At 36.3% G+C, this 72,089-nt stretch overlaps 2 protein-coding genes across 3 annotated transcripts in view; one reads left to right on the forward strand and one right to left on the reverse strand.

Annotated features, from left to right (window-relative positions):
- Positions 1 to 11,754: 11,754 nt before the first annotated feature.
- INP1 (transcription factor) lies at positions 11,755 to 25,794 on the reverse strand. Of its 2 annotated transcripts, XM_088890533.1 has the most exons (3): positions 25,647 to 25,794; positions 24,746 to 25,535; positions 11,755 to 11,987 (listed from the first exon to the last, which is right to left on the reverse strand). In XM_088890533.1, exons 1-2 carry the CDS (start codon positions 25,660 to 25,662, stop codon positions 24,763 to 24,765), a joined length of 789 nt encoding a protein of 262 aa, XP_088746659.1. In that variant the 5' UTR covers positions 25,663 to 25,794; the 3' UTR covers positions 11,755 to 11,987; positions 24,746 to 24,762. The 2 variants fall into 2 exon arrangements, with proteins under 2 accessions (XP_088746659.1, XP_010259014.1); XM_010260712.2 differs by lacking the exon at positions 11,755 to 11,987 and having other exon boundaries at positions 24,359 to 25,535.
- Positions 25,795 to 71,612: 45,818 nt separating this feature from the next.
- LOC104598572 (protein RGF1 INDUCIBLE TRANSCRIPTION FACTOR 1-like) overlaps positions 71,613 to 72,089 on the forward strand; it is a 1,862-nt gene continuing 1,385 nt past the window's right edge. Inside the window, exons 1-2 of the mRNA XM_010260711.3 lie at positions 71,613 to 71,898; positions 71,979 to 72,089. The exon at positions 71,979 to 72,089 is cut by the window's right edge and continues 66 nt beyond it. Of these exons, the coding sequence (XP_010259013.1) occupies positions 71,896 to 71,898; positions 71,979 to 72,089 (114 nt within the window). The 5' untranslated portion in view covers positions 71,613 to 71,895. The remainder of the gene's footprint in view (positions 71,899 to 71,978) is intronic.

The following is a 72,089-nucleotide window of genomic DNA, read 5'->3' on the forward strand; positions in this document are numbered from 1 at the left end:
TATTATTGTTGTATCTAATAAATTAAATATTTTATATTTATACAAATTTATTATAAAAAATAAATATTTTTAAAATTTCTATTTTTTAAACATATTTAATCGGACTCAGATTAAATTTGTTATAGTAAATAGATGGAATTCATGATGTATCCGGATCCGATTTAAATTTGACCCGATTACATCAGATAATATGGTTGTCTATAGCGATGTGTATAATATCTTATTTACAGTAAATCTTTACTGGATTATGTCACCATAAGGTTGGAATCTAATGAACACTAAAGGCTGGTCATCCTACAGCCGGGAATATTTATTGCATTTAGGCCACATTTGACAGGATTTATCTCTTTTTTGTTCAAAATATTCCAAGCTTTTTATTATAAAAAAGAGATAAATTCTTAAAAGAAAGAATGCCAAATGCAAACCTTATTTGTTGTTTATACATAAATAGACTAAATAGTTTCTGATTTGCAGATATGATGTCTTGTGCATAGAAATAGAATGTAACCAGCATTTCATGGTAACTTGGTAAGTATATCCGAATTAGTTTCCAACAGGTTTGATAATTGATTGGATATTTATTTTTCCTATTTTGTTAGTATGAAGATATATAGAGATCAGAAGCAAAACAACAATTTTAGAGCATCCTTGATAAACTCTAGGGGAGCCCAATAAGAGTGAACATCAGCGCCCCACATCATATCCCAACATGTATTAAAAACATCTCCTAGTGACAAGTATAGAGATCTTCCCGGTGCATGTTGAGATGTGCATGTGGGGTTTGCCCTGTGGGGCGCTGATGTGATCTCACCCAATAAAGGGTATCTTGACCATCCAAACCTGAAGAAGCTAAAATATGTAGGGGTGCAAATGGATCAGATGCATTTGAAATCCATTCCTATTTTGTGTTTTGGATTGGACCCCTATCTGATTTGAATATTATTTATATATATTTATATATATATATATATATATATATATATATAGTATTCTTGTAAATTTTTTATATTACTTTTTTTATAAAAAACATATATCTATATGATAAAAATAGTTAAATTTCTTTATTTAAACTAATATATTTTTTCCTTTTAATAATTTATTAATTTTTATTAAAATAAAATTAGATCAGACCGACATCCTGATCAGATTCAAATTCAAATCAGTATTTATGAGATTCGATTAGATCTTTGAATTCAAATTCGGATATACCCTTAATTCAAATCTGATGATACACAATCCGGGCCAAATTTCCCTTCATCAAAATCCAATCTATTTACATCCCTAAAAAAATCAGGCAAGTTCCTAATCATATATATATATATATATAATAAAAAGGCAGGCACATTTGCATCCCTTACGAACTGAAAAGACAGTTTTCACACAACCTGTAAATGTTTTCTAGAGTAGGCCACAGAAGAGGGCAATTAAAAGAGCCAGCAATGAGAGTATTAATAATAGTACTAGAATCACTTTAATCATCACATTTGAATAGACTAGGTCAATCAACAAAGAACAGCATTCACGAATTACATAGCATTGAGCATAAAATGGAGAGGAAAAACTAACAATTTTCTGAATTTCTATTTTACTGTATTTTATTACAGGCAAAATCGCCTTCTAAAAACCATTTTTAAAAAGTGAGTATTAATTACAAAAATATAACATTACTGTTTAGTTTATAAGTCCTTTTCTCAGAAAAAGATTGGTCCTCACATTCAAATATTGCCATATTCCTGTAATTTTCATTTCTCTACAGGTTTGTTTGCAAGTTAAGTGAAATTAAAAAAAAAAAAATAGAAGGAAAAATCTATGATGCAGTAATATGAATATCATTTATAAGAAAATGATTCATTTTTCTTTAACATGACAGAAATTGGTTTAACCAAAAAAGGGCAAATCATTGAATGTGACCAAGAAAACAAACATAAAGCTGGCCTTATGACCCAGTAGTTGAGATTGCCATTTGGCATCCCTCCAATTGGAAGGTACGGGATCAAACTTGTGGAATCACGGTCTCTTCATGGTATGGTCCATGATTTTTAAAAATGAACACAAACCGGTCAGGGGTCCGGTTACCAGTTCGAACAGTTTGACCATTTGAGCCAGCCGTCGAAAGACCGGCCCGTTCTGACGAAAAAAAAAAAAAAAAAAAAGAAAATGGTCAAAACTGTTCGAATGGTTAACTGGTCAGTTCAGCAGTTTCCCGATTAAAATTAACAGTTTTGGGGAAAAAAAACGGTTTTGAGAAAAAACTGAACCAGTCAAGTGACTGATTTCCGATTTTTCTGATCCAACCGTTCGGTCCGATCCAATTTTAAAAACCATGGTATGGTCAGTGGGCCTTATGTACATTCTACTCTGTCTACCCTCAATTTTCCTATTTTCCTATTTTCCTATAAAAGCAAATAAGAGATAAATAAATAGATAAATAGAGAGAGATCCACCCCTATCCTTTTATCAAAAAGCCTTGACCTCTTTGAAAAGCAAGAACTTTTTACACATGTCATCCAGCCCCATTTTGGGAATCTATCTGCTATCTGTATGTAAAATTCATGGAGAGATGTGTGCAGAACATTTGCTTTGATGAGATCCCATTACCCTTTTAATTCCGAGTTGAGAGGACAAAAAACAATTCCGAGTTGGGAGGACAAAAAAAAAACTGTTCGAACACGATCCAACTATTAAAAGATTGGTTTTAATCACTTTCTGTCCTTTCAGCATCACTTGCCCCATAAAAACAAACAGGTTTTGTTTTATTAAAAAACTTATATCTAACTTCTCTTTTCCTCCCCCTCCCCCCCACCCAAAATAGTGGAACCTGCAAAACCAAGTTCATTGAATGTTTGAAACTTTGAATGACTTCAGCTTAATAGTGGAACCTGCAAAGCCAAGTTCATTGAATGTTTGAATGACTTCACCGTTTGTTTGAAATGAAACATTTGAAATAAGAAAACAAATTACTTTCACCCTGGACCTTTGTGGAACGGTTTTACACTCAGAATCCTTGTTCCAAGATTGTGAGATAAGAAAACAAACGTCTAATAACTTGAAGGTAGAAAACCCTTCAAATGATCGTTATAATTCCTCGTACCAGTGTTTAAAACTTTAAGATTGTGTTTGCTTGCAGTGTAAATGAATTTGCACAGGTGCAAAACTATAATTGTGTAAATAATTTGGGTGCAAGTTTTGATTTTTTTTTTTTTCAAATTTTATCTTATCTTATTTGGTTGTAATAAAAATAAAATAAAATAAGACCCAAGGTAAAATAAAATAAAATAAAACCAAAATTTACATTTTTTCCATTTACACTCCCATATATTTATATAGTGCAAATAAAATTGCATTGCAATCAAAAACAGGCTAAATTGTAAACCATTGGTTTCCATATACAATTTTTCCCAAACCTATTTTTCTTTTGGTAGAATAACATTACTTATTTTTCTTTTGGTAGAATAACATTACTTATTTTTCTTTTGGTTTCAAATTTTCTTTTGGTAGAATATAACATTACTTATTTTTCCCCTACCTAGTTAGTAGCTATGCAGTTATGGATACGATTGAACATGGTTTTCAAAACCAGACCGGACCAGAAAAACCGGGAACCGGTCACATGATTGGTTTCGTTTTCCCCCAAAACCGCTTTTTTCCTCAAAATCGTTGATCTTGGTCAACAAATTGCTGAATCAACCGGTTAACTGGTCAAATGGTTTTGACCATTTTTTATTTTTTAATTTTTTTGTTAAAATGGACTGGCCATTCGGGTCGAACAGTCGGACGGTTCGATCACTGGTTCATTTTTAAAAACCATTCGATCACTGGTTCTTAAATTAATAGATTTCTTAGTAACCCTGAGAAAAAGTCCTACTTTTCACTTGTTCCAGTTCTTTCTTTCCCTTCTTTTTCAGTAGAAGTTGCCTTTTTCTTTAATAGAAGTCATAAAGTTTCCATTTATTTGTTCTGTTGAAACCCTTCCTCAACCTAACCCAAAATAAATATCACTATTGTTCATGTATCACGTATTAACAAATAGAAGTATGCAAGTCATGAATCCATTCTTCTATGAAATTGTTCTTCAATAGAGCTTATTCTGCGCAAAATGTGAACTTGGAATCTGTTTTCCTTTGATATTTTCCAAAATCCCACATGCTGTTGGCGAAAATCTTAGTATCTGCTGGCTACATATAGATAACCCAAGCCAATCTATCTTAACAAAAAGAAGAAACACCTCATTACTTTGATTTTAAGCACTCAAAAGAATTAAAAGAAAGGGAACCCTAGTAATTGCAATCACAACTAGAGCTGCAACTTGAATTATGTTAACCCAAACCTAACCCGAAAAAAGTCAAGTTGGGTTGGGCCGGGTTGAAGTACAAGTTAGGGTTAGGGGTTGAAAAGTATGAGCCGGAGTTAACTTTGGGTTGGGTTAGGATTGAGGGCTTGACAAACCTAACCTAACCTAAACCTGACTTAACTTCATATTTATAAGTATAAATATTATATTTTTTGATGAAAATAAGTATAAATATTATATAAACATGTATTTATGTATTGAACAAATATGCTTTCATAAATGTGTATGCATGTATATTTTTTTTACCACAAATATTTATGCATGTATGTATTATGTATCATTTATACTGTATGCCTACATGATACCTTGCACTAAAATTACTCTAAAACATGGTAACTATGTTCTTTTACACATGCATGATAATGCTAAAATGCCTAAAATTGAATTAACCTCAACTTTTATTCTAAAAATTGGCAATAGAATTAGAGAAGTCAGGCCAATTCGAGCCTAACCTAAAATTTGGCCAACTTGGACCACTATTTATAACTTTGAAGAGTCAGACAAGTAGTTCTTAAAAATAAAATTTGGCAACTTGGAAAGGTAAATTGATGAGAGTGTATTTAAAAGACACCTTTCAATGTTTTTCTTTTCTTTTTATCTTTTTAAGCTTATCTAGAATCATTCTTAAAAATTTGAAAGTTTCTTACAACTAGTAAGTGTGCATGTGGGAATTTTTTATGATAATAAACGATAGTAAATAATGTGTTTGCAAAATTTTCTACAACCTTTTTATATTTATATATCTATAGCATTTATTCTTATTTGTCACGTTTATTAAGAAGTGCCCAGATGTTTTCTATAAAATTGCTTGTATTTTTTTTTTAATACTTTTGTATGTTTTCATCTTTTTTTAATCATCATTGTTGTTAAGGGTTGTCACATTTTGTGCCAAAAGGTTGAATTGTTGACTTGCCACCAAACAAGAAAACAACATTTTTGGATTGATTTTAAATTTGTATTTTATTTCTATCATCAATAAAAATAATCATTTTTGTCACACTTATTTTTGTAATATGGTTAATTAATATATGATTTAATGAAAGAATGAGAGTTAATGCCCTAAATATAAGGCTTAATGAGATGGAATTTAATGAGGAAAAATGTAATAGTTCAAATGACATTTTGTACCGTCATTGGTCAAATTCAAAAATAAGGGTATTCTAGTCAAAATTAGAATTCAATAAATATTAATGGGAGTTAATACCTTAAATATAAAACTTAATGAAGAGATTTGAACAAGAGAAATATGATTGTTTAAATTACACTTTTGTCATTGCAATTAAAGAATTATCAAATTCTAAAATTCGAATAAAAGTTTCACACTTAATAATAGTGTGTGTATATATATATATCATGAGCATCTAAGTCATTGACCAAAGAATTCAGGGAACAATTTTTGGGAATTCTTCCCATTTTTATTTTGGCTGGAAACCTATTCTAGTATGGGAATGTTATGCACAACCTGAAATGGTTGAGACAACAGTTTGCTCGTTGATACAGTAACTAATATAGAATAGAAAGTCAATACAACAACAAACAAAACAAAGATTAAGACCATGGTAATCTAGCCTATTAAAGTAACGTTTCCTTTTCATTATTTGGTATTTGTTCTACTATTCATTAAATAAACAAAGCGCATTGCCAGTCTCCATATTCAAACAGTAAAGCATGCCTACGGAACTGACCCTCCCATAACGTGATTACCCCTTCTATCTCAACAAGAAACTAACATAATTAACAATACGTCCACTCCATGGGTTACCGTCTATTAATTTAAAATAAGTAGTTTTTATTATTCAGTCCATCTCAATAAATTTTAGTTTAATCGTATAATTGGGGTAAGTATTAGTTTGAAATTAATGTTAATATACGGGCGGGTATTGATATTACGTGAAGGTATTTAAAATTTTGAATTATTATAGATCTGTAGTGGAATTGAGCTTATAACATGTAATTACAATGTAAATGATAGTAGTGGGTAATTGGCACATTCTAATAGCTACCAACAAACATTCAGATGCCAATATTAATAGTAATAAGTGATATAGAAGAGAGATCTAGAGAGAAAGATTTGTATCAGAAAATAAAATCTGTACCAGTATGAAAATGATATTTAGAATTTTCATTTTCTTAAAACGTGCTACCCCAGTATTTTATATCGTTCACATGCTTTAGTTAATTGTTTTTATATTTATTTTTGGCATTCTTTTTCTTATTTTTTATAAGCTATAGCTGGGTCCAAAGTCAATCAAATGAACCAATGGCGGCTTCCAGAGTTTCAGTGGAGCCCTAAAAGTCTATTATATTACTTTCTCAATATTAAATGTCATGTAAGGGAGTGGCAAATTTTTAGGTTGCATTTGGTTTGAAAGAAATGTTTTTCCTAATTTGTTCTTCGTTTTGCTTCAAACCAAACATAGCCTTAGGGTTAGGGTTAGGGGTCTTGTTTTTTTTGTTTGACCGGGTTCGGGTGGATAAAACCAATCAGAACTGCTTTCCCAATCCAGAGATATTTTGGAAAAAGCAATGCGCGGATTGGCTGACTGAGGATCAATCCAATCAGAACTGGTTTCCAATCCAGCTTCTTCCTTTATAATCCGGGTGAGATTCCAACGGGCATTTTCCTAAGCTGTATGGGATGGGACCATATATTACGGGTTGGACCCGACCGAATGACAATAATTCGGTCTATTTGCTTCTGCTGCGACGAAACTCTGTGGGAAACTGGGGGCTACACGAGAGTCAGAATTCAGAAAGATACAAACCCGCCGTCAGCTATCACAGCTTAGCTTTGGAAAAGGCGGTCACCATTGTCGTCTATAGAAATGACTCAGCTGGGGGTGATCAGTCCTTGTCTGCGCTTTTTTCTTTCCACATACGCCCGGGGTAATAAAATACATTGCTCATCTGCCTGCGCCTCCAATTCAAAGTTCAAACATTAACGGCGACGACTGCAACAAGCCCAAGCTTTACAAAGAAAACAAAGCAAAAAGCAAGCAAAAGAAGAAGATACGATGAGAAAAGCCAATAAGCTCAAAGAAGCCACCTCGGATACACGAGGGAAGGTTTTGTCTTGACGGTGGATGACAAAAAAGAGACCAGATCTGCTCCTCTCACACAAGACGCCTTACACAGGCACATTCTATCACGCATCGGAAACATCTCACATAATTATAAACCATTATTCACAGGGAGATGTTCTCAATACACGGAGGATGTGCCTTGTAAGGCGCCCCTGTGTGAGAAAAACCCAAACCAGGGCCTGGCCCACATAAGCACCCCGAAGATTTTACATACTTACATGGCATGAAGACTTGATCCCCACCAAGCTCAGCATTGCCTAGTCATCACATGCTCATAATCTTATAATATGTGTTTGGAATAGTGAATGTTTATTGATTAAATGTTTTGTATTTGATTTGTTTACAAAATTGAAAAAATTAATATATTTAGGTATCATGATGTATTACATCAATAAATGCCTACTTGTTGGGAAAGCATTAAAATGAAGCATCTCAAGGGTAGACACACACATAAACCAAAGCCTATTATTGCAAGTCCCTGTGTGCATGAATTCACACGATAGAAAAAGTGTTGAAGTGGCACCTATGTGGCAGCATTTATTTAATAAACGGATAAATACCGATAAACTCAATGCAGATTTATGATTTCCACGACAAAGCTATAAAGATTCAAAATATCAAAAAACCACACTTTATACACCAACATCCTGATTACGATGAAGGAGATTACAGATTAGGAAAAGCATGTTGACTGGAAGCTGAGTTGGAAAGCCAGCGTTTCAAGTAGAAAAAGAGTGAAACAGAATTAATTAAAAATTAAGATAAAATACAAAAACCTTTCCTCAAGTTTTTGATAATTATAAAAACTTCCTTTATAATTTTATTTTAACAAATACTCTCCTGAAATTTTAAAAATTCGACAAAAGGAAAAACAAAAAGGTATATTTCCAGACAGATACCATTAGATTGATGCATCAGTTTTTTTTTTTTTCAAATATTCATTTTATCTTTTTATAAATTATTTTACATACATTACTGAAATAATCTTGTTTTAACTTACAGAAATCTCCTTTAATGATCATCTTTTAACGTTTTTGTCGAGTTAAAACATGATTATTTCAGAAACTTTGTATGTAAAATAATTTATAAAATGGTAAAATAGAAATTTAAAAAAAAATGGTGCATGAGTCTAACTTTTATTATCTGGGAAGGTAACAGAGGGTTTTATTAAATTTTTTAAAAGTTAAAATAAAATTATAAAGAATGTTTTCTATAATTGACAGAAATCTCAGAAAAGGTTTTTGTATTTTACTCTAAAAATTAATGAACACGGCTTTTGAGTTCTGAGTCTTCTGACTTGTGTTGAGGTCGGTTTGAAGTTTGAAAAGAATAATTAATGCTTTCTTTACTTTTTATCAGCATCTTGGACTGCATCTTCCCCTCCTTTGTGGTGACAGTGATTTGATTGTTTTTTCTATGTAGGAGGACCTGAAACTGAGGGCAGAAAGCTACCATCCATTTTATATTACAAGTCTATTCTATTATATTATGACCGTGTTTCCAAAGGTCTCTCAGCCTTTTTCCAAGAAGAAACTTAACATAAATGTGGAATAATGGCACATGAGGTGCTTTCTGATTGGCCAAATTTCAGGCAACCAACCCTCATAATCAGTCATGTGCCACAAGTGTCTGTCATCACAGGGTGGTTGTTTGCCTATTGGTCGTTTCTTTCGTATGGATTACGAAATAAATCTCTTCTATATATACTGTATACAGTAGGTTTTCGCATCATCCCACATGCATGCTGTCGCATGTGTCACACTTGCAAATGCATACATGACACATGCAATCAATCTGTGACCTTGTCTTCAGTTAGGCTTTGCCTAACCTTTTACATCCAGTAGGTGGCAATACTAGATTAATGGTCGTAGTTAGCTTCCTTTTCTTTCTCTCTCTTTTGTTCTTTTTTTTCCACTCTCTAGAGGCTCACGTTATTAATTAATAGAATGATCTACTCACCACGAAGTCAGCAGTTACAAGGGTTTGATCCCGTGCCACCCCCCCAATTCTTATTTCTTTTCTTTTACATTTTGTTAGGTGCACTGATAATGGTTTTAAATGTTTGGGGAAATTTTCATGAAGCTTCAGAAACAGCCACCATCCTGAATATACGGTTGGATTTATTTCGGTTCAGAACTTTTTCTTTTTTTTTTTTTTGCGAAAATTGCAGGAATATGATGTGGAATAGCAGAAATCAATAATGTATAATACTAGAACAAGTTGTGGGGTTGATGACTGAGTAATTAACCAATTTTCTAATTGAACAAGTTGTGGGGTTGAGTGGCACGAAAAATTGGCGTCAAGGTACTGTCTGTAACTCCATAATTCTGATTTATGCATCTAAACTCAATTAACTCACGTGAAAAAGGGGCTTTACAGTTTACAAAACCCTTGAATTACTAAAATATGGTTTTATGTATTTTTTCAGCCTTCTGAATGCGGTTAGATATATGCAAACCCAATAAAGCAGGAAAGGCCTTAAAACAACAATTAAACTGGCCTTAATCCTTACTGATTCTGATTTATCCATCAAAACCGAATTAATCAATGTGTAAATGAGGCCTAAAAACCATCCTTTACCAAAGAAACAAGTTTTGAGTTCAATTGTCGCAGCCAAAAGTTGAGATGTCGACGCAGCACCAACTCATCATTTTTTAACCTGTAAGTAGAGATAACATATTCTATGCTGTCCAATGAATTGGAGGTCAAGTTAAGGCACTGGTCCAAACCAATGTGTTATCATCCACTAATGCCAACTTGAGATACCTTTTAGTGGGTCCCTTTCCCATTAAGACAGTGGACCCACCAACCATATGATAAGGCCTGGTGACCAAGATGTTTTTTTTTTCTTTTTTTATCTCAAGGACCCAACTTATGAGTGAGGCACATGCAAAATATCAAGACATGCTCATGTCACATTCAAAGGGTGGGAGTAGGACCCTTCATGAGATGGGCTTCACCTCTAGGCCATCTCTCACATCAAGGGTCAAAACTTCGAGCTGTATCTTGGAGTTTTCACTAATTTTTCTTCCCAGCCATTTTGAGGACAACACAGACCGCACAATTATGAATAGAGATCTGAACGTTTAGTAGTATATATCTCAAACTCAAAGAAGATATCTCCATACTAGTTATGAATAGAGTATACAAGATAGTGTCTGAAAGAAGAAAACATTTCTGTACTCTGTGGTCTCTGTGTGTTTCTTATCTGTTTTTCTTATCCATTACCTATCCCCTCGCATATCTTCCAATGGACAAGTACAATGCGCATATATATTCTATCTAATATCATATTGGAAAAACTACTAAGTGACCATCTTAACTGGGAGCTAGAATTAATATAAAGACACCCAATTTAAAAAAATAAAAATAAAATAGATATTCACTTTGTGGCTTATGTTTGCTACTTGATTACATTATAAAATTAATGTGCCCCTGATCCAATTGATCAGGATCAACTTGGTTCAGTGCCCCTCCTATGGGAAATGCAAGTTGTGTGGTCAACCCTTATCCTTTTTCTGGTTTAAAGATTTAATTCTCATATTTAAACAGTTTCAAGCTAATTATCCCATGTGCCACGGATTCATGTTTGAGAATAGCATCAATGAAAGCCTAGCAAAATGTTTATAGTTAACTAGGGGCAGGTCTTAGGTGAAAACAACATACTATTCTCTCTCTCTCTCTAACCATTGAAGAAGATGCGCTGTGCTTTACATTGTCATGCTGTAAATTTCCTAGTTTTTAAGTATCAGCAGGCATCCACCCCAACCATTTACTTAAAAAAAATTTCACCTCAACTTACTACTAATGGGAAATAATAAGTAAGCTTTTTGATAAGTTCAACTTTTAACCATTTGCAGTTGCCTGCACACCTTGTTTGTAGTTGCCATTTATGGCCAACATGACTTGAAAACGATTGCTGTTTTTATTAATAAAAGATCTTAGTGTATATAATTATGATTATTTGTGTCCAAGGGTAAAGATCTGTAGTTCACTAATTATAGCATTTTCTGGATGTAATCTAATTGAAATAAAGCAGGGCTTTACAGGTATTAGAGCCTCTTAAAAATGAAAATATCCTACCTCAGGCTGGTATTATAAAATTGGAAAAGTAAATTTGAAAAAAAAAAGGAAAGAAAAGTCCTGTATTTGGGATATGTAGATTCTTTTAATATTGCAACTTGTGCCTATGCTTTAGATGACACCCTACTGGCTACCACATTAGACTTTTAAGCATCCACTGATAAAAACAAAAGATTTTGAACAGTGAGATGCTCTGGAATGTGTACTCCATTGCCCAATCTCCTATCCTTTCAGAGTTTGTTATGTTTTTTACTTCTTCATCAATACTGTCAAACAACCACTATCTAAATTATCTTCTCGTTGGAATTACAATTCTGTAAGTATTATCAAGAAGAGAACTCTGTCATCAGTTATCAATGCCTACACTACAGTCGGACCTCCAGAGATAACAAAGTCAATAGTGCTGGTGAATTAGCAGTACCCTATAGTTCACATAAATCCGGCAATATGAACCATCTAACCTTAATAACCTGCTCAAACAATGATGGTAGAGAGGACAATAAACAAGGTAAGAAGTAGATTGAAAATTGATAGGTAAAGTCCATAAATTAGATAACCAAGTCCAAAAGAAAAACAGATATGAGATGATTTGGATTTACAAACTCAGTAATACATCTTACATATCAGGCAGAAGGCTCCATAGATTGTTAGAGTGACCAAGAAATATGCTAGGGTTTCACTGTTCACCAAATTTACCAGCTGTGGAAGTTGGGTTTATCTATACCCACTAGGATTAAAGAAAAACAGATACAATCCTTGTAAATTGCAACCTAATTACATTAGAAGTGACTGTTATCTTAGTTTAGTTGTGCAGGACCAACTTTTTCTAATACCTACCTAAAGGAGTAGGTTAGTGGCTAGGTCAATCCTTGTTCTAGTCATAGCCCATAGATTTTGTTGAAGATTAATTAGTTTTATAATGTTTTTCTGATTAGATGTTTTGTGTTAGTTGTTAGATAGGAGGTGGGAACCACAGTAGTTATGTGAGTCCAAATTTTATTATGTTTTTGAGTGTTATATATGATGTTTTATGTTTTACCGCCTTATAAGGGCATAGTTGTCTTTGTACTGTTCTATTATTTTAGTATAAATAATAAGTGAAGGGGGCGACTAGATTATTGCTCTCTTTTCTTTCAACTTCTCTTCTTCTCTTTTTCTCCTTCTCTCTACCTTCTAAGGGCATAGTTGTCTTTGTACTGTTCTATTATTTTAGTATAAATAATAAGTGAAGGGGGCGGCCAGATTATTGCTCTCTTTTCTTTCAACTTCTCTTCTTCTCCTTTTCTCCTTCTCTCTACCTTCTCTCTTCAAGAAACTACTTTTCCTTTATATTTTTTTAATTCAGTAGATTTTTACTTGGTATCAGAGCATCGGCTAGGGTTTCTTGAAGCATTCTCATGCAGCCCTAGATCAGCCGACTGCATGAAGTAGTAAAGGGCTAATCGATCTGCTATAGATTGCCTAGTTCTTGGAGTTTTTGGTGGGATTTAGTCATCAGGAAGGTGATCTACTGTTCGACATCAAAATCAGGAAGAACTGGAGTACGGGGAAGAGTCCCAGAAAAGTTGGACTCTTTGTTTTTGATCTGATCTTGGGCACCTAGGTATTGTTAGTTTTCTTTTGATTTTCTGAAGAGGGCGGTTTGGTTTCTGGAATTTTCTGGGCCTCCCGGAGTGATCGATTCACCTTGCTCTCTGTTGAGAGGCGTGAGGAGGAGAGAGATTTCCCTCCAGGTAGGGTTTTCTTCTACTAGAAGGGTTGGTTTCTGTGTGTGATATTGAATTATTTTTTGAAGGTCACCAATCTATTTTTTCTTACTGTTGAACTGTTTAAAGTAAGATGGAGAGTTGGAATACCAAGATGAAATCTACCGGTATTATGGGACTAGGTGTTGGAGGTGGTAGTGATATTTTTTGGTTTGGGATCATTACTACAGTAAAACTTGATGGTACAAATAATTTGGAGTGGGCACAATCAGCCAAGATGGCTATTGGTGCCTGTGGAAAATTAGGGTATCTCACTAGGGAGGAGAAGAAACCTGATACAGACTCTTCCCGATGGGTGCAGGAGAATTACATGGTAATGTCCTGACTGTGTAATTCTATGTTAACTCATATTGCAAAAAATTTCCTATGGGCTAATACTGCTAAGGAGATTCGGGATGGAGTGACTGAAACCTACTCTCAGAAGCAAAATGAAACCATAGCCTATCAGTTAAGAAATCAGGTGATAAGTATGAAACAGGGAGAAAAACCTTTTGCTGTGTATTTCTCCATGCTGAAAATCCTATGGCAGGAAATAGATCACTTAGAAACTGTGGTATGGGAAAGTGTAAATGATGCAGCAACTTATCACAGACTGGTAGAGAGGAATAAGATTTTTGAGTTCTTGGCAGGGCTGAACCTTGAATTTGACATTGCTAGGCAACATATTCTTTTTAGGGAGGGTGTGACACTCTCCCAGGCCTATGCTTTTGTCTCTAGAGAGGAGAGTAGGAGGATTGTAATGCTGAGACAGTCTGGGATTGACCAGTCAGCTATGGTTGGTACAACAAAACCTAAGCCAAATGGAGACAGGGGGAGTAGTGAGATTAGAAGGGAAGATAAGAAGGACTTGGTGTGTGATTATTGCAAGAAGCCTAAGCATACCAGGGACACTTGTTGGAAGCTTCATCCAAATCTTATGCCTGCTCAGATAAGAAACAAGAAGGGAAATGCAAATGTAGCCACTACAAGAGACTCTTCAGCCCCTCTCTCCTAAATTGATTGAGAATCCATTGTAGTAGCAGCAGTGAGATTAGAATTGGAGAGGTTTAGACAACTTATGAGTAAGAAAGATTCACCTAGCTCTAGCCTTCTAGATGGACAGCAGAATGCAGGAGCTAACTACACCACTTCCTTTGCACATACAAGTAGTTCATATGCAACTACGAATCTTGCATCCATTTCAGATAAGGAGGGACCTCCCTGGATTATAGACTCAGGAGCATCTGAGCATATGACTAATGCCCTTACCATTTTCAGTTCCTATCAATTGTGCTCTGGTAGAGACAAAGTCTCTACAGCAGATGGTTCGCATATGTCCATTGCTGGGAAGGGGACAGTTAGAGTGACCAATGATATAACTCTATCTTTTGTTTTACATGTTCCTAGACTTCATACCAACCTACTGTCTGTTAGTTCTTTGACAAAAAATTTGAATTGTTCCGTGACCTTTCTTCCTAGTAATTGTGTTTTGTAGGATCTGGAGTCAAAGAAATGATTGGGAGTGGTCGTGAGGTGAATGGAGTTTACCTTCTGGATGAGATTCCAAGGCATCAGGGCCATCATGTTAGCAACAACAGTAGTAGTGGGTTAGAGTTAGTGAACCAGATTATGCTTTGGCACAATCGCTTGGGACATCTTTCTTTTAGTTCTTTGAAATGTCTTTTCCCAAAATTGTTTGAGTCTGTTCAGTTATCTACTTTGGAGTGTGAGAGTTGTCAATTAGGAAATCATTGTAGACAGTCTTTTAAACCAAGTAATAAAAGAAGTACTTCTGCTTTTGATATTGTTCACAATGATGTATGGGGGCCATATCATATCCCTTCCATGGGAGGATTCCGTTACTTTCTCTTGTTTGTGGATGATTATACACGATATTCTTGGATATATTTGATGAGATCACGTGATGAGGTTCATAACTTGGTACGGCAGTTCCACCAGATGGTTCTCACACAATTTGGAGTGAGAACTAAGGCTTTTAGATCAGATAATGCCAGAGAGTACTTTGAGAACATGGTGTAGTTCATCAGAGCAGTTGTGCATATACACCGCAACAGAATGGAGTTGCTGAGAGGAAAAACAGACACATTGTGGAATTGGCAAGGAGTCTTATGGTGTGTGTTTCAGTTCCTGTGCAGTTCTGGGGAGATGCAATTCTTACAGCCGTGCATTTGATTAACCATATTCCTTCACGGGCTTTGGGGTTTAAGGTGCCATTTAGCCTTCTTTTTCCAGATGGAGAGATATTTCATATACCTCTGAGGGTTTTTGGTTGTGTTTCTTTTGTTCACATTCTTGGCCCTCATCGCAAGAAATTGGATCCTAAGGCCAAGAAATGTGTTTTTCTTGGGTATGCTTAGAACCAAAAAGGGTATTGCTGTTATGTCCCAGTGTTGAGGAGCAGATTTGTCGGTATGGATGTTACTTTCTTTGAATCCACATTCTTCTTCTCGAGTGGTTCTCCTTAGGGGGAGAGTTTTGGGGTGGAGAACTCACAATCTGTTCCTCTTCCTGTTTCTGTGGTGCCTCCATCCGTTCAACTAGCACCTGCACCTCCAGTTTTATTACCTGAGCCGCTACAGGGAGACTCACAGAAATATCAGCGTCGACAGATGATGGTTGACTCCACACATCCTCAACCCACACCACTCTTTGTCAGTCCTTTTGAAACTCCAGATTCGACAGATACAGTTCCAAGTATTCCTCTTGAGCCTGAGCCTGAGCCTGAGCCTGTTATGTTTTCTGATGATAATGTTTCTGTCCCTAACACCATTGTTACAGCTGATCCCACTAACCTTGATCTTCCCATTGCACTTTGTAAGGGGAAGAGAAAGTGTATGTGGATGATATAGTGGTGACAGGAAATGATCTGGAGGAGATTGATGATCTCAAAAAATCATTGCAACAAGAAATTGAGATCAAAGATCTTGGTGAGCTCAAATACTTCACAGGGATTGAAGTTGCAAGATCCAAGCATAGGATCTTCATTTCACAAAGAAAGTATGTACTTGACTTACTGCGAGAGACTAGGAAGTTGGGGACCAAACCAGCAGACACTCCTATTGATCCAAATCACAGAATTAATGGTGTGGATGGTGAATTGGTAAAAGATGTGGAGAGATATCAAAGAATGGTGGGCTAACTACTGTATTTGTGTATGACACGACTAGATATTTCTTATGCTGTCAGTGTTGTGAGTTAGTACATGCATGCACATCAGGTTCAACACTGGGAAGCTATTGAAAGAATACTTGCATATCTGAAAAAGCACCCTGGCAGAGGCATTCTTTTCTCAAATCATGAGAATCTCAAGCTAGAATCCTATACAGATGCAGACTGGGCAGGATGCTTAGATGACAGGAGGTCTACATCAGGAGTGTGTACCTTTGTAGGTGGAAACTTGACATCCTGGAAGAGTAAGAAGCAAGCGGTTGTGGCAAGGTCAAGTGCAGAAGCTGAGTATAAATCCATGGCTCATGGTGTCTCAGAACTTCTTTGGGTTAGATCTCTTTTGAGTGAGATTGGGGTGAAAGTAGAGGAACCTATGATGTTATACTATGACAATCAGGCTGCAATCAATATTGCGCACGATCCAATTCAGCATGATAAGACAAAACACATTGAAGTTGATAGACACTTTATAAGAGAAATGATAACAACTGGAGAAGTTTGTTTGCCTTATGCCTCTTCAGAGTTGCAGCTAGCTGATGTTCTCACTAAAGGGGTGGCAAAGAACAAGCTTGAACATGATCTACGCAAGTTGGGAATGTGTGACATTTACTCCCAACTTGAGGGGGAGTGTTGAAGATTAATTAGTTTTATGATGTTTTTTTGAGTAGATGTTTTATGTTAGTTGTTAGATAGGAGGTGGGGATCACAGTACTTATGTGAATCCAAATTTTATTATGTTTTTGACTGTTATATATGATGTTTTATGTTTGGCCGCCTTATAAGGGCATAGTTGTCTTTGTATTGTTCTATTATTTTAGTATAAATAATAAGTGACGGGAGCGGCCAGATTATTGCTCTCTTTTCTTTCAACTTCTCTTCTTCTCTTCTTCTCCTTCTCTCTTCAAGAAACTACTTTTCTTTTATATTTTTTAATTCAGCAGATTTCTACTGATTTAACCCTTGTAAGATAAAGGAAAGGTCAAAAATGTTTTGAGCTACATACCTCACTTCAGTGCTATCAGGCAATTATGGCTTAATGCCTGAGAGTGTTATATAGGTGCCAGAATTCTTGGTTGTTGAAGGCTATGCTTCAGGGTGTGGTTATTATATAGGTAGGTCTTAAGCGAAAACAACATACTACCTCTCTCTCTCTCTCTCTCTCTTATATACACACACACACACACGCATATACTGTACATTGTTGCATCTACATAACTTACTTTTGACAATTAGTGCATAACATCTCAATACTCGGGAAAAAATATATAAGAAAATGCTTGATCACATCTAGACAACTTTCTCTTTCACAAGTATCTACCAAAATGTTATCTATACAGAGATACCTATTTAAGCATAGTAAATCAAAATGTACAATTTACAACAAAAGGTGACAATAAGCAAGACCTTCAAGCACTTACAGGCTCAAAATCTGTATCATTTGCTGAGAAGTCATGGTTAAATGGCAACGAAAATGCATAATCAATTGGATATGTCATTTACTGATGGTTGTTGTAGATAATAGGAGTACACAATTTCATATAGATAATTTCTGTTATTTCTAACTGCAATTCAAATGTTGACAAAGTTCAGACTGATAAAGGTCTTGGGATGTTTCAATTTCCAACTAAAAGAAGTGATGATGATGATGTTTTGAACAATGGACAATTCTGTGAATCTTCCATAGACTAAAAATCTTCATGGATCTGATGATTAAAAAGGTTCCACTGTATGAATGTATTGGTGTGAAAATGCAGCATTGCCAAACCTTCAATCATTTCGGTGTTTTCTTCACTTCTTCAATATTGTTAATAGCTGCCACCAAATCTTCTGCTTATTGGATTTACAGTGCTGTAGCATATGCACTACACAACCTCAGCATTATTTGCCAGATTATCCGAGTCAGACTTCTAGGAGAGAAAACTCTAGGTTGAGCATTTCAAGTGGTAGTTATCTACTATCTCTCAAATGCATGCCAGCTGTTAACTTGTTACAACTTTGCTATCTGTACACCACTCTAATGGTAGGCTACAAGTATTTAATGGTGCCAAAGATTGTGTGGTGTATAAGTCAAACCTTGAAGCCTGATTGGGTTTCAAGATCCCATCGGGACTAAAAAATTCTGCTTCTTAGTGCAAACATAGATTTTTTATTTTGTTAAGAAAAAGAAGTATCTCTTTGTTTCAGTAATTAAGTTTCTTTCTTCATATATTTAATTAACAATTGATTGTTCTCATCATAAATCAAGAAACAAAACAGAGAGAGAGAGCAGATCGGTTCTGAATTTTCTACATTCTTAACAAACAGAATGCAGATACAATGAAGAAAGACCAGACAATAAAGGATGTTTTCATTTTTAATAGGTCAGATGCTAGTATGTAGGGGCACTGTTCATTCTATATATATTACAAGAATGAACTGTGACAACACAACCCCCCATGTATTGGCATGTGTGCCATTTTATGACCCCAGGTCCCACTTAATGACCTCAGGTTCCATGAAATGAGAAGCTGAGGTCTTTCCATATCCTACAGAATGAACAGTGATCCAACATATTAGTATAACTCTTTTTAATATCATACTGCATGTTCTTTTACTCTTCCATTTTTCTTCAATAAACTTAGTCTTGCATATGTGATTCCTTAATCCATCTCCCTTAATAACTTTGACAGAAAGAATAATCAGAAAACCAGCAAGTTGTATGTTCTATAATCAAATTAGGTCAGTTTCAGTGAGATGACTTCATGTCACATTTGCTTGGTCATCATTCCTTTTGATATGATGACATCTTATTTAATCAAGAAAATTTCTTTTTAATATGAATGCAATAGTGAAAGAAAGATCTAGATGTGTGGTGCATCCATATACATGGTTTAAAATGTCCATATATATCCTATATTTTTAGAACATATTTACATTTCCACGGGTATTCCTTTTGATATGATGACATAATCAAGAAAAATTCTTTTTAACATGAATGCAATAGTGAAAGAAAAACCTAGATGTGTGGTGCATCCGTACCTATGGTTTAAAATGTCCATCTATATCCTATATTTCCACAGCATATTTACATTTCCATGGATCGACATGAAATATTACTAAAATCAGAATATTCCCCAATGAAAACTACCGGCACTATGTGGAATACAAGAGATGGTATTATAACATAAGTTGGCAACAACATTGTAGATGATGTGAATTAGAAATATTATTATCTGCCTAATGGACATAGTTAACCCTTTAAACCAGCTCTATTTTTTCTTTCAAACATGAAGTCAAATCTTAGTTTTTGTTTGTGCACTCTATCATATAGTTGTCCGGGCAACTTTGCAACACATTATTTTGTCTATAAACCTTAGTTTCTTAGTTTTATTGGATGATTTGGAACAAGATAATAATCTAAAATGGTATAGTTATGCTACTTTATCATCATCATCCAACCCTTATCCTACTTTTATCATTTAGTAAAATGTCATTCTATATTTATACATATTTCACAATGTTCACACCATGTCTATAATTTTTACAATATTTCCATGTGTTGAAGATTAATTAGTTTTATGATGTTTTTTTGAGTAGATGTTTTATGTTAGTTGTTAGATAGGAGGTGGGGTCCACAGTAGTTATGTGAGTCCAAATTTTATTATGTTTTTTGAGTGTTATATATGTTGTTTTATGTTTTGCCGCCCTATAAGGGCATAGTTGTCTTTGTACTATTCTATTATTTTAGTATAAATAATAAGTGAAGGGGGCGGGGCGGCCAGATTATTGCTCTCTTTTCTTTCAACTTCTCTTCTTCTCTTCTTCTCCTTCTCTCTTCCTTCTCTCTTCAAGAAACTACTTTCTTTCATATTTTTTAATTCAGCAGATTTCTACTTGGTATCAGAGCATCGGCTAGGGTTTCTTGAAGCATTCTCATGCAGCCCTAGATAAGCCGACTGCATGAAGTAGTAAAGGGCTGATCGATCTGCTATAGATTGCCCAGTTCTTGGAGTTTTAGGTGGGATCTAGACTTCAGGAAGGTGATCTACTGTTCGACATCAAAATCAGGAAGAACTGGAGTACGGGGAAGAGTCCCAGAAAAGTTGGTCTTCCTGTTTCTGTGGTGCCTCACAATCTGTTCCTCTTCCTGTTTCTGTGGTGCCTCCATCAGTCCAGCCAGCATCTACATCAGTTCAGCCAGCATTGGTTCATCCAGCACCTGCACCTCCAGTTTCATTACCCGAGCCACTACATGCAGCCTAACAGCAATATCAGCGTCGGCAGATGATGGTTGACTCCACACATCCTCGACCCACACCACTCTCTATTAGTCCTTCTGAAACTCCAGATTCGGCAGATGCAGTTCCAGGTATTCCTCTTGAGCCTGAGCCTGTTATGTTTTTTGATGATAATGTTTCTGTCCCTAACACCATTGTTGCAACAGATCCCACTGACCTTGATCTTCCCATTGCACTTCGTAAGGGGAAGAAAAAGTGTACAACCCACTACATTTGACACCATCTTTCCTACAGTGCCTTATCACCCTCCTACCGTGCTTTTCTTTCTTCCCTGGATTCTGTGTCTATACCCAGGAATGTTACTGAGGCTCTCTCCAAACCTGAGTGGAAAACAGCCATGCAAGATGCGATGGATGCTTTGGTCAAAAACCAAACTTGGGAAATAGTTGATCTCCCCCCAAACAAGGAGACAGTCGGATGTCGATGGGTATTCACAGTGAAGTATAAGGCCGATGGCAAGATAGAGAGGTACAAGGCAAGGTTGGTAGCAAAAGGGTATACTCAGACCTATGGTGTTGATCATCTAGAAACCTTTGCACCAGTAGCTAAGATGAGTTCAGTTCGTATCCTTTTATCTCTAGCAGCCACCTATTCATGGCCCTTGTTCCAGCTTGATGTCAAAAATGCTTTCCTCGATGATGACTTACAGGAGAAGGTATATAAGAACATTCCAGCAGGCTTTTATGAAAATGTTGGTAAAGGAAAGGTGTGTAGACTTAGAAAATCTCTGTATGGACCGAAACTATCACCTAGGTCTTGGTTTGACAGGTTCAGAGGGGCACTCATCCGTTTTGGATACACACAGACACATTCTGATCACACCCTCTTTGTGAAGAGGAGAGATGCTTTGGTGTCAATTCTGATTGTGTATGTGGATGATATAGTGGTGATAGGAAATGATCTGGAGGAGATTGATGATCTCAAAAAATCATTGCAGCAAGAAATTGAGATCAAAGATCTTGGTGAGCTCAAATACTTCTTAGGGATTGAAGTTGCAAGATCCAAGCATGGGATCTTCATTTCACAAAGAAAGTATGTACTTGACTTACTGCGAGAGACTAGGAAGTTGGGGACCAAACCAGTAGACACTCCTATTGATCCAAATCACAGAATTAATGGTGTGGATGGTGAATTGGTAAAGGATGTGGAGAGATATCAAACAATGGTGGGCCAACTGCTGTATTTGTGTATGACACGACCAGATATTTCTTATGCTGTCAGTGTTGTGAGTTAGTACATGCATGCACATCAGGTTCAACACTGGGAAGCTATTGAAAGAATACTTGCATATCTGAAAAAGCACCCTGGCAGAGGCATTCTTTTCTCAAATCATGAGAATCTCAAGCTAGAATCCTATACAGATGTTGACTGGGCAGGATGCTTAGATGACAGGAGGTCTATATCAGGAGTGTGTACCTTTGTAGGTGGAAACTTGACCTCTTGGAAGAGTAAGAAGCAAGCGGTTGTGGCAAGGTCAAGTGCAGAGGCTGAGTATAGATCCATGGCTCATGGTGTCTCAGAACTTCTTTGGGTTAGATCTCTTTTGAGTGAGATTGGGGTGAAAGTAGAGGAACCTATGATGTTATACTATGACAATCAGGCTGCAATCAATATTGCGCATGATCCAATTCAGCATGATAAGACAAAACACATTGAAGTTGATAGACACTTTATAAGAGAAATGATAACAACCGGAGAAGTTTGTTTGCCTTATGCCTCTTCAGAGTTGCAGCTAGCTGATGTTCTCACTAAAGGGGTGGCAAAGAACAAGCTTGAACATGATCTACACAAGTTGGGAATGTGTGACATTTACTCCCAACTTGAGGGGGAGTGTTGAAGATTAATTAGTTTTATGATGTTTTTTTGAGTAGATGTTTTATGTTAGTTGTTAGATAGGAGGTGGGGACCACAGTAGTTATGTGAGTCCAAATTTTATTATGTTTTTTGAGTGTTATATATGTTGTTTTATGTTTTGCCACCCTAGCATAGTTGTCTTTGTACTGTTTTATTATTTTAGTATAAATAATAAGTGAAGGGGGCAGCCAGATTATTGCTCTCTTTTCTTTCAACTTCTCTTCTTCTCTTCTTCTCATTCTCTCTTCAAGAAACTACTTTCTTTCATATTTTTTAATTCAGCAGATTTCTACTCCATGTGACATTTCCAACTTGTTTCCTATATTTAGATGATCGATATTTCCGCTAACACCAACACTTTAAACCTTGTCCATACCCACAATTCTATTTTCCTTTGTGTTTGCTTCCCACTTAGAGTGTGACCTTTTTCAAGTTCCATTCTGCCTACAGCTGATAGGATTACCACTCCTCTCAACTAAGGGGATTATTTTTCACTTATTGCATTTATACATATAAACTGATCAGAGAAAACCCTTTTAAACAATAATATAGAATATAATCCAGGTTCCACAGAACCTATTTTAAAAAGTCTTCTTTGGAATGCATCAAAGATCAGAGTCACCAGACAGAACCATGCTTAAGTCATAATCACACAATGATGGAAATCATGGAATAAAGATGAGTGACCATATACAACTTTATATTCTATCATAATTTTCTGTAAATAGAAGAAACAGATTGCTCAGTCTAACCCTGTAGTGTAGAATGCTTCATCCTTTCAAGAAGGAAACATTCTTCTTATAGAGTGTTATTATGCATTGTAACTTCTTGGTGTTCTATCTAAAAGATCTTAGGACTTCTTCATAAGTTGGAAAACGAGATGCTGTAAACTAGGATTTTTAGGAAGACATTCATATCTCAATACAGGGGGGGGGGGGCATATCTTGGTGCAAAATCTTGGACCAACAAGCATGAGAATGCATGTTCAAGTCTGGCAGTGGTCACTTTGTACAAAAAGTTCCAAAGATTAGGTCCATATCTAATCCACCCATCCCAAGACCCCAAATATTGGGTACCAACATTGGGTGATGGTCCTTACCCATATCCCAATAGACAATCAATAGCAAAGACGTTATATGACATCGATATTTGCATGAACAGCTCCCCTGGAATGTGATTATCAGTTTATCACATCCTTTGGCATGTTCAAAGCTAAATACCTACTCTTGAAGATGCTGAACAAGGCAACCAGATCTAAAGGGTCTCAAGTGTGAAATCTAAATTAAAGATCTAGATCTTTCTTACTCAAATAAAGGATTTGAAACTTTTCATTGGGATATTATGATAAAGTCCCTCAGTCATAGTCTTACATTTGCATAACCTGAAGATCTCAAATACATTCAAATATCATAATCATCAGTATCTGCCTCAGCAAGACATTTTGAACGAAAGTCTCTAATGGTCAACCTATGGAAACAGTTAATGGGTGATGTGTTTTGTTAAGGCCTTACCAGTGTAATTGGTTACAGGTTTTGAATTTTGGCAAAATTGTATGCAAGATAGCAAATTGCTCAGTTTATAGGGTTATCAATATGGCTTGACTATATATAACTCTAAAAGTGTCCTCATACTAGTTGAACAGCTAATCAGCAGATCAGTCCAATGAAATTTTTTGCTTTGCCAAAACTACAGTTTTCACTCATTTAAGTCTCTCAAAATTCTGACTACTTTACGCATTTCATTAAACTGAATGGAGATGATGCACCATGAAAATGGTTAATTAGAGTACTCATGACATTTCGGTCAATTATAAATTTTTGAACTATCAAATTGGAGGCAACCATACACTAGAAGTCAATATGAAATTACGAAATACAGAAAAAGGATCATATTAATGATGAACTTCATTCAGCATATTTAATATGGTGGGAGGAAGTTGCTCATATCGTATTACATGCTATGAACTTGGTAGAAAAAAGCATTCAAGAGGGGTTTAGCCAAATCAATACAATCCCAAAATTGTATTAAGCGTCAAGTAGCGGAATTGAAGTATAACTAGAAAAACAGAGGGAAAAAGGAATTCGATCTGTGCTGGAAAACCTAGTGGTTTGGGAAAGAGAAAAGAATATACTGTTAGAATACCAATGGAAATACCCTACTTACAAATGGAAGAACCCAAATCAGATTCCAAATGTTATAGGCATCCTGCAATGCTCAAAGTCAAGGAGCAATCCGGTGTCCAGAAACCCAACAAAGAATTCAGCAAGCCTCTCGAGGTAGAGAGCTGCCTGATAAACATCTGTGGCACCCATGATTTCCATCAGAATACTTCTTCTGAGCCTATTAGCGTCTAGAAAAATGGTGACGAGCTCCTCTATCTGCGCCATGGCAGCCTTTGCGATAATGGATTTGGCAACCTCCTTTCTCCCCTCAAAGTTCTCCCAATCAACCGCTACTCTCTCAATAAATGCAGCCTGTGCATTCCTAGCACGGTCAACGAGTGCAGGAACCATGAGTCTGAGACCACATTCAATCTGCTCGATCCGGCTCATAAGAGCCTTGGACGGGTCCTTCCATGCGAGCGCAAACAGCAAGCGCCTGTCCCTATTGTTGAAATTGTTCCCATCTTCAGAGTCGTTGAGGAAGGATCGGAGGAGGTTGGTGAAGATACTGGGGTGGAAATCGCCAAGCCAGAGGAAAGGCTTCTCGATAGAATTGCGCCACTCCGGGTAGAGGAGCTGCGAGACATCGTCAGAGGCAGCGAGGTCAAGGGCTTCGTAGTAGTCTTGGAAATGGTGGTAAAGCATCTGGACGTGGGTGGAGAGGGGACTAGTCGAGGAGACCGATACTGAGTGACGAAGCGCTGGGAGCAAAGTGTTCTTGAGACTGTCAATCCATTCACCATAAAAATTTTTGAAAGGGCGACAGCTTTTCTTGCAGCCGCCAATGCGGGCTGTTCAGTTTTTTCCGTCATGGCATGGGAGAGGAGAAGGAAACAACTATGGTTAGGGTTTCTTGAAGAAATAAGAAACAATGGCACAGACAGAGAGAGAGGAAAACTTACCTACTGCTTTCATCATCTTGGAAGGATCTTCTGGTTCTTCTTCTTTCGCTTATTATGGAGTTTTTCTTTGTTTCTTTCAAGGACAGATAGAGAGAAAGACAGGGCGAGGGACCAAACCAAAATCCAAAAGGAGGGAAGAGAGACACCATTCAAAAGACCGTTACTTTCTTAACTATAAACTAAAGAATGAATGACCCCGTACTAAGTACGGGGTTAAGTATTTTTTGATAATTTTTATTTTGTTTAAGCAAAAAATGTCTAATTTTTATTATTATTTCTTTATTTTTTTGAAAGATTATTTGTATTGTAATATAATTCCAATGTAGTATCCTGAACTTTGGGGGTAGTGTCAAGTTACTATCTGAACTTTCAAACGTGTCACTACGTTACCTAAACTTTCAAAAAGTGTCAAGATTGTTAACCGGCCCTCGGTTATCTGTTGAAAATGTCAAAACTACCCTTCAGAAGAAGACATACATTGTTCATTGTCCTCTACCTTGAGGCTGAACCACAAAAAAGAACATATGATGTATAAACTGATTAAAACAAGGAAAAATAAAGAGAGAATAAGAAGGCAATGACCATTAATTCAGCAATGATTTGTAAAGCATTTGTTCATGGGGATTAATGTTAGAACTCAACAAGAACCGGAAGCGACTCATTTATATCATCGAGTGTCCATTATTCCAATCTAAAAGCAAGAATGCAGTAACACCAACACCATAATATATATTTAATTTGCTTTTCTGTATTAAAAAACAATGAAGTTAAAGAAACACCAACACCATTTCGCTGATTTTGCCTGCCACTGCTAGGGCTAGCAATCTTGACCCCAACCCATTTGACCCACCCACCTTGGAACGCACCCAATCTATTGGTGGGTCAATATGGGTCGAATAACCCATTAGGGTCAGTGGAAAAGGGTCAAGGTTGGGTCGAGGGTACCCATTAGGGTCAAGATGGGTTGGCTTGCGCGGATCAGGATGGGTTGGGTCAAAGTCAACACTATTTATACTCGCCAAATTAAAAAACAAATAGTTAAAGTGACTCAAATTCACGCCTCCTAACATGTCTATATCTCATTACAATTCCAAACCACCATGCCACATTTCATTTTGAGATTAAAAGTGAAATAAAATAGATTTTATTAACTTTTGTGTTAACATGCAATTTTACATAAGCACTTCTACAAAAACAATTTTATAAAGTAATTTTATGAAAAAGACTTTTACAAAAGTACGTTTACATGAAAGCATTTTTATAAAAGTACTTTTATGAAAGTAGTTTTACAAAAGCACTTTTACACAAAACACTTTATGAAAGTACTTTTATGACAACACTTTTGTGAAAGCATAAAAGCATTTTTATAAAAGTACTTTTATGAAAGCACTTTTACACAAAAGCACTTTTATGAAATTACTTTTACGAAAATACTTTTATGAAAGCATAAAAGCACTTTTACAAAAGTGCTTGAAAGTACTTTTATGAAAGCACTTTTACGAAAGTACTTTTATATAAGTACTTTTGTGAACAAAGTGCTTTTTTCTACATTTTTTGGTGTTTCAAAAGTGGTTTTATAAAAGTTATACATCTTTTGCAATTTTTTGGCATTTTTCTACATTTTTTGAAATTTTTGGTATTTTTCTGCATTTTCTACAATTTTTTGGTGCTTTAATGCATGATTTTAGCATTTTTCTGGTGTTTTCATGCATTTTCTACAATTTTCTGGTATTTTTTTCATATTTTCCAGTTTTCTACAAAAGTTTTGAATTTTCTGCATTTTTAGTGTTTTTTGTAATTTTTTGGTATTTTTATATATTTTTTATTTCTTTTGCAATTTTTAGTATTTTTTGTATTTTCTACACTTTTCTGCATTTATCTACAATTTTTGCAATTTTAGGTATACGGGTTGACTTGATTCAATTTTTTCACGTGGCAATCTTGAGAGAGATTATTCTTTCAAAAGTTATTATTTCGGGTATATGGGTTGTCTCGACCCATTTTTGTATTTATAGGTGAGGATAGGAGGGTTAGTATGGGTGAGGGTGGTCAAGGGTCAATATGGATGGCTCAAGTGGGTCAATATGGGTGGGTCAAGGTTAGGGTGGGTTATGACCCTTTAACAAGGATTGATGATATGTCATGGTGGGTTAGTGGGTCAATAAGGGTGGGTTGGTATTAAACCCTTACCCAACCCAACCCACTTATTTGTCCCCTAGACGCTGCGATAGTAGGGCCCCTGGTTGGCCTCTCAAGCGTTTCAGGGTCTACAATCGATGGCATATGTCTCGTTCATGGCGTACTATGACCCTGGTGAGATTAGTTGTGACATCGGGGTGGTGACAGTCCACGTTGTTCTCTCAGCACAGTTCCATAGCTGGCTGAAGGTTTCGATTTCAATGTTCTTGATCCCAATTCTATATGTTGGGTGCATCCCCTGAATGCACTGCTCCACAAAGCCTTTTTCTGTTGCATGCTCTTCAAAGACTGAGTGCGTTAACTTTTGGAATCGCATGACATGTGCTAGAAGGTCTTCTCCAGCACGTTGATTTGTGTTACATAGGTCCGCCATTGTCAACCTCCGCTCGAGAGTGAACCACTTGGACAAGAAATTCTTTGCTAGCTCTACCCATGAGTTAATGCTCCCTGTTGTCAGGTTGACGAACCACGAATACATCGACATGGTCAAATATTTAGAGAACTCTTGGACCTTAAAGTCTCTCCATCCAAGGCAAACGCTCCTAGTACATCTTCAAACTTGTTAATGTGTTCTTGTGGGCTCCCTCCTCACCCATCATATTGTGGCCACTGCTGTGGGGGAACGTAACCAAAGGGATATGGCTTGTATAAGATGCAATTGGAGTAAGGTTTCTAGAGTACAAGTGTGGGTTGGGTTCTACTCTGGCTTTCCTCCACCAAGCCCTGGACATATTCCCTTATCTCCATTCGACTGATGGGCGCCTCCATCACCACATTACCCCGTGGAACTATGTGAGGTTGTTCGACGATGGAAAAGCAAGTCCTCTATACTGCGTCTGGTGCAGGTGCAAGGTTGGCTCTAGAGGAGTGCTTAGTCGTTCCAAGGTTTAGACCTCCAGGGTGGTTAGCGGGGACAAGCGTAGAGGGGCCAACAGGAGTGAATGGGGAGTATTCAATTGTCATTGTTTTTTGTAGGAGTAGTTGTAGGGTGTTTCTCATTTTGGCTTGCATCTATTCCAGACGGTCGAAACAAGTTTCTTAATTGTACACCTTGTTGGCCAAGATTTCGATATTAGCCTAGTCGGTTGTTTCCTGGCCAATCTGATCCTTGACTTCCAGGTTAGTGTTGTCGAGATTATTGGGTTGTTCTTCTGGGGCAAGGGAAATGTTGATTCTATGAGTAGCCATCCTCCGCAATCAAGGACAAACTAGAGATTCTAATGTAAATGGTGTGATAAGGCTAAGTGCGGTGGTCTCCTTGAAGGGCAAAGAAAGGCTAAGAGTCTTGGGTAACAAAGGTAGGCTACAATCTTCTATTGACAGAATTATGTGTTTGTTATGATCCACACCCCCTTTTATAAGGGTAAATCCTGAGGCCTTGAAGGGAAGGAGCCAAAAAGGGTTTGACTCCTATTTGGAAAGGGGATTTTTGATTTGGTGTCGGTTGTCAAGGGGACACTGCTAGGGGTTTGCCACATGTCTCATGAAATCTTTCCAGGATGAAGTTTCCTTTCGTCTAAGGATTCTCATAGTATACGTGTGCTACTTCCCTTTGTGGATCTCCTATATTAATGGTCGACGTCAAAACTAGTCTGATGTGTCCTGCTTAATCCTGCTGGATGTCCTGCTATGAGCGACTTTGGTTGGTGGTGTTTTCGTCCATCGCAGGTCCGCAATGGCTTTGAGATCATCGTGGGTGTTTGATGGGTTACAGGTTCATTGCAGGTTCGTGGCACATTATGGACTTTGTCGCGGACCCATGTTGGCCTGTGTGTTGCCGTGGGTGTTTCTTTGGTTCCGGCTTGATACCTTCAAACCAATCGCAGTTGTGGTGAACAACATGTACTTACACAAAGAGAAGGTTTAATACCTATTTTCTATACTCAATCTACTAGAATTCGCTCGTCGATTCTCTTCGATCAATGATGCATGCGCAGACATTAGTCCGTTGGGAACAAGTGATGAATTGAAGGTTGAACAATTGATCCAATTCTTCAGAAGATCCTCTGGTATCCATATATCTGGTATCCAAACATGACCAACCACCTCGGTTCGATGTCGCTTTAGTCTTTCACGTCCAGAAACTTCCATTGATGCATAGGTATTAACATCTTACATTTTGATGCCAATGGTGGTGGTTGTCAGCGATGGGCCCTGCAATTCTTAAACCCGATCCCCCTCCTGTTCTTGGGGTTTATTGGGTTTTGAAGAAAGTGGAACCTCTAGCGAAGCACAAGCATCAACAATTTCTTCTTCGACATCAATGGTGGTGGTGGTGGTCGGTGATGGGACCTACAATCCTTCAACCAGGTTCTCCTCCTACTCTTGGGGTTTACTGGGTTTTGAAGAAGGTGGAGGTCTGGTGACTGGAGATACTTCGATTTCGATGACTCATTTTGTTGGGTATATAATTTTCTAATGAAAGGAGAATAGCTTTGTCTTCTTGGTCGTCTTTGTTTTTCGGTGTAGGTGCAATAGTGTCGAAGGAGGGAGGGAGGGAGGGAGAGAGAGAGAGAGAGAGAGAGAGAGAGAGAGGAGCAAGGCTCCATGGGAAGAAACGAGTGAGGTGTCAATTTGGACGTCATATGTTCTTTTCTGTGGTCCAGTTTCAAGGTAGAAGATAATAGACAATGTTTTCTTTTGAAGGGTAGTTTTGACATTTTCAACAGATAATTGACTGTCATTAACAATAGGGATCAACTTGACACTTTTTAAAAGTTTAGGTACCACAATGACACATTTGAAAGTTCGGGTACTAACTCGACACTACCCCAAAGTTCAGGGTACTAAAGTGGAAATTTCCCTTAGTTAATTAATTATTGTTATTAATATTATTAAGTATTTAACTAAAGCTTTTATTATCATAATAATTGTTATAATTAAAATTTTTACTATAAAATTTAAAGATTACTGAGCATTGTTGTTATAATATGTTTTTTAATTACACTAAATTCTGATAATTTGCATAACTTTAATGCACAATTAATTATCAGTTTATTATTTAAAAAATCATAAAAAGAAAAAATAAAGAGAAAAATATAAATACAAAAGCTTGGAATGGGGTCAAATCTCTGGTCATTGTCATAGACTCATAGGCATGAAATGAAAAACAGGGGAAGGGTGGAAGTATCATTTTTGATTAATTTTCTCTCTAATGTTTGTTTTCATTTTAAGAAAAACAAGTCTTTGCGAGCAGCGGTGTCCACGATCCTGTTCGTCGACTCTTCACTATAGTTGAGAAGAGTTTGTTTTCACACGGGCGATACTGTTCGCGAGCTGCCGGCAATGTCGACAATACTGTTCATCAATTCTTATCTCTGCTTCGCTCCAACATAGGTTGATGCAGCCGTAGCTTCTAGGTCACCGAAAAGCTGCTTTGCTTTCCATTCGGCGACAGAGCTTCTACAAACGAAAGTGAAGACTCCCATCTCTCCCTTGCCAGAACTTTTGAAACGCCTTCACTGGAGGGATGGAGCAAGAGAGAAATGGGGGGATCAGATCTGTACTGCTCTGGTTTTTGCATCGTTCAAGTACAAAGATGATGAATAATTGGGTTTAATTGTTCTCTCTCTCTCTCTCTCTCTCTCTGTAATTCCTATCGGGCAACTGCTCTTTCACTCTCTCACTGTAATTACTATTGGGTATCAACTATGTGTGCGTATGTCCCTCTCTACTTTCGTTGCCATTCTGGTATACCCTTAGTGTGTTTTATCTACTTTTGTTTATTATATCTCAGAATCGCTCAGTCGAGACGTCTTGGTCTCAGCCGGTCTAAAACAATACAACAGCGCCCTATAAGTATCCCCAACCACGGGCAGCCACCCAGAAGTGACCGCCAGTGGCTGGTGATGTCATCTACATTAAATGTAAAGACTGTTAACGGCTAAATAATAACAGTAAAAAACAGAGCATGTAATAACTGTAAAACACAGAGAGGTTCCATCTAGAACAATACAACGACGGCCTATAATTAATTCATATGACCATCCCAACCACCGGCAGACACCCAGAAGTGATCGCCGGTGGCCGGTGATTAATAACTGTAGAAAACATAGTATCTAATAATTGTAAAAAAACTGTAAACTAACCGGATTGAGACAATCTACTAAAATCAATTCCTAGAGTATCTAGAATGCCAATTAAGTTTGATGCAGAAATTCTATTAATTTAAATTACTGTATGTTTGTACAACCAAAAGGTGGTCAGTTGTTTGAAGAATTTGCAAAATGGGTATATTGCTCGGGCTGTGTTTCAGATCATTGCCCGAGCATATCTCGCTGTTGACAACATAGGCTATGACGACGCGCCACTTGAGAGCAGGTGTACCACCATCAAAGACAAATAAAATTGGTGTGGAGGAAGAGTAACTTGCAAATGTGGCGCAAGAAACCTATGGGATGAGGTTCCTCACAATTTCTCCCTTCTCATCTCATCGCTTTGGTGAACCCAAGAGGATTTTGCGATCAAACATTTAGTTGAAGAGAGGAATTGATTTTTGTGCCAATTATGCCAAAACATTTTTTAGATCAAGGATGCAATGAGTGGAAGTTTGAATAGCTCCTGTTCATTGCAGAGTTGAATTGGTTAACTCCACTTAATGCATATATTTACACCTTTTGCATGAGAAACGAAAGAGGAAACAAAGAAGACATGAGAATAACCACTTTTGACAGTTTTTTTAGGAGTGGATGCACTTTCTTTAAAAATGGGAGGTACCCACTTTTCAGATTTTTATTTAGATTAGTTATTAAATGTGTGTTACCTGTCTTAGTGTGCCACTTATTTGAATGAGCAGAAGAGAAGGAAGATAAAGAATTGATAGGAAGAATGATCATATTATTGGGTTTTTCTTTTTCTTGAAATTAAGGCCACCTTTGTTTGGGGTGGAAAATCGAACCGGGTTAAACTTTAAACCCCGGTTTGATTTTCCACATGTTTGGAAAGCGTGTAGTTTTATATCATAAATCGGTGTAAAATTGATTTTTGAATTTTTTTATACCAATAATCGATGTAAAATATACATCAAAATTATCGGTGTAGTTTTACAAAATCTCTCTCTCTCTCTTCTCCTTCTCTTCGCAGATCAGAACCCAAGGCGGTAGCGGCAGGGGATCTGAAACCAGTTGCTGCGGCTCCCTCTTCTCTTTCTCTGAAACCAGTTGCAGCAGCAACGTCTCTTTCTTCCTCTCTTCTCCTTCTGGAATCGGAATCAGAATGTGCTATTTCGGTTCCAATTATTTGATTGGGCGGAATTGGAATCCCATTCCCATTCCTGCTGAAATGGCATTCCCCCATTTGAAGGATTGGCCATTTCCTGCTGAAATTTTGACCAACGGGAAAAGAGAGGCAACTGAAGTGGTTATCATGCAGTTTTATTTTTTATTTTTTATTTTTCTGGTTGTATTTTGTAATTAAGGCCCTGTTTGGTTTGCAGGAATAGGGGTCTGGAATCGAAATCAGAATGGACTATTTCGATTCCAACTGTTTGATTGGATGGAATTGGAATCCCATTCTCATTCCTGCTGAAATGACATTCCCCCATTTGAGGGAATGGCCATTTCCTGCCTCTCCCTTGGGAATGGGATCCCATTCCTGTTGATTTTAATTTCCATTCTTATTCTTATTTGAACCAAACAGATTATGAGAATGGACCATTCCAATTCCGATTCCGATTACAAACCAAACAGATCCTACATTTCTAAAATAGTTCTGATGCATTTTTTTTTTATTTTTTTGGTTATATTTTGTAATTTGGTTCTTTATCTTTAAGATTAGAGCCAGGGGGAGTTGCCTGACCACATTCCTTTAACATATTAGATTTGTACATATACATATCACAATTATAAAATGGACAAGCTTTGGCTAATGGACTAAATTCCACAAAGCCCAAGCCCAGCTTTTATTTCAATTTTAAGCTAGATTTTGCTCAACTAAACACTAAAAGCTCAACCCGTTAAATAATCAAATGCTTGACATTTTCAATGTATCTTGTGGTAAAAAAAATTATAATGGCATTATGGGCGTGTTCGTTTTTTGTGAAGTGAAGGGAGGAAAGTTTGGTCAATGGGATTGTGTGGGACCAATTTATTCGTGAATCCTATTGATTAATTTACCCACATTGGGATTTCAAAAATGTGTGGGATTCATAGTAAATTTGGTTTTCCTAAATATCAATTAGATTCAGGTAAGTTGGTTTTCAGAGTGGACAGTAAGTACATAAAAAGTGAAAATCTCAAAATTGCCCCCACAATCGAGAGTGCCTCTTCAACTTCTGCTTCTCTCAAACATCACCACTGCTGAGTAGTTTCTCCTCCTACACTACCGTCATCTTGCTGCCATTGATGCCCTCAATTGTTGCCAATGCTTGATCTGGTCATTGTTGTTGTTCCAGCTAGTCATTGCCGATGCTGAAGAGTTTATTTTCATTCAATTTGTCATCTTTATATGTTTGGCATCAATGCTGCAGATACAACATTGATTTCTCATAAAACCGTGCTGTATATGTGTGGGTTGGAAGCATCATTTTATGAGAAAATAATGTCTTTTTTTTGTTTGGAAACGTTGCTATCATGTAGGGCGTTTCTGGAGCAACAATAACACCTTTTGTTTGGTACTAATGCTCCATATCTATTTTTAGTATTGGTACCCATTATAGGAAGTCCACGTCACTGCCATATCATGTCTTTGTTGGCAACAACGAGCTCTAATCTGAGAAAACATTAAATTCGATATTGTTCCAAACCACGCCTTCTCGATTTACAAGATGTGTCTTGGAGCACTGTTTGGAAGAACGACTCCAAACATATTGACATTTCCTGGAGCACTGATTTTTCTAACGTGGCGCTGATGTGTCACTGTTTTCTGGAACAATAACACCGGTTCCAAACACCACCTTCGTTGTCCCTTTGTTGTCGACACCATTGATCCTCCCAATTGTCGCCGCGTTGTTCCACCTACTTGCTGTTGCTAGCTAGTGCTCATTGTTTTTTCCTCGATTGAAACGATAGGAATCACTATTCCTCTTCCTGTTGATCCGTCGATCCTCTGTGATGCACATAATGCATCTTATTTCATTGACTTACTTTTTTTGGTAATCCAATTGACTTCTGGAATATCATCTATCTTGTTTGTTCTAAATCACTAAGATCAATTATTTTTAGCCCAACTTCATCTCCAGGGAGAACTGTGGCTGTATTTTCTGATGAAGGGCAATCTCGGGGAGCATGCATTGGGTATGCATCAGGATCAAATTTCTCCACTTGCTATAAAGTGCGACTCTGTTCTACAATGGGGTCATGACTAATAGTTGGCATAACTGATGATGGAACTTCATCGTTGGAGGACCCATTCACAACCGCAGAGCTAGAGCTAGAATTGGACATTTCTGTTTTAGGGGTGTCTTGTGAAGTAGCAATACCAACTTTTGTATTAGTGATAGGAATCGATAAACATCCTTGAAGACTTGTTACAGAAAGAATAAGGCCTTACAACAGGTCCTGATATGGCATAGTGATGGTATTTGGAATTTGGACTGAATTAAATAACAAAGGTATTTTTGTCATTTTATAATTTTTCTATAGGGTCCAATAAGAGGGTTTGATTGTCTAGTTATAGTTTGTTTGTGTTTTAAAATTTTAGAGTCATTGCATAAATAGGATTAGAATTATTGAGTTTTCTTTGAATTGAAATAGGATATGACAACTTAGTTTGAGTCCTACTACGATTATTAAGTCTAATAGTTTGACTCCTAAGACTATTATGAATCTAACAGTTTGACTCCTAAGATTATTATGAGTTTAAAGTCTATAAATATGTATGGACATTTTACACAAAGGTGATAAAATATATTGAGTATTTTTCAGCTTATGCTAGCTATAGTGAGTGATTCCCATACCTAGAGTGATTTTAGGCACCCTGTGACTGATTCCAGGTATTTTCTCTCTTCTTCCTCTTCTTATTTTCTTGCTTATTCCTTCAAGAAACCATTACAGCCATCAACAGCCATAAAACTCTGATCAAGAAGACCATAAAACATTCTCTAAGGACTAGAACTAAGCTGGTCCTACATCAATCAATTTTCCTAGGAACATCTGAGGTAACCCTTGACGATATATCCTCTTTGATCACTCATTTTGTCTTGACATCCACCTCTTTTGATTGCTATGACTGGGAGTGTTGAGGCATATGTTCATGCCTTTTGTCTTTATAGTTGCCTATTGGTATGATATCTGAGGTTGTATTTGTGTTAATGCTTTTCCATTTCTAGGACGAGTCTTGTTTTTCTTCACCTTGAACAATCATCTCACCATTGCTAATCCCTCCTTGGAGAACTTTATCATCTCTAGATATGTTCTCAGAATATCTTGTTGGACCAATCATTTTCGTCTCAAGTTTATTCGTCTCAAAAGACAAATCCTCTGATGACTTCTAGGTATAGTGAAGCATGAAATGGAAGTAATGTAGCAATTCAAGTTTCTAATATGAGTGATTCAAGCTATCTATCTCCACTTCAAGTTTCTAAAGTCTAAATTTCAGCAATTACATCGAATGTGGATATATTTGATATTGCTGCTCCTCCTCTTGCTGTAACAAAAATATAAAAATAGAATGACTTGTGTTAGTTCAAAAAACTCATCCATAAATTCCTATATTACAGTAAAAAGGAATATTACCTAATGTTGGTCCTTACTATCTAGGATCTTGGGAGGGGTGGACTGCATATGAACCCAACATTCGGGCATTTTCTTGAACGAATGGCCACTCTCAGACTTAAAGCCTCCTTTCTCATGCTTGTCAGAGTAAGATTTTAACATTGCACCAAACTTGCTATTGTTGAGTAAGGAATATTAATAACATGACTATTAGCTTCCACCCAGTAGATTATTGGAAAGGAAGGTTTTGATTTGAGTTCATTACTTCCCCAAAGCCTTCCTTCACAACTTTCTAACATGGAGATTGGAGGTTGCTTCAGACCCTCATCATCATCAACAACAACATAATAATCAGACACGGGCTTCCTCTGCAGTTGCTTATACTACAGACTTCTTTCTCTCTCCTAGTCTAAACAACTTTGGCATCTGTTATGGGGTTGAAGGAGAAAATGGTGCACTCTACTCTCATTTGTCTATAATTCCATTGAAGTCTAATGGTTCTTTATGCAGTGATAGAGCACCAGGTATCAACATTTGTTATTTATGCTCCACTTGTTTGCAGTGCAAATGCATTACACTGATAGAAATGTATAGGAGTGCAAATTTTTGCTTTAGGTTTTAGTTTGCTTAAAAAGAGAGTGCAATTTTTGAATAATTTTTGTTTCAGGTTTTACTTCATTTGCATTGCAAATGAACAAAACAAAGTAAGAAATAAATTGGAGCTGGGTAATGAAAGGCTGAAATGCTTTGACATCTGTCTGATTTGGGGTGGTTGTGGAAATGTAGAATAAATTGGCCCACTGCAATGGTGTATAAGGTTAGTGTTTTGGAGGAAACACTTACCTGGTAAGTGCATTTGTCCATGTTCTTTTTATGCTTAATTTACCCAAGTAAATGAGATTGCTTACTTTCCCATGTTCTTTTGTAACATCCACTTTCTTACAAAACTTGTGGCCCGATTTGATAATCTCGGGTTTAGATGGGTTAAATGTCATATTGGATCGGATTCAAATGGCAGAAGTGGAATCTGATTAAAATTGGATCGAACTCGGATTCACTCCCATCTGATCCGATGGGATGGGAGTGCATTTACCCATGTTCGCTTTTCAGTAAGTTACTTACCCGGGTAAATGCAATTACTTGGGTAAGTTTTCTTGGGAAACACTTACCCAGGTAAGTGCATTTACCCATGTTCTTTTATTTCTTATGTAAATAAGGCAATGACCATTTTAATCATAAAAATCCATTATCAAAATGGGCATTTTGTCGCATTCAAGTATTGGCAACTTTCTCCATGGGAAAGTTATTTACCTACCTAGAAGATGGGTATCATTTACCCGCGTAAGTAATACCCAGGAAAATAAACTTTCCCTGATCCCCACATAAATTTGAAAAAAAGAACATGAGATTCTTGGTTAATGGTAACCAAAATCCTATTGATCAGCATTCCCCCTCTCAAAATCCAAAAAAGGAGGGGTAAACGAGGAAATGTGTTTCTCAAACCCCGAGTTGGTCAGCCCTAAACCCTAAATCACTTGACGTTTTCTTCTCAACCCAGTTTTTCATCTCTCGCTGTCGCCTTGTGGTTCTCTCCTCTCTCAACTCTCACTCTCTGCAACAATCAACAAGAACAAGACTACAACTCTCGCTGTCACCTTGCCGTTCTCTCCTCTCTCAACTCTCACTCTCCGCAACAACCAATAAGAACAAGATTACAACTCTCGTTGTCGCTTTGCTGTTCTCTCCTCTCTCAACTCTCAGTCTCTGCAACAACCAACAAGAACAAGACTACAACTCTCACCGTTCTTTATTCTGCCCTTTTCTTCATTCTCGCCATTCTTTTACAAGTTTAACTTACCTTACAGATTACAGGTTACAGGTTTAATTTGATCTCCTATTCTTATTTGTTCTGAATAAATTATAGATTACAGATTATATTTTGATTTGTTCTGAATAAATTAGTTTTGTTTCAAGTAAAGAATTGTTTTATTTTAAAACTTTTGAAATAAAAATTTAAGTGTTATAGATTACACAATTGTTTCCAAACTTTTGAGTAAAGAATTACATAATTGTTTTACTTTTGTTTTATCCATAATAACATCAGTAGAGTCATATTAAAATCCGAAATCCAAAAAATCTGATCGAATTTGAACTTAGATGCGCTGCACACAATCTGATTTATCAGAATTTCGGATCAGAATCGAATGCAACTAACATCATGTCGAATCGAATTCAGATTTAGATGAATCCAATCCAATCCGAATCCGATCCGATTACATGCGTAATTGGGTCAGGATGATTCAGATTTATATTCAGTGAATGCACAACTGCACCTTTATATGACTGGAGGGCGGTGAAATCTTGGCCAAAGTAGCTTCGTTGCTTAGGCATGCCTGGATTTCCTGCTCACTGTACTGGACTCTACCCACAATACATTGTAACTGCACATCTCAGTATAGAAGTTTGTCATGTGCATCTGTAGTGCCATGTGGCTAGTCTTGTGAGCAGGAAATCCAATGTGCATTCATTTAGAGCAAAGGAGTTAGTTTTAAGGTACGGCTGTCATAGCAAGCTTGATCCTGGACCATGTCGGGCCCAGGGCACCTAATATAAGGAGCTTAAGTTAGGATCAGATAAAGCCTGATCCACACCGTAGGCATCTGGGCCAAGCCCAGCCTGCAAATTTCTAGGCCTGATGCAGGCTCTGGCCTGAATCGGGCCTACAATTGCAACCTAAGCCCAAATTTAAAATTCAGGCTGGACGAGGCTGGGCTGAGAAAGGCCAACCCGCCAATTTTCAGTAAAATACAAAGAGACAACTGCGGCAATTAAGTCTTTTATGGATTCTTTTGTCCATCCAATACAATACTATTATTATTGCTTTTTTAATATTTTTATCATTTTAGTAAACAGTATATTAAACATAAAATTATTTATTAGCATGATAATTGCTCTTGATAGATTAGTGTTGTAACTTTTTATTGAATAAATCTATTATCAAATTCTATTTTTTTATGCTTTCTTATTTTATAATCTATTCAAATTCTATAACTTCAGTGCTTTGCTTCACCATTTATAGTGCATGATTATGATTTGATGTGTATATATAAATTTTGAAAGAAGGACAAAAGATAAGAGGGCCTTCCTTGTGCAAGGAATGCTGAAAGCTTAACTAATCTAAAGTGAGGAGGTTTTGGAAAAAGGAAATGAAAACGACTGTACAAACTTTAGGGTTGCTTTTCAGATAAAACCATTAGGGAATTTTGTAACCCTTCCAGTTATTTTCATTAGAGTGAACTGAACAGCAGGTTGATTAATTTCTTTGTTGGGCATAGGACAAACCCATAAAGATCTTGTATTGGCCCATTATTATGTATTTTCTATTAGTTTTCTTTGTTGAGGTTCTCTCCTGGGCCGGGTCCCTTTGATTTTCAACTATTCAACCCAGATCTCTAATCTAAGGTTGAAGCTGGGGAATCTATTATAAAGCCAGAGAAAGCTCTAATACAACGTGAGTATTGAAATTCAAGGGAAAGATGTACAAAAAACCAATTTAAAGAGTCCACTTGTCCACTTGGTGTTGGTCCTTGGTGGTTTGGGTTTGCCACATCATTCCTCTACATGGCAAGAATTGGTGGACCCTTGTGGTGGAGGGAATTCAATTACATTCATATTCATCTGACTAGACTATCCTTTTTCTCTCAAAAAATATAAGTCTCTTTCACTCTTGACTACCAGCTTTTACTTATAACAGTAACATGATGGTGGGCTTGCTAGTTGTAGTTGGCTCATTGAATGAAGAAATCTTTAATTTGGAAACAAGTTGGGAAGCCCATAAGTGCTTCACATGTTCCTCTCACTGCCCTTTTGCCCTTTGGTCATGGTTCATGGACAGTTAGCAGGATTGGCCGTAAAATCCATTCATCCACAACTGTGGCCAAAATAGGTGGGCTGCTGGTCTGCCTACTTCTTCTTGACACCAGCAGTTTTGAACCGGGTCAATACCCGCCGATCATTCACATTAAAGTTAAGGGTAAAATACAAAAACTTTCTCTAAAGTTTCTGACGATCATAAAAATCTCTCTTATAATTTCGTTTTAACAAAAATCTCCCTTCCGTCAATGATCCAGACGGAAAACATCACCGTTTACGAAATTACCCTTACCACACACCCAAATCCAGGGAAAATCGACGCTTGTTTGTTTGTATCACAAACACCCAAATCCTTTGCGCCTTTTTTATTTTCTTCGAGTAGCGTTAAAACATCCATCTCCAAACACGGTAATAAACCAATGTGATCGATAGCTCTATTAACATTCCAAACAACACCCTAAAATTTAAACGTTGAACAACATCAATTTTTGAACACGGTAAATTAACAACATACAAATCTGAACTTAGCTCTTTATTGCTAGATGAACGTTATACTCTTTGGCGAAGACAAAAGGGACGATCCCATGAGGGAGCTCGACCTGTAAAATTGCGATGTGGAGGAAGTGGCCTCGTAAGTCAATAGCAATGGAAGCCGCAACCATTACTACTGTTGGGCCCGTTAGAAAACGCACGGCCATGACAAACGCTGCAACTGAGTTCCCACTTGTCGGAGCACCATAAACATCCCTACCCAATGAAAACTCATATTAATATCTAAACAAATAAATAAAAATTCCTTCTTCCGATGACTGAACCATGCAGTTTCAGTCATGGAGACCTTCTTCCGATAACTGAACCGGTGCAGTTTCAGTCATGGAGCCGACCAACACAAGACCAGGAGGACCACAAGCAACTTGATCGTTAGTCCCGCATGTCGGGCAATGGATTTGGGATAATTGACACACCTCTTAATTTACCAGAAATGGCATAGGCTATTGCCATCCAAGGAAGTTGTGGCTTGCAGTAAATGATTAATCTCATCAAGCCTCAGTCAGCTCTCTGTTCAATCTTCTTGTGGCTAGAGAAGATCATTAACCATGGGCCCATGGCCCACAAATTGGATGACCATGTTCTCTTTGCCATTTTCAAATGGCTGAGAAACCAACGGTTGAGCGTAGGGGACCGTTAATAAGTTATTAATGCCGGTCATTCGTATCCGGTCGACGCTCAAGCTGACTCTAACACTGTATTATAACTGTCTATACAAAAGTACATACACATTCAGATTTGTTGATTGAACTCACCTAACTAGAATATGGCCATCCCAAGACCGTCGTTAGAGAGTATAGAGATTGATCCCTTTATTATTTGCAGCATCGACACGTCCCACTTGCATTAACAAAAAAGAAATACTCCATAAGCCAACAATCCAACAATGGTAACGACAAATAGTTAGATAATGGAAACTTCAGGGGAAAAATCAGTTTTTCTTTGCCGATAAGTCACCGGAAGGAAATGAGGGACCAAATAACATCGACGCCGAATACGTGTTTGCGCCATGCTATTTTACAAAATTTTTAAATGGCGTCTCAAGGGTAATTTTATAAATATAAGCGTTTTTTCTTGGGATCATTGACGGAAGGGAGATTTTTTTGTTGAATTCTTTAAAAATTAGGGGGACTTTTGTTAAAGTAGAATTACAAGAAAGGTTTTTACAATTGTCAGAAAATTTAGGAGAGAATTTTGCATTTTACCCTAAAATTAAACCCGATGAGCTCAGCACCGGCACCGGCACCAGCACCAGCGCCACAGTCCCTCCTTTTGTTTTTTTCTACTTTGGATTTTGGAAAACAAAAATAAGAAGGAAAAGGTAGGGGGGAATTAATTAATGCGGTCTGACGCGTGTAGTAAAGTGGGGAAGATACTCAGGACCTGAAAATCTGCGAACTGCTGTGGTCCCCTCTACCCTACGCCTGGGGTGCGTACGGAAAACCCCCCATATCCCTTCCTTGTCCGGATTTTAGCGGCAAATACCCCCCCGTCGTCTTTTCAAACAAAACAGCAATAAAAAGGAACACCACCGACGAAGGAGAAGGACGAGTGGCGACGGATGTTTTGTTTGTTAGTTTAAAATGCGCGGGAACGCAGCTTCCTCGTCTCACCTCTTTCTCTTATCTTTTCTTTCGTTCTGTGTATCGTCTACGAGACTACGACTACGACTACGACACTCTTGACACCACTTACATTGATCATGTACGAGAATGTAAATGATTACGAAAAAAATGTAAAGGAGAAAAAAAGAAAACAAAAAAAAAAAAACTAATTAAGAAGCTCACTCCATAATATCCAAGAAAATTAAGCTATGTTTGCTTTAATTTTTATTCTTTTTCATTCTTATTCATGATCAAATTTTAAAATAGATAAAAATGACAAGTGTCCTATGTTTTTCATTTTTGTGGATGACCAGCTGTGAATGTCTGTCGATTTGAGTTTCCATTATGGGAGTAGTTTTGTAGGAAAAATTTTTTCAAAGAATGAAAATGAGCAAGATGTGATATGATTATTTTTCATGTTAAAGGTTACCTCAATTGGGCTGATTTTTTATTCTAAAAATAATAAGACAATGGTAAGAATTTTGTAACTAACCACTCTAGTGTTATTCATTATTGTCCATTCTTACCCAAAATGAACAAAAATTAAAAAAATGGGGTCCAGAGCAATGAACAAAAAATGGCCTTTGGTTACTTCTCGTAATCTCTTCCCCTCCTTTTGGAGTGGAGGGACAACGAGTTGGGCAGGGGAAGCTGAAGTCCATCTCATGGTCCTTCAAATCTTTATGTTTTCCTTTGGTTTTGGGCATCTTAAGTCTTTAACCAGTAATTTCTTGTTGTGCAGCTTTATCAGATTAATGTTATTTGTTGGCGATATTTGCTTCTTTATGCTTTTTTCTTTTGACTGAGTTTGGAAAGAGTATAAATGCAAATATGTACAATACAAATACAAGGTTTTGCACTCTACATATTTGTATTTATACTCCTTCCAAACTCAGCCTTTTGTTACTTAGCCATGAGTCCATGACATTTGCAAAAGTCAATGCAAATGAGGGGTTTCTACTTTTTAGAGCAGATGAGAGAATTTTCTCTTTCATTCTCAGTTTATAAGTACAAATACAAATATATGGAGTGTACAACTTTATATTTTATATTATTTTCAAAAGAGTATAAATACGTAATAGTATTGTGTATTATGTAGGAACCTATGTCTTCGGGTTTTTATGAAAATCTAAAAAAGAACCAAAAATCCAATCCGAACCAAAAAAATTCAAGTAACCAAATCAATCAATTTGGTTTTCCATTTGTTTTCACTTAGACTAGGAAAAAACTCACAACTAACCAAATTGATGGGTATGTTTATAAGATATATTTTTTATTAATATATATTATAAATATAAAAAATTCAACTAGAATTCCAATCAAATTACCGTTTAGAAAATCACCCAAGCAAGCACCCCTATATGTTAATTCGAATTCCCCTGATTAGTGCTATGTGTATTATTTAATAAATTGAATATTGTATTGTTTTTTTAACAATATTATGGATGATGTTGAACTATGTAGGCTTGGTTTTATTATAAGTTGTGAGTATCGAATACTGTTGAATTTTAATTTTATAAGAATTAGTAATTATTTGGTTTATTTAATTGTGTTTAGATAAATATTATTGAAATGTTATTGTAAACCTTCCCGATCAAACATTAATTAGTTAGTTGTTTTCTTTAATTCAGAAAAGAAGAGAATTTTTTTTTATTTGTATGAAAATTACAATAAAAACTGAATAATCAATCAACAGAACTGATTAGTTTGTTAATTCGGTTCAATTTTGGTTTGGATATTTTTATTAATAGAAAGTTTCAGCTTGGTTAGGAAAATACGCTCACACACCCCTATCCTCTTTGTTCGGCTCAGTTTGGAAGGAGTGAAAATACAAATATGTAGAGTACAAATACATACAAAATAATACAAAATACAAGGTTTTACACTCTACTTATTTGTATTTGTACTCCTTCCAAATGTAGCCTTCAAATTTATTTAACCGTTAAACTACATCTATATATATATATATATACATTCTAAATTGATGTTATGTCAACATATGGCTTCTTTTTGTGCTTCTATTACCCAAACCAAGCAATTATAGAAAGGGTGCAAGATTCCCTCTAGAAGCCCATGGAATTACCACTTAGCATGGCTTATCTCCCTTTTTCTTCTCTTTCTATATTAGGAAACTAACTATCCTCCACTTTCTCCTAAATTATCTTTAACTATCTCTAATTCCTATTTAACCACTCCCACACTTTTCAATTCTATATATCTAAAGAAAGTTTCAATTAAAAAAATATAATAATTCTTTAAATATTATAATAAAATTATGTAATAACTTTATTTAAAGGGAAAATATATGATGCGGAAAAGGTATGGTATGGGAAGAGTTTTGACCAATCAAAACCCACCCATGAATATTGATAAATAACACCTGATTGTCTACCACATTTATGATTCCAATTGATTGATCAGAAGTTTTTCAGATATCACATCTTTTCCATATCATAGTCAAACCCTTATTTAAATATTTAAATAATGAAATATTTAACATAACTAAATGTTAAATAGTTAAAATAACAAAACTATATAATAAATTTAAAATTTTTCTTAAGGTAGAAAAATAATTATAACAAATTTCATAATATTTGAATTAATAATAGTTTTATATTTTACAAAATTATGTAAAAATAGTATAAATTATAATTTTATGAATTATAAAACTTAATAAATAATTAATATTTTAAATTTTTAAATAATTGTATTATTTAAATAATTAAATAATATTGTAAATAAATAATTTTTAAATACATTAAATAAAAATAAGAATAACTAAATCATATTTCAAAAACAAAAAAAATAGATTAAATAACAAAAATATGTTATAAATTTAAAAAAAATTATCAAAAACACAAAAATAATTACAATAGATTTAATAATATTTGATAATAATAATAATATAAAATATAAATAATTTAAAAAAGAACTAAATAACTTTTTAAATAACTAATTTTTAATTGTTTTAAATATCAAAAAATTTAATACTAAATCATATTTTAATCATTATTTAAAAAAATATATTAAATAACAAAATTATGTAATAACTTAAAAAAATATCAAAAACACAAAATTAATTATAATAGATTTAATAATATTCAATAGTAAGAATATAAAATATAAATAATTGAAAAATAAATTAAGTATTATTGAAATAATGAAAGTTGATTAAATAACTTAGTGGTATTGAAGCTTTTTATTAGTTATGTATTGTATTTTCATTATAAATATATTTTCAATAATTGTGCATTTTCGCTATAAATTTTTAACAATTATTGGAGATAAAACTGTTGCAATTTTTTAGAGATTACACTATTAATTTAGCTGAAATTAGGAGTGTTCACTAGACGGTTCAATTTGGTTGCAAATTGTTTGGCTAGCCAAATTGATTTGGTTTGGTTGGGGAGTTGGTCACTTGAAACTGACTGACCATTAGTTAAAACTGACCAACTCGAGTTATATCGGTCAATGTTTTAAAAACCAACCCAGAGATTGAATTGCCTTTGCATTTGGGTTGCAATCACCGGTTCAACCGTTTGGGTCAAATGGGTTAGACCGTTCCACATCAACACTCTATATATAAATGTGCATATATGTATATATGTGTGCAAATACATATAATATCAAAAAATAGTGTATAATTATGTTTTAAATGTAATATATGTATTATTTTATATTTTATTTATATTTTTAATTCAATTTTAATTTTTTGTTTGTAAGAAACGTTAAAAATTGTGATTTAAGGCCGAAAAGTTTTTTTCCAAAGAAATAACAGGGCAAGGTACCTACAGAACCTTGAGATGCATAGATCTTGAAAAGTTGCCCCCCAAAAAAAAAAGATCACCTCAATCAGAGATTGGAGTGCAAAGTTATGGTCTTTGAAAGTTTTCACATGCATTAAGTATGTAACCGCAACCCAATGACTGGGTCAAACGGGTCAACAATTGAACCCTTCGAGCGAGTTGAGTTGGTTTTTACCAAATCAACTATTTTTGACCGAAGGGCAGTTTTCAATAGAACTAGACTTGGAATCAAGGTCAGGTGATGGTTTGAACGGTTCAACTGGTCGAGTAAATGCTAGGTATAAAACATTGGTATCAGTTTGGTTGGTTAGTTCAAAAGATTTAAACTTAAAAAATTAAATTTTAAAATTTACAATGATATTATTAAAAGAATAAATTTAAAAATTTAAATTTACAATATAAAATATTTTAGACCGAGAAATATGGGAATTTTCCCACTTTCCTATATTAAAAAAATTATATTTGAAATATAAAATATTAATATATATTTATGATTGGATCGTTTCGATTTTGGTTAGTTTACAAATGACCAAACCTAAACTAACCTGACTTGGTCGGGTTGGGAAATTGCTAAACCTAAGCTGATTGGAAATACTAGAAAGTGACCAACTCAGGTTGAGTTAGGTTAGTTTCATCGGTTTGATGAACAATCTTAATTGAAATTAATTATTGTTATTTTTGTATTGCAAAAAAATAAAAAATAAAAAATAGTATATAAAATACAAATAATTATTAATCATTTAAAAATTAAAAGAAAAAACAATTGTCTACTCTATGTATTTCCATTATTTAACTTTTGCTTAACAAAGCTCGTGCATCGCACCGGTCATAGCTAGTAATTAATTAATTTTATGTTTTTTGGCCAATACTAGTAATTTTTTTGGCAACTACAAATTAAACTTAAAAAAAATTCTAATTTGGTTCCAACAAACATGTATTAAACATTGAAATTATCTTATAAAAAATGTAAAGTTATATGCATGATCATGAAATCAATATTAAGCTCAATTTGAAAGTATATAAATACAAATAAAACAATACATAATAAGTTTTTGCACTCTATTATATTTGTACATTTTTTGGATTATTATATATAGAATATAATTTGTGTAAATGTAACATGGGAATTGAGATAGGGCGGCACGGAGAGGCAAGAAAAGAACAAAGGGTAAAATATAAAAACCTCCCCTGAGATTTCTGACAATCATAAAAACCTTCTCTCAAGTTTCACTTAAACAAAAACCATCCCTAATTTTTTTTGGAATACTAAACACAAACCTCCCTTCCGTTAATATCCTAAATGGAAAATATTTGATTAATACATTATTTTTTTTTTCAGAAGACCAGTTTTACCCTTCTATTTTGTATAATCTTACTAATTAACAAGACACAGGAATGGAATCAAGTTAATATTATTTCCCCAAGAAACAGAATATTATTTTCTGCACTTGCAGCCAATCAACCCCTTCAAAGATAGTTTTGCACATTTCAAAGATATTTTCTCCAACACCTCTCTACTAGGACTTGCATTACAATGAACTCCATAATCGGACTGGTGGTGTAGAAACAAAGATAATAGTAATCAAGTATAGAAGCTCCTACACTCCATTAATGGATTCTTCAAAGATGCCATATTGTAATCAAGTACAAAAGCCCCTTCACGCCATGGTTCCACAAAACCCCACTTCCTTGTCACAGGTTTTTTTGAAGATTTATTTATTTGGATGTTAATTTTCCAAGTCACTCCACTGTTCCAATAGTTTCTAGCTTCAGATTCCACGAAGACACCATTACAAACTTTCGCAACTTCAAATCCCCTCTCCATGCCATGCCAGGCATTTCTTCCTTTGAAATTATAGGAATGCCATGTAAAGACAAATCTCCTTATGCAATTGACTTATAATTGATTCTATTGTATTCGAAAATTACAAGACAACCACATAATAAGGCAAACATTTTATGTAGTTGATTTGTACTTGCCTTTATTGTATTCGAAAATTACAAGACAACCATATATAAGACAAACCTTCCAACTTGTTATTGCTTCTATGGTATGGAAAATTACAACCCTTCCAATTTAATTGATTCTATGATATTCGAAAATTATAAGAGTGCCATATACAATTATTTACGATTATGCCATCCTATAAAATAAAATGCTATCTCTCTTCTCTCTCTCTCTCTCCCCTTCTATTACTTATTTCAACTTTTATTTAGTCATTTATTTATTTGTTTTATTATTATCTAAGCATTTATTTATTTAATAAAATTAAATAAATTATTTATAAATTAATAAAATAAAAGGAGATTTGACATTGCAAGAAATATTTTAATAGACATTTATTTATTTATTTATTTAATTTTATTATTATTATCTAAGCATTTATTTATTTAATAAAAGTAAATAAATTATTTATAAATCAGTAGAATAAAAGAATTTGACATTGAGAGAATTAATAGACATTTATTTACTTATTTTACTAAATTATTTATTTATTTAAAAATAATTTACTAACAAATTATTCTCTCCACTTAAGCCCAATATTTAGAGCTATCAATAGGTAGGCTTGAGCCCAATATTTATGAGGGGGCCAAAGTGTAAGTGGAATGGGGGGCCATGGCTTCCCTGGGTCCCCTTGGCTCCATCCCTGGGGTTGGGATTAAACCTATTCAAAGGTCATGTTAGGCTTTGACTTTATATCAATAGAACATATTTAAGTCCAAGTCTGAGCATGACAGACCATCGGGCCTAGATCTTGAGCCCAAGCCCGACCCACATATAAAAGCCTAAAGCCCGACCAAGAAATTGAGAAAAAAGATTTGTATTCTTTATTTAACAAAAAAAATTGATTTATTTATATTAAATTGACTTTAAAAGTGAAAGTTTTAATTAATTATTTATTATTATATTTTATTAAATTAAATGTATTATTGTCCATAATGTTTTATTTATTTAATTCAACATGTCAATGAGTCGGGTTTGGTTATAGATAACTTGGACCAGTTTTGTCCCAATAATAAATAAATATTTAATTATTTATTTTGCAAAATTAGTTAAATTATTATCCATAGATTTCTACTTATTTAATTTACTAAACTATTCAATTAATTAATAATTTATTTTACTAACAGATTATTTCTCTCATTGCCCGAGCTTAATAATTTAGGGCTATTAATAGGTTAGGTTTGGGTTGGGTAGGGGCGGACTAGGATTTTTTTTTATGAGGGGTTCAAAATCTAAGTGGATTAAGGTTAGGGGGAATAAATATGGATGGCCATTAGGGGGGATCATTGGGGTGGGAAATGGGGGAGGGGGAAAATATACATGAAGAGTTGGGATTTGTTAGGCAAGGGGGGTGGGGGGGCATGGCTCCTTGAGATCCCCCGGCTCCGCTTATGAGGTTGGGATTAAACCCATGGTTTTAAAAAATGACCCAGAAATGTAACCGTTCTGGCCACCAGTTTTCGGATCAACGGTTTAATTGTCCGATTCGAATGAACGACCCTGTTTTGATAAAAAAAAATAAAAAAAAGGAAAAAGGAAAAAAAATATAACATTGGGTTAGAATCTATATACATATATTATATGATTTATGAATCATAATATCAAATCACTAATGGAAAAAATGCATTTAAAACCAGAAATTCAAGATAATGTTTTTGGTTTCAGTTTTGAAAACAAAAAACATATTCACAAATAAGAGAATGCTTTTTATTTTTTCAAGAACAATCTGTTTCCAAACCAGCTGGTTTTGATTTATTTTATCATTATCATGACATCCCATTTGCTATGACTTATCCATTCATCACTAAATCTTTGAAGGGAAAGTGCATTAATTATCACAAAGTTGTTGAGTGTTGTCAGGAGCATTAACATTGTTATTGCTAATTGCAGCAGCATGCACTCTCGCTTCCATTCTTCTCGATTTCTTATGTCTCAAGAATTGCCAACAAAGCTATTCATTGAATCACTAGCTATGTTCTTTCATGTACACAGCCTTGTACTTGTTCTTAATGCCTTAATTTTCTTTTTTATTTCTATTGTACTTGCTGATGTACAAACAAGTGAGACGAATGAATGAATAATGGTACATTGTGATAATGAATGAATGCTCTTTTACTCCATTTTGACAGGTTAGTAGCATTTAAGCTGTACAAAGTTACCACAGATTTATGGTATTTATTAGATGTAGAACATAAACGGTGTGCATCTCTCTTAACACCCTCTAAAGTCTTTCCATCCATAGTTTGAAGGAGCAGTTAAATCTAAAATCTTAGGCTGATAAGCGAGGTTCTTAAAATGGGATTTTATTTTCTAACACTCCACTCCATGTGAAAGCCTATTGGGCTACTTTCGCTTGAAGTATATATATATATATTAAAACTGGTCCTGCCATGTCAGCATAGCTCTCCTTGCAGGAAACCCCCTTTCTAATTTTCTGTTTTTTTTTTTTAATTTTTAATTTTTTTAATTTCACATATTTACCCACTAAACCAATAAGGAAATCACATATAACTAACTATTTCTAACAACCATAAAACTTTTATAATGTTTAGCCAAGTGGCACTACTTTCCCCCACTTCCTCCTAAATTGTCTCTAATTCTTATTTATCTCCTAAATTATCTTTAACTCTTATTTATCCCTTAAATTATCTCTAATTTAGTAGAGAGGTTCTCTCCTAAACTATCTCTAATTCCTATTTATCCTCTCCCCCACTTTTAATCTATATCTATCTAAATAAAGTTTCAATTAAAAAATATTTAAATATTATAACGAAATTATATACTAAATTTAAAATATTTATTCGAAATACAAAAAAATAATAGATTTAATAATATTCATATTTCACCATGAAATTATGTACTAACAATAAAAATTATAATTTTATGAATTATTCAATTTAAATGTTATTCAAATAATAAGAATTTAACATTAAAAAAATAAAACATTATTTAAATATTTCAATAACTAAAAATCTTAAATAAAAACATTAAAAATAGATAAATAATATAACAAAATATTTAATATTACATAATAACATTAAAATAAATAAAATTCAAATAATGAAAAATTTTAAATATTTAAATAACAAAATATTTAACATGACAAAATTTTAAATAGTTAAAGTAACGAAATTATGTAATAAATTTAAAAAGAAATTCTTAAAAGTAAAAAAATAATTATAATAGAATTTATAATATTCATATTAATAATAATTTAATATTTTACAAAATTAATAACAAATTATGTAATAATAGTACAATTAGAACTTTATGGATTATTAAATTCAATAAATAATTAATATTTTAAGAACTTAAATAACAATATTATTTAAATAAGTAAATAATATTGTAAATAACTAATTTCACTTATATCAATTAATAATTATAGAAAATAACTATTAACAAAATTATATTTATTAGTAATAATTTTACAATCATAGTGTATATTCATTATATTTATATTTACTATAATTAATATTTATTTTATTTTCAGTAATTATTTATTGTTTTTAATAAATATGCTTTCAATAATTATTTTTAAATATATTTTTATTTTGTTATAATTTATAGATTAATACTTATTAGAGATTAAACTATTATTTAAGATTACATTGTTTGTTGACTAATTTAGTATATTTTTAGCATTTATTATATTTTTCTAATTATAGTATTTTTATTATAAATCTATTATCTTTTCATTATAAACTTATTTTCAATGATTGTGCACTTTTGCTATAAATTTTCAATAATTATTGGAGATTAAACTATTGCTATTTATTAGAGATTAGACTATAAATTTAGTTGAAATTAGGAGTGTTTAATGATTGGTTTAGTTTAGTTGCAGGCTGTTTTGCCAGCCAAATCATGGTTTTTAAAACCGACCTAGTGACTGATCCGGTCAGGGGTTCGGTTATCGGGCCAAGTCGAACGATTGACCCGTTTTGACAAAAAATAAAAGATTTAAAAAAAATTAAAAAATTAAAAAATGGTCAATACCGTTTGAACGGTTAACCGATCGGTTCAACGGTTTGCTGACCAAAATCAACGGTTTTGGGGAAAAAAATGGTTTTTGGGAAAAACGGAACCGGTCTCCCAGTATTTCGGTCCGATCTTCTAGTCCGATCCGGTTTTGAAAACCATGAACCAAATCGATCTGGTCAAGTCCGCAGTTTGTCACTCGAAACCGATTGACCATTAGTGAAAACCCACCAACTCAGGTTGTATCGATTTGGGTCTATTTTTGGTTTAGTTTGCTTGTTCAAAAGATTTAAACTTTAAAATTTAACTTTAATTTTCATAAATTACAATGATATTATTAAAAAATAAATTACAAAAATTACAATGATATTTTTAAATTTTCCTACTTACCTGTATTAAAAAATTAAATTTAAAATATAAAATATTAATATATATTTATTAAGCCAAAGCCGATCTAAAATACTAGAAAACCGACTAACTTGAGTTGAGTTTGATTGGATTGTTTATTAAAAAGTTCAAATATAAAAAAATTATATATTCTTATTTATGTCTATTGTTTAACTTTTGCTTAACAAAGCACAGGTCTCGTCACCATGCCTCTCCTTGCTCCATTATCCCCCCCTGCATTCTCTTTGACTTTCTCTCATCTCCCCTTCCCACCACTCTCATTAAGCCATGTCACCCAACTCCCTAAAAATATTCTTATAATCTCTCTCCTAAGATATCTCATTTAAACCAATAGGAAAGTATCATGTTGCCCCACTCCCTAATGAATTCCTAAAATGCATCCCCCCCAATTTATCTCGACTCTCCCTCATTTAAAATATTCATATTAATTAATAAATAATTAAATACGGTTAATATTTAATCCCACCTACATTCAATGAGTATTAAATAGTGTTATTACCTAAAGTTAATAAATATGGTTAGTAAATTACCAAAAATTAATAAATATTGTTATTAATTAACTCATTAACAACATTTTATAGAAATTGAAAACTCTTTAACTAATTTCTATAAAATTGAGAATTATATTTAACAATTATCAAAAAGTATAAAATTTTAGTTATTGTTTTTATTATAATTAATAACCAAATACAAATGGGGGGTCAGAATATTACAATGTTAGAAAATGAAACTATTAATTAACTTATATTGAAAAATAAAAGATAAATTAGAGTAAATTTGTTAGTAAACTACCAAATAAAAATATATATTTAATAACAATTTAAAAAATTTTTCAATAAATCCCCATAGTTACACAAATGTAATAAATTTTTCAAAAATTTTCATAAAACTACATTTTCGTAAAATAACATTTTTGAAATTAAAAGATATAAAGTATTTGAAAGTTTATTTAAAATGCATTAAATAATTATTGAAAATTATTAGAATATTTTGGAAATTTTAGGAAAATTTATTACATTTGATAGATTTTGGAAAATTATTGAAAAATTATGTATTTTCATTGCAAATTATTGAAAATTATTAAAGATAAATGACTATGGGAAATGAAAAACTATAATTTGAACAAATAATTACACAAATTATTAAGATAAATTAGTATAATATTGGAAAAAGGAAATTATTGGTTAGTTTATATTAGAAATTATAAGATAAATTAGTATAATTCTGTAAGTAAACCATTTAAAAAGAAAATAAATTATTTAATAAAAATTTAAATAAATTTGAATAAATTTTCAAAATTACACAAGTACAATAAATTTTTCAAAATTTTCATAAAATTTCATTTTTGAATATTAAAGATAATTTAGTGTACTTTTAGAAATTTAGCATGTGGTTGATACTCAATATATCCTTTTGATCATTTCTATCATCAAATTGAATATTGGGTTGACGGGGACAATGTTTTCAAAATTGGATCAAACCAGATGGTTAGACCGAAAAATTGGGAATCGGACATCATTTCTCCTCAAAACCTCTTTTTGTCCAAAAAAGCGAATCGTTGACTTGGGTGGTCGAATCGTTTGACAAATAAACCGTTTAACCCCATAACGGTTCTCTATCCGGTCCATTTTTAAAAACCTTGGACGGGGAGTGAGTGCCTTGCCTTGAGATTGGCTTGGTGTGCGGCATGGCCTGCCCAAGGCCCAGCCGATGGACCAGCTTGACCCATGGCATGGCACGGACCCGTGCAGTCTCGAGCCATGGGCCATGTCAAACCGACCCCCCAAATTATCCTAGAGGAGGGAGGCACGGCCCGGGACGCCTCGTGGGCCAGCACGACTAGACTTGCATTTTGTGCAGGCCACATGTGGGTCGTGTCGTGCCGACCCGGCACGATCCAATTTACACTTCTACTTGAACCCGCCCAATACTCGGGATGGGGCAGAGAAATTCGAGGATTCTCTATTCTTGATGCGGAGTGGGGTGCCTTGCCCCTGAACTCGCTCGACATTGAAGAGTGGTTACTTTGCCCTAAACCCGCGTGACGTTGGAGACGGGGCGGGGATGGGGTGCCCTGCCCTGAATCCACCCCATTGTCATTCCTATATAATTGTTAATTATTAGTAGAATTAATAAAAAAGTTAGTTTTTATAATTAATTTTATTTATTTTAAAAGTAATCAAAATTTTATTTAAAAATAATAAAAAGAATAAAAATGATTAAAATTACTACAAATTATTAATAAAACTAAATTTATTAAAAAATATTTATTTATATTTAATTAACAATTATTATTTTTTATAAATCAACATTAAATACCAATTATATAGCACCAAAAATACAACAGCACACCCAAAGGATGAGAAAAATACCAATTATACAAATATGTACAAGCAGTATGAGTTTATTATATTCATGTTAACTATGGTTAAGGATTATCAGTTCTATTTTGTGAAAATGCCAAGACATATTCGATGAAGAAGCACCAGACAATTTACAATGGTGTATACATGTTGAATGATCTTCTTGACTCTTGACATATAAGGATTAACAAAAGTAATTTTAAGTGATGCCTAACCAAAAAAGAAAGTACGAAAGGGGCTGCTACACAAGAACTGGGGAGGGGGTGTTAGTGCTAAGGATGACAATTTTCTTCATCCCCGACGGGGATTCAATTTTAATGGGGTCGGAGATGGGGATTAATAGGAATCTTTGATTGGGGTCAGGGTCAGGGATGGGGATTGAGGTCCCCGCCCCACCCCGACCCCGATTATATATATATATATATATATATTATTTCTATATACCAAAGCATATTTAAAACATTACTTGTAATTTAAAATTTTTATTTATTTTAAGTAAATTTATTTTAAAAAACTACTATTATCTAAAAAAATTTCGGGGATTTCGGTTCCCGCAGGAAACCTGTCACCGTCTGGGATCGGGGATGGAGGACAAATTTTATCTCCAATGGGAATCAGAAACGGGAATGAAGTTAATTTCAAAATCGGAATCAGGGACAAGGAAATATGGTCCCACCCCGAACCCACCCCGTTGCCTTTCCTAGTTAACACATCCCCAAACATCACATAAAAACAAATAAGTCATTGAAAATTGCATGAATCAACCAATCCACCACCTGATTAGCTTCTCAAAAGGCATAATGCTACCCAACATTTTGAACCATCAGCACGCTAAGGTAACGACATTCCTCAATGATGTTCTTAAGCCTGCACGGGGGAGTCACCATCCTCCAAAGACAGTCAATACGGGCTCGGAATCACCTTCGATATTTATTGACAAACCTGTAAAGTTAAGCATAACATTGTGGGCTTCCTAAGCTGCCCAGACTTTAGCAAGATTAATAGTTGCAATGCTAATAAAATAGGCTTTTTCAAATATAAGACCTTACCAAAATGATCCCTAACAATGCAAGCAATGGAAGAAAAATAAATTATCCTATAACTTAGCTAATATCTCACATAGATTTTCTTCAGCCTAGCACACCAAGTCACCAAGAACACCTCAACCACACCCTTGGCACCATACAGTACTATAATTAATTTACCATATTATCAAATTCCAATAACATCTATCGAAAATATATAATGAAGTATCTGATAGATTCTACATCTAATCAATGGTGTGATGGATCGACCAAGATGTGGGTCAATGCATAGTTTTTAAAACCGACCGGAGGTTGAACCGGTCAGGGGTCCAGTTATTAGGTGTTCTGACAAAAAATAAAAAAATAAAAAAAAAATGATCAAAACTATTTGAACGGTTAACCGCCTGGTTCAACGGTTTGTTGACCAAAACCAACATTTTTTTTGAAAAATCTGGATTTGGGGGGAAACGGAATCAGTCACCTAACTGGTTCCCGGTTTTTCCAGTCTGGTCCGGTTTTGAAAACCATGGGTGAAAGGCAAAGCGACGGTTTTAAAAAAGAAAGGATGACAAGCCGATAGAAGAAGAATGGAATGCTATAATATCTTCATTCACATGGAATTATGGAACTCGAAGAGAGGGCTGCAACTTATGTACTTGAATATATTCAGCTTCTTTTCTCTGATGGCTGATGGCTTTGTGTTGCATAGTGATGCAGGGATGGCAATGGAGTGGGTTTGGAGAAGATTTTGTAAATTCTAGATCCTCTTTGTCTTCCCAAACCTTTCAACCCGTACCTCTCTAAAGCCTACAACGGGTTGAATGTTCAGAATTCAGATCCTTCCTGGACATCAAAATATTGCAAAACCTCTCCAACCCTATCAATTATCTTTTACATAAAATTCAAAACATTACTAAATTCAACACATGCCACATAAATTTATATGCCTTACAACAACAATTTAATTATAAGTATTAGGGGTATTTTAGGGTATATTTAGTTTGAAAGAAAAGATAGGAAAAGGAAGGGAAAGGTGAAGAAATCTTTACAAATATAGGTTTTCCCATCTTTCCCTACCCTTTCCTTCAAACCAAACATAGCATTGATATATTCATAGGTTGGGGAGAGTGGTATTTAGCCTAATACAGTATCTTACTACAGGTTATAAAAATCCCAAAACCTATACCTTTCCCAAAATCCACTTAAAAAAACAATGGGCCAGGTACGAATACATGCCAAGTAGGTGAAAATTGTCATCCGTATCCATGATATGTATGCAACTCTTGGCTGCTCCCATCAAGTCCCACCTAAATACCATTTATAGGTCAATGGCCATGCTACATTACGGACTGCACATGCAGATAATTTGTAGCATGCAGTATATTATTACTTATAACCATCGTTTTCAAAAGTGGACCAAACCGGGCAGTCAGACTGGAAAAACCGGATCGGTTCCGTTTTCTCCAAAAACCGTATTTCCTTCAAAATCGTTGATTTTGATCAGCAAACTGTTGAATCGGACGGTTAATCGTTTGAACTGTTTTAGTCATTTTTTATTTTTTTTTGATTTTTTTTTCTATCAGAACGGCTGAACATTCAGTTTAAATAATTGGACCATTCGACTCAATAACCAGATCCCTGACCGGTTCAATCACCGAATCAGTTTTAAAAACCATGCTTATAACTCTCTTTATGTATAAAATACCAAATATTCCATCCCAAATTCCTTCTTTAGACAAGAATGCATAGTTTGACATGCATGTTTCTTCTTTCTCTACTAAATATAGGGCTCAACTGCTTAATCCCCTGCTTGGGAACACTTAAAATAAATATTTATTTTAAGTGGCAGAACTACACAATAAGCGTCACATAAGCACTTATTCATATTTTGTAAAAAAGATCAAAATAATAAGTGACTAAAAATAAGCATTTAAAAAATAAGCCAAAATTAAATGGCCTTTTTTAAGAACTTATTTATTTTTTGGGGGACAAGTCCGTTCCTAATGTTTTGTTTACTTTTTGAGGACTGCCCCCCGCCTTCAAAAGAACACTATTCACTTCCTTACAACAAAACCACTGCCACTGCCTCTCTCTCTCTCTCTCTCTCCTCCTCCTCCTCCTCCTCCTCCTCCTCTTCTCTCTCCTATTCCTTCCTCCACCATTGTAACTATGTCCTCAAACCAACCACCACTGCCCCTCTCTTCTTTATTTATTTATCTTCTTCTTCTTCTTTCTCTCTCTCTCTTTTCTTTCTTTCTTTCCCACTTCTTGTACTGCAATAAACATGGAAATAGGTTTAGTTATGGGATATGTGTTTATTTATTTTTATTTGTCTATATTTATCTAATATATGGCCATGTTAAATTAGGGCTATAATTGTTATTTCCACAAATATAAGTACATATGGGATAAGTGATTCACCAAACACTCAAATCAAATAATTACTTATAAGTGGTTTGAGAAAAAGACCTCCAAAGACTAATAAGTACTTAAAAATAATCCCTAAGTAGTGTTGACTGTTGAGTATGGCTGCAACTTGGGCTGGGCTGCATTAGGTTATTTGTCAATTCTAATCCAATCAATGTGTTGACCCTTCAATCTTAACGCTAGCCCAACCCAATCTTAAACTTGAAGTTCTCAATCCTAGCCCTATCTGATAATGAATTGGGTTGGTAAGTCTGCGTTTGGATCTTTGCAACTAAATTAACAAAAACATGCATGAATATACATGTTAAGTGTTATACATGCAAGTAATGCATAGATACTGATGAGGGCAGATTTGGCCCTCCAGTGAAATTGCAACACGTGGCACCTCGTGACAACTAGGCGACACCCTGGCAACAACTTACCAAGTTGGTGTCCCACCGCGGGCACCGGCTTGGCTGGCCTGGCGTGGCCTGCACGTGGCCTGCGCACTGCCTGGCGCGGCCTGCGCGACCTGGCCGACCTGGCAACCCATAAGACACCCACCGATAAACGGAATGCATACCCCACGAGCTCGGTAGCTCACCAAGGAGCTCGCCAAGGAGTTTGGTAGCTCACCAAAGAGCTTGCCAAGGAGCTAGGCAGCTCTTCAAGGAGCTCGCCACTAAGGAGCCAGGCAGCTCGGCAGAGCTCGCCACAAGCAGCTCGGCATAGCCCAAGAAGCGAGGCATAGCTCCCCCGGGCAGCTCGTCACTTGTAGGGTAGCTCGGTACAGAAGAGTAGTTTGGCGTATCGCAGGAAGATTTCCTGCCTGACAACCGTACCTGACAGATCTAGTGGCAGCGCCCACATCTCTTGCCAGGTGGCGTCGTGCCTGCCGTCTCTGAAAAGCATGGCATGCCTGACGAGTCCGTACCCTACTGCAACAGCCTGTACCTGTCACCTCAGTCCTGGCAGTAATGGCTTGGGCAGTGGCGGTTACGCCTGATGTGACTGGGCACCACTATATAAGGACTCCGACCCCCAAAGCCAAGGGGGGAGGGAAGGAAAAATGGAGGTAATCCCTGCTCTCTAGCTCTCTCATTTCTCTCCAAGCTCTCTGCAATCAGAATGCTAACTTAGGCATCGGAGAGTCCCTGCCGGGTAAACACCCTCGGGTCCTCTGATTCAGTTCTCGCAGGTTCCTCAGCTCCCACCGCCTACAAAGGAGAGGAGATCACCTCATGCAGAGGGCAGTCGGGTTGCGCTACACCAGGGAGCTCCACCACCCTCTGAGTTACAGGCCGCCTAGGAGCAGGTCAAATGACGAGTCCACCCAGGCAGTTCACCACCAGGGAGTTTGTCACCAGGTAGCTCTCCACCAGGGAGCTTGTCACCAGGCAGCTCTCCACCAGGGAGCTCGTCACCAAGTAGCTCTCCACTAGGAAGCTCGTCACCAAGTAGCTCTCCACCAGGGAGCTCGTCACCAAGTAGCTCACCACCAGGGAGTTTGCCACCAAGTAGCTCATCACCAGGCAGTTCGCCACCAGGGAGCTCCATCATCCTCTGAGTCACAGGCCACCTGGGAGCAGGTCAAATGACGAGGTACTTAGCCAAAAAAAAAATTGATACATCACAAAAATTGGTACGTGACCAGAAATAGTTACATCAATTGGTGCCATCTGTGGGAACACGCTACGAAAAGCTAAGTTCTCATCCTGCAAAAGCAAAGTCCTCTTCTCCCAGAAAGCTAAGTCCTCACTTTTTAGAAATTGAAGCTCTCGCTTTATAGTTTACATTTTTTATGAACTCAAAGACTACGCAGGTAGCTAACAGACTAAGTTTACTTTCAATTCAGTTAAAGCCTCATCAGCCCTCTTCGCAAGGTCCCCCGTACAAAGATGAGCTCTTCGTGGCTTCCGCAGGAGTTGGCGGCCAATAGACTACATAGGTGCCCTTACTGGTCGAGCCTTCCAAGGCTCCCGTGTGAGCTGGCGACCTAAAGTTAGTACTGCTGCCCCCGAAGGTTGAGTTCCTAGTAGCTTCTTGTAGGAGTGGGTGACTGGCATTACGAAGCTGATGCAGCGCAATCATAGCTCCAAGGCACCCACCTGATCGGCTCGGCACCTTACAGGTAGCTCGGCACCTGGTCAGCTCGGCACCTCACTGGTAGCTCGGCACCTTGCAGGTAGCTCGGCACCTTGCAGGTAGCTCGGCACCTGGTCAGCTTGGCACCTCACTGGTAGCTCGACACCTGGTCAGCTTGGCACCTTACAGGTAGCTCGGCACCTCACTGGTAGCTCGGCACCTTGCAGGTAGCTCGGCACCTGGTCAGCTCGACACCTCACTGGTAGCTCGGCACCTGGTCAGCTCGGCTCCTTGTAGGTAGCTCGACACCTGGTCAGCTCGGCACCTCACTGGTAGCTCAGCACCTTGCAAGCAGCTCAACACCTGGTCAGCTCGGCACCTCACAGGTAGCTCGGCACCTGGTCAGCCCGACACCTCACAGGCAAAGCCTACGAGCCACATTACTGCTCACCAAGTAGTTCTCCACTAAGTAGCTCTCTACCAAGTAGCTCGTCACCAAGTAGCTCTCCACCAGGGAGCTCTTCACCAAGTAGCTCACCACTAGGGAGTTCACCACCAAGTAGCTCATCACTAGGTAGTTCGTCACCAGGGAGCTCCATCATCCTCTGAGTCATAGGTCACCTGGGAGCAGGTCAAATGACTATATACCTAGCCAAAAAAAAATTGATACATCACAAAAATTGGTATGTGACCAGAAACAGTTACATCAGATACCAAATTATAATTTCATTGTAAAAAGGTACCATATCCTCATCTTTTCAACATGAACTTAAAAAATGAGCATAAGTAGCATAAACTACATTGGGTTAAGTAGTTTGACTCAGATATCTTTAAATCTCAACACTAACCCAACCAGGGATTTTATGGTTTGCAGTTTTCTATCCTAACTCCAACACAATCTCTAACGAACTATTCATGCTAGCTGCTCAAGCGGGTGCATAGGTTGTCACTGATTTCTATTTTTGTGATTGCATTGAGGTTTTTGGAGTCATCACTCATCACCCTTTTAGTTCCGAGGAAAAATGTGGTTTTGTTTTGTTTTTTTTTTCAGAAATTCTATTCTTATAAGTTGGAAGAAAAAGAATTTTTGCCTCCTGATTGAAGTTAGGGTCTTAAAGTCATCACCCTTTAGTTCAATGAAAAATAAGTCTTGTTTCTTTAGGACTTTTTGAAAATTTATAGGGATGGGGCATTAAAACTCTTTTTAAAAATTATCCCAAAAAAAGTGGTTCCAAGTTAATAAAGTTCTAGTTGTAAAGAAAGAATAGTTCTCAGTTTAGAGGTTCAATTACAAAAGTGTGTTTGTATAAAAAAAATACAAAAGTGTGAGGATCCTAGGCAGACCCTCTTACCCATAGTAAAGTGATATGCCACTTTTTTTCTTATACTTAGCATCTCATTATAATAGCAAAAATTACATCAGATATACTCCATTAGAGAGACATGACAAAATTTAATAGAATACCACCTTAGTTTAAGGGTGAGGAGAGCAAATTTGAATAATGGGAAAACAACCTAACAACATTATAACCATTAATTAAATTATAGGAATTGCAACCAAGGTAAAAGAGACAGGTAAGAGTTGTCCTAGTGTTTGTCAATGTTTGGACGAAATTATAACAATATTTTTAGATTTTGTAGCTTTTGCTAAGATAAAATTTCAACAACACTTACAAGATTCAGCTACTTTTATTCGGGAATGAGGGAATGATAATTCACACAGAGAGAGAGAGAGAGAGACGTAAATATAGAAACTGAAAACCATTTTTGTTTATTTTCAAATCATATAGTTGTTGAGCAGAGAGAAATGACAGTGAAAGTGAGAGAAACTGAAAACCTTTTTTTATTTTTAAATACCTCAACATTAAGGGCAATTTCAATATAGGCTTTTTGTTGCATCCAACATAGATTATAGTCCATATTGGCTACAGCCACATAAACCTCTTAAAACATGGTGGGAGTTTTTTATAATTTAAAATATAGAACCGACTATCAAAATTTTCTTGGTTTACGAATCAATTTACAACCTAATTTTAAATGTTGAGTTGGCTCAGACTATAATTTCCTTTTTTTTAGTTTATAACCTACATAAAGAGTGATTACAGTTTCACTTCGTTCTTAGTTAACCTCTATTTATTTTATTGTATTTATTATTATATAAACCTATATATAATGTATAATATATAAGCCAGAGTTTCACTTCCCAACTTTAATTGATATTCAAACTTCTATATGCCCATATGCCCACAAGGCCATAATATCCCTGCTACCCAATCCTATATTTATCCACTATCTCCCCTCTCTCCTCTTAATTAGGGTTGTAACTTCCATATCCAAGTTAAAGAATTTACACTGTATCGGTCCAGGTTTTAGGGTCCCATTCAAATTTTGATGAAACTCTCCATTTTAGTCCTCCCAAGTTACAGCCCCTACTCTTAATGACCTGTTACGTGTGCATTAGCACATATATACTACTCCATTAGTTTTTTAAAAAAGTAAAAATTAAGCTAATGTCATTAATATGACTGTTTTAATGACAAACGCAAATATCACCCACATTAATGATATTAATTAATGTGGTTACTATCTTTACCTAGTACAAAATTAGGTGGGGGCATGCAAACTTGCATTAGTCATATTAACGCTTAGGCATTAATGTAAATAAAGCAACCCATGACTTGGTATGGTCAAGGCGGTTCCATCATTAACAATTAGTCAGAAAGTCTTGTTTAGTACGGCCAGAAGGAAAGTTCAGTATGGCTAGAAAATGGTGTGAAAATTTCTCGAAAAAGTGGATTGCAGAAATCACTTTTCTTTTGAATTTAGATGGGTTTGGGTTGGTTTGAACCAACTTGCATTTCTAATGTTATGTAGTTAACTGAGTGGTGGTACGGTCGGTGCATAAATTGGGCAGCCTCGAGGAGATGTGGTTTTGAATTTTATTATCAGTTTTCACCATCTTTGAGAAGAGTTATTAATGTTGCTAATAAAAATATTGTACTACGATGAAACAGAATTGAATTACTGCTTGTATGGAGATAAAGGCAAATAAACAATACAAAAAAAAAAAAAAAATCTAATGTTATGTATAATTAAGGGTCATATTTTTTTTAAAGTCATAATCCGGTGTAGCTTTAATACTTCCAACTTTTGTCACAGAGGGAGACCCTTGTTTTTAAAGTATAAGTTGTGATACATTCTTCTATATGGTTTAAAATATTCTATGCGGTGTTATGGGCCCGCGCATAGGATCTCGTCACGGGTCAGTCTATGGGGAGAAAGCCCTACTTTCCCTTGCGCCTTCCCTTGCGTGCATACCCTATTGTGGAAACTAAATGGGTGATTTGTCCAAGAGACCACCCGAACTCTCCTCACTTTGTTCTTGACTGGAAAACTGAATGCCTTTACTTCCATTCGTAGCTCCTTAAATAGGAGATTACAGAAGGAAATTCCTTGTTGGATTCGACTAGGCTAGGGTAATCCAACTCAAACTAAAACTCCTAATTACCTACCCCTAATGGTAACACAACTCTTACTTAAGAAGATAAAATAAGATAAGGATAAGGGATAAGGAATGGTGAAGCTGGCGGCGAGTTGGTGAGCAGAGATGATGTGGTAGGATAAGTGTGGACCCACCCTGATGAGCTGTTGTGTGGGCCCCGCCCTACTGCTGCTGCCGAGCGGTGCGCGCGTCTCGCAGTGCTGTTGTCGTGCAGTGCGTGCTACGCGCTGCCGGGCGGTGTGTCCATAACATCACACCCCTCCTGGACTACGAGCTTGTCCTCAAGCTCGAATTGGGTGTCGAAAACACCGTCAAAGGAATCCTGGATGGCTTTGCCCTCCTAGATCGGGTTCCCATGGAGGGGGTTCCTCTTCATCTTCCTCTTGTTTCACCAGGAGGCAGAAAAGTCTCTTGCACTTGTGCCCTATTGAGTAGAGCTCCTTGCAATTAAAACATTGCCCCCTCGCCCTGTGTTCTGCCATCTCAGCCTTGGACAAGTGCTTAATGGGGGGTGTAACGACGCTGCTCCCTACACTGGATGCTGATCTGGGATTGGTGCTTGTCTATGGCTTCCGTTCTTGGCTGACTGCTGAGTATGGAGCCATTCCGAGTGGTTCCGGGGATGCCCATGCTGATGGAGGCCGCCCCATACTGACGGTTCCGTGGCTAAGCTGTAGTTTGCGTTCGAAGGCGCGTGCTAGGTTCATGGCTGTGACTTGGTTGGGAGGGTGTCGCATCTCCACGTCCACCCTTAGGGGTTCTGCTGGCCCCGCGGTGAACATGTCGACTTGCTGATCTGCGCGAACCGAGGTTGCTCTGGCAAGAAGGGTTTGGAACTGGCATTGGTATTCTGCCACGGTTCCAGTTTTCTTGAGGTTGATTAACTCGCCCAGCGAGTTGCTTGTCAACAGTGGTCTGAACCTGAGGAGACAATATGACTTGAACTGATCCCAACTAAGTCCTGGTTCTTCCTGTTCCACTCGGTAGAACCAGAGATGCGCTTCGTCTGTCAGATGGAACGCGGCCAGGCTGACTTTGTCCTTCTCCTCTGTGCGCTGATTATGGAAGAATTGCTCACAGCGATACAACCACCCTAGTGGCTTGCCGCTGCCGCTGTATGAGGGAAACTCCAAACGGCTATACTTGGGAATGATTGCGGCTGTCGGGGCAGCGATCTGCTGTTCGCTAGATGCCTCTGCCTAGTCCGGACGACAACTGTTTGTGTTGGCGGTTCCCTCCAAACTCCTTTCTTTGTTGGAGAGGAATGCTTCCAGCAGGCGTCGCAGCTCCCGGACATCTTCATTGACTTCACGAACCTCCATGCTGGTTTCTGCTAGCCTATGTTCCAGTTCGTGGACCCTGGAAGACTGCGGCTCCTGTTCCCCCATGACAGTAGGCTCTGATACCAGAATGTTATGGGCCCGCATGTAGGATCTCGTCACGGGTTGGTCCACGGGGAGAAAGCCTTGCTTTCCCTTGCGCCTTCCCTTGCGTGCAGACCCTATTGCGGAAACTGAATGGGTGATTTGTCCAAGAGACCACCCGAACTCTCCGAATGGGTGATTTGTCCAAGAGACCACCCGAACTCTCCTCACTCTGTTCTTGACTGAAAAACTAAATTTCTTTACTTCCATTCATAGCTCCTTAAATAGGAGATTACAGAAGGAAATTCCTTGTTGGATTCGGCTAGGCTAGGGTAATCCAACTCAAACTAAAACTCCTAATGGTAACACAACTCTTACTTAAGAAGATAAAATAAGATAAGGATAAGGGATAAGGAATGGTGAAGCTGGCGGCGAGTTGCTGAGCATAGCTGATGTGGTAGGATAAGTGTGGACCCACCCTGATGAGCTATCATGTGGGCCCCGCCCTACTGTTGCTGCCGGGCGGTGCGCGCGTCTCGCAGTGCTGCTGCCGTGCGGTGCGTGCTGCTGTCTAGTGCTGCTGCCGTGCGGTGCGTGTTGCGCGCTGCCGGGCGGTTTGTCCATAACATGCGGGCTAAACTAAATTACTTATTATGCTTCATCTTTTAGTGTCTAAAAATAATTAAATAACAAAATATTTAAGAGCATAATTGTTTACCCAACATATATTCAACTGTTAAGGAGCTTGCAACTTAGGCCCTGTTCACTTTTCAGTAAGTTACTTATCCTGGTAAATGCAATTATTTAGGTAGGTTTTTTTTGAGAAACACTTACCTAGATAAGTGCCATAGAAATCCATTATTAAAAGGGATATTTTTGTCCTATTCAAGTGTTGGCAACTTTCCCCCTATGTGGGAAAGTTATTTACCCACCTAGGAGATGGGTATTACTTTCCTGGGTAAGTGGTACCTAGGAAAATAAACTTTCCCGGGTACTCATATAAAGCTGAAAAAAGAACATGAGATTCTTGTTCAATGGGAACTCCTATTGACCAAAGAATGCCCCCTAGAAAAATAAACTTTCCCTAATACCCACATAAAGCTGAAAAAAGAACATGAGATTCTTGATCAATGAGAACTCCCATTGACCAAAGAAGGCCCCCTTAATGGCTATTCATTAAGAGGAATAATTCATTTGCCTCCAACTATATTATATAACATGACCTCCGTCTAATTGGTTTGACTAATGTCCCCAACAAGGTAATTGCCAAGATCATTGCCTCACGTTTGAAACATATTATGGATACTCTCATTACACCGTATCAGAATGCATTCTCCCCTGGGAGACAAATTCATGATAATAGAAATTTGGCTTCAGAAATCATCCATACTAAGCAAAAACAAAAGGATATGGTTGCCGGTTTCTTGTTGAATGTGGACTTAGCCAAAGCATATGATAGAGTTGAGTGGGGTTTTCTCTTGTGGAGTCTTCTTCAACGGGAGTTCTCTCCAAACTCCATCTCTCTTATTCGTGCTTGTATTACATATGCTTCTTACTCTATCTTGATAAATGGCAAAATGGGGAATTCATTAAGACCAGAAAGAGGTTTAAGACAAGGATGTCCTTCGTCTCCATATCTTTTCATCTTATATATGGATATTCTTTCTCGTATGCTTCTGCACAATTTGAATGGTGGTCTTCTACAAGGTTTCAAACTTGCAAAGAACTGTCCAAAACTAAATCATATTTTTTTTTTTTTTTTGCAGATGATATCCTTATTGTTGGGAAGTGTTCCATCTCAGAAATTTCAAATATACGAGATATTCTTCTTAGATTTGGGGATGCCTCAGGTCAAAGAATCAATTTTGAGAAGTCGGCTATCTACTTCAGTAAAATGTCCACAGACGAAGGAGAACTGAAATCTCTGAATTTCTTGGGGTTCCCACTATGAAGACTCATGACTCTTATCTTGGTGTCCCACTGCTAAAACATGGAGGTCAAAAGAGCACTTGGAACTTTGTTGTTGATAAATGTAAACAAAAGCTAAGTAAGTGGAAGACTGAGTGTTTATCACATGTAGGAAAAGAAGTACTTATTAAATCAACAATCACCTCTATTCCATCTTACTTCATGGCCTCAAATCCCCTCCCTCACTCAATATGTCCCAAATCAATTCTGTTGCAAGGGATTTTTGGTGGGGATTTAAAAGCGGGCAGGCTCATATCCATCTACAAGGGTGGAAAAAAAATTCACAAAGCCAAAGTTCAGTGGTGGACTTGGAATTCATGATATTCTCCTAAAAAATCGTGTGACAGCCATGAAACTAGCTTGGCGTTGTCTGATTGAACAAGACAGGCTATGGGCCAAACAATTAAAACTAAAGTACTTGATCTCTGGCGAATCTTTTTGGAGTGTCAAGCCTAAAGGATCATCTTCCCACATCTGGAAGTGTCTTCTTAACTCAAGGGAGGATTTAAGAAAGGGAACACGAATGCTGATCTCAAACGGATGGGACACAAACATCTTCAATGATCCGTGGATTCCAAACTTCATTCTTAACAGAGATGACTCTCAATCCAATGGGAAAGTTGCAGATGTCATTGACTTTGACTATGGTAAGTGGAGATCAGAGCTGATTCTTTCATAGTTCGATCCTATCATTGCTCAAAGCATTCTTAAGATTGAGATTCCGGCTAATCCTCTTGCCCACCAGGATAAGATCACCTGGACTGTCACCCCCAATAGTTGTTTCTCTAGTTCTTTGGCCTATAGATTACTGAACGGGGAGTATGTTAATTCCTCTTATAATCTGAGTGCAACCCCAAACATTTCTTGGAAAGAATTCTGGGCTTTCAAAGAGCTCCCACCACGTATTCACATCTTTGTTTGGAGAATACTTCGCCAAATTCTTCCTCTGAAAGGAGTCCTCTCTAAGTATACAAAGAAGATCGACAATCTTTGTCCCCTTTGTTTTGAAGTGGAAGAAGATATGGATCACCTGTTTATTCACTGTTATACCCTCCGCCCAGTCTGGTTTGGTTCATGCCTATCACTCAAAGTTGAGGAGTGGCCACATAAAGGAGTTAAGGATTGGATCTCCTTTTGGTGGAATAGAATCAATGAAACGCCCGATAATGATTTTTGTGCGTTTAGTAAATTTTCTATTATCCTTTGGCACTGTTGGAAGGCAAGATGTAAAGTTGCGTTGGAGAATTCCCAGTTTAGGCTTTCTTCGATAATTGCTGTGGCCAACTCCCAAATTGAAGAACTGATCAGTGTTAAATTGAGCCATGACTCAAATCAAACTTCAATTTCAGTTATGCCCTCCCCAAAATATTATTTGTGTTGACGTTTGGTGTGGCTGAGTAATTCAACAGTCACAAATAACTCCACTAAACTGCTCCACCCCTTTCATCTTGCTGAAATTTAGGGACCACGTTCCCATTTTCTTCTCTATAAAAGAGAGCTTCCAGGGAGAAGATCGTGGTGTGGTTAGTGAGCATTAGAGAGAACTTATAACAAGAGGTTTGCAACCCAGAGATCTGAACTTCAGAAATCCTTTATTCGAGCAGTCTGCATATTCAGAGAACTCTGCAACTAAGAGAAGTTTGAACTTCTGTAATACTTCAATTGATGTTGTTATCTACTGGTTTCTCTGCCTTTGCAGCCTATGCCATGGAGTGCGTCAAGGCTTCGTTAAAAGCATCTTGACACTATTAAGGTGGCTAGTTTGTAGTACTCTCATCAAGGATATGAATAAAACAAGTTCTCCTTCCTCTCTTGTGGATGTAGGTCTCTTTGACCGAACCACATAAATCTGGTGTCATCTTTACCTTTCTCTTTTGTTTTATAATTCACATATTTCTCAAATGTTTTTGAGTTTGCTATCTGATTGCCATACTAATTAATCGGTAATTCAGAGTATTAATCCTTACAACTTGGCATCCCCCTATACAACCTTTCATCAAAATCAATGTAGATGGAGCTCATAACCATTCTCAATCTGGTTGGAAGAACGGTTAAACTTCCCTTTATTTGATCATCCTATCTCAGAGGCCTTGGATTTCAGAGAAGGAATTCAAATGGCCAAGGATTTACAAATCTCTCATGTTTGGATTGAAGGTGATACTAAAAAGGTAGTCCAAGGCCTGTTGAATGACCGTCTGGATACCCTTGGCGGTTATTTCCCATTATCACTGATTGCAGGGACCTTTTGAAAGGATTTCAGTCTTCAGTTATTTCCTTTAAGCCTTGTACAGGCAATAGAGCAGCACATTTAATCGCAAAATTTGCTTGAAATCGATCAAGGACCTTAACTTGGTCGATTCCTCCTGATTTCCTTTTGCCTGTACTCGTTGATGATATGAATAAATGAATTGCCTATGGGCTACTTCAAAAAAAAAAAAGAACCATATTACATAACACACGTCTATAAGTCCATTGAACTTATCTATATAGTAGTAATAGATGAATGTGGAGTCACAATACCAACTATTTGATCAATTTTTTTTAGTTAGTGAACTATTTGATCATTGGTGCTTATAACCATATTAAAGGAACCCTAACCACCTCCCAGATGTGACACCAGCCCTCGGTTTGACTCCACAATATTGTGCCCTCTATCTAGACACTCTATGGGCATGTAAAATCAAACCCAAATTTTTTTACCCACCTTGAATTGCAGTCACACATCTCACAATTCAAGATGGTGATACGTGGCCACAATTCACGGCGAATAGAATGTGGGAAGAGAGGGTTTGTGTAAAATCAGTATTCCATATTGTATAATGTGTATGTTCAACTTATTTGTGTTGTATAATTGCATTGAATATATTTACATTTGCACTTTTATTAGGGCACCACACATACACATCTCTGTGCATTTGTAACATCTCCCAATGACAACTTGGAGGGATGTTCTCAATGCACGCTAAGATCATGTGGGATGCCTGTGGAGATGTGAATTTGTTTTAGCCAACCAAGTATAATTGGCATAAAGTTTGAGTAATGATGATGATGAGGATAGTTTAATAAAGAGTTTTAATGAATCTTTTTCCTTTTCTTATTGATGGACTTTATGAAAACTTGTAAATGATGGTGCTAATTGGAATTTACTAAAGCCTTTTCACTTGGGCTATTTGATAAAAAAAAATAAGAGAAAAAGGAAAGTAAATCGATTGAAAGTTCTTATTAAATTTGACAAAATTTGGCTCTTTTATTTTTCTTTAGAATCAAGAATAACTTTTTAAGCTGCATTTGGCGTTCTTTGTTTTAAAGATTTATTATCTTATTGTACTTAAAAACTCAATATTTATACGGGAGACATTTCAACTGCATAAAAAGAGAGAAACTTTAATATTAAGAATGCCAAACGCAGTTAGAAAGAGTCCGAATCTCTCCCGTCTACCAGAACTCTGCCCATGTTTATCGGAATCATACATGGAAAACATCTCATCCTCTGGCATAGTTCTCGTGGGCAGGTGATCCCGACTCAGTGGTTCAAGTTTACAACTCATTAACAATCATACATCCATCTAATCTTTTCGTGGGAAACATCTTTCCTCATTCAAACAATCAAACATTCTGGCTCGGTGGTTCAAGTTTAAAACTTCAGCCAGGAGGGCCACCTTCAGCCATCTAACAATCTGGTGGTGACCACCTAAAATTAAGTTGATCCAAATGAAATAATTATAGGGTTCTAGGGTTTTGTGAACTCTGTAAACCCTCCAAGGCTCCAAAGTCTAAAGGTATTCTTAATTTCTTATGATCTCATCTGATGGATTGATTGGGACATATCCCAGAAAGGCTGCGGCTACTCTTGTCATTTCAAGCAAAACGGTCACCAATGAAAAACCCTAATTCCTCTCTTCACCTCTCATTAACCGCTTATTTTACCGATAGTTGAAAAAAGTCACCCTCTATGGTCTTGTCATCTAGCCGAAAGGGAGAGAGGAGGAGCTAGCCAGGTCTCGAGTCATGACTCATGACTTGAGTTGAGCCCAAGCCTGCGCTCCATTATGGGTTTAGGGTTCTAAAAGGGACGTTGAAAAAGAAAAAGAAAAGGGGAAAAAGAGAGAATAGAATGAAAGAAGAGAATTATTTTTTATTTTCTTTTTCAAATTTATGGACGCCACAGCCAGTGCTAGTCGACTAAGACAGTAAGACTACCCCCTCTCTTTAAATGAGGCCAACCTATACTCTCCTGTTTCTCCATTGGTAACAGTAACCAGTAGTAGCAGTTGCAGGCGCCGTTTCCCTTTTTTACACTCTCCTCTCTCCTTTTCCCCTTTCCTCTTTTGTTTCTCTCTGCAACAACATGCCGGGAGCTTCTCACTATCTTCGCAAACCGTGACCATTCCCCCCTCTCTCTGTCTGTCCATCTGTCCCTCTCTCTTCCTCAGCAGCAGCAGCAGGGAAGAAGAAAAGAGAAAATGGTGGGTCTTGCTTTTCGTTTTCTAGTTTCGTGTTGCAGACTTTTCGTGGAACTTAATTGAATTTTGCTCATGTTTTTCAGGTTGGTATTTCTTCTCTTCCCCACTGGCTTGAGGTCCTTCTCGGAGAGAAGTTCTTTAATCCTTGTTTGGTTCATGAGTCTGCAAAGAAGAACGAGAAAAACATTTTCTGC

The sequence above is a fragment of the Nelumbo nucifera genome, chromosome 6, assembly GCF_055504915.1.
Source record: "Nelumbo nucifera cultivar China Antique chromosome 6, China Antique-T2T, whole genome shotgun sequence".
Classification (NCBI taxonomy): domain Eukaryota; kingdom Viridiplantae; phylum Streptophyta; class Magnoliopsida; order Proteales; family Nelumbonaceae; genus Nelumbo; species Nelumbo nucifera.